The following is a 60,948-nucleotide window of genomic DNA, read 5'->3' as shown; positions in this document are numbered from 1 at the left end:
GCCACTTCCTCTTTAGCTGCTTGGTAATTCTCCCACTTGTGTCTCCAATTCCCCAAATTACATTTTTTATTTTTTAACACTTGAGACTGTCTTTGTTTGCCTGAATTGATTCTGGATGATGAAAATCCTCTAAACAAGGATCCTTATTAGTGCCCCTGTTTCTAACTGGTCTGAGACAGGCTCTCTGGAAGAATAGCATCATGACATCTGACCTTGCAGAGAAGCAACCCCAGAAATGTCAGGTCTGATTGCCTGGCTGAGCACTGGCATCTCGGGCCAGCCTCCGCTTTACTGAAGACTTCTCCAGCCCCTCACTCCATAGCTTTAAAAGAAAGCAGAGCAGACACCCTGGGCAGGCTTCCTTCCAGGAGTTAGAAAGCTGGACTCCAAGCCTTCTCGGTGGTGATAGTATACAGAGGGATTAGGGAAACAGCAGGAGGGAATCCCCTGTTTCTCTAGAGTCAGGTCTACATGGTGTATCCTTCCTTCCTGCATGGATGTGATCTGACAGATCTGCCCTTTCTCTGGCTCCTTCTTGTTCCCAAATGTCTTGTGCCCTTCTCAGCAAGCACCCCCTCTAAGATGCAGATGTCGTCATGGGGGATGGAGGCCATTTTTCTCCTGGAAATAAACACCAGAAGAACCAGGGAGAGGCTGGGAGTGGGGCGGGTGAGTTGCGTCCTCTCTGGAGGATGGAACAAGCTCCCTTGCCAAACAGCTCTTTAATGCCCTTTCAGTTCACATGCTTAAAGAAAATAATTACACTCCTCTGCCGGGGCTCACCTGGCTCTCCATTGCTCACTTGGGATGCTTCGTTCCCACTGGAGCATGTGATTGGAAAACAAAGGTAAATGGGAACATTTTTTTTCCTCCGTCACCCCCCCAGAAGCAGGATTAATGCCTGAGCCATAAAGCGTTTACAAACTCTAAAGGAAGATAATAACTTTCCTTCTCACGACCCAGTCACAAGGAGGTAATGCATGTTTCCAATAAGCTGAAAATGTAACTCAGATAGTAGGTTTTATTTCACTTTAATCCGCCTGTGAGTTCACGTTAAAGGGAGAGGAATCAGAGCCTTGCAATGTGAACCAAGTTCATTAAAATCAGCATCTCCTCCTTGGGCTTAACTCCTCCCCCAGGTCTTGGCTAGATGGAAGGGTTGGGGCAACACAGGGTGACTGCAACCCAGAGGCCTTTGGCTGGGAGCAGAGGAAACTGGAACCGATGACAGATGGAGTAGGAGGCAGGTGTCCCAGCTCCCACTAGTTTCTGGGCAGCAGAGGTAGTGAGGAGCCTTCTGCACTCAGTGATGGCAGCCTGGTGGTGGTGCAGTGGGTCGTTATAAAAATGATTCTCCATCCAGGTCCTCAGCCCTACCAGTCAGTCACTGGGAGGCCTGAAACTGGACCCCTCAACTAAGGCTCCCTTTACACGTTTATGGAGTGACTGCTCTCTCAATGCCCCGCTGGCGCTCCCTCAATGCCCTGCTGGTCCTCCCTTGGTGACCCCCTGGTGCTCCCTTGGTGCCCTGCTGGTGCTCCCTCTGTGCCCCGCTGGCAGAACTGACTGCTGCTCCTTTGTCTACCAACAAGTATTCTTTCAGGTTAACAACTGTCCTGTCCAGGCCTCTAGCAGGGTGGCCTCCTGGTACCCTAGGTGGCAGGCTGGCACAGCAAGGTGAGTGTTGCTGGTACGTGCCTGGGGGTGTGGGCAGAGAGAGGAGATTTGGAGGGTGACTCCTGGCTGCCATTGCTCAGAGCCCTTCTCGGGGTCTCCTGGGGGAGCCTGCCGCCTTGCACCTCTGTTGGAGGCCGGAAGTGCCGGTGAGAGGGAACTGTCTCTCTTGCACCATGACAGTCACCAGTCACCACACAAAATCCCCAAACCCAGGCTCCACTTGAGTTAGGGTACCAAGGCTTGAGGGGGAGAGAAAGGAAACACTGCCGTGCTCCCTCCGTTTGAGGCAGGGGAGGGAGCGACAACTGTGTCTTGCCCTCCCAGACTCTCTGGTCGTCTTGACCTCACTGGCTGCTTAGCTTCTTCCACTGTGGGCCTCTGACTGAGGGTGTCTGCTTGTGAGGTTTGCCTCGGACCTTTATCACTGCTGGCCTCACATCCTGTCCAGCCCCGTTCTGGCCACTGTGGCATCCAACAGCCTTGAGCAGACAGGAAGAGTCAGCTTCGGAAGACTCACATCGGCAGTGAGGCACAGGCTGGTGAGAATTAAACAGCCTCGACAGGCAGGGCAGGGAATGACTTCAGAATTTCCTGACACCGTCTCCGGGACGGCAGTGCCCGAGGTCCATCTGATCATATGGGATTTATCTACTTAGAGCGGGTGTGTTTGCAGCATACGTGTACTTGCAGTTGAGTCCACAGGACCACGTATGCTCAACTTGTTCCACCGAACTGGCCAATGCTAACTGACCCTCCTGAACACCTACTGTGTGCCACAGACAAATTTACATTCAGTGTCTCATTTTATTTCTGCAGTGACCGTCAAGTAGGAGTCACAGGTCCAAAGACCATGGGACGGTAAGTGAGTAGCATGAATTGTAGCCCAGACAGCTTGAAACTACCTGTGTTGTGTGCCTATGGGTGTTTGTGTGTCTGTATGTCCTGTAAGCTTCCATGTGCTCATCCCCATGGTCACACAGGCTGCCCTGCTGGGAGGGGGGAGCTTAGGACATTCATAAGAGATGGTTAGAAGGGACCCTGTGTAGGCAAGAGAAGCGACAGTGACGGCAAATCCACAAGCAGGGTCTTGAAGTTAACCTACAGATTCCAAGTGACAGGAGAGTGCCATGGGGCCATGAATCTAATAGTTCCAGGTTTTTTGTTTTTCAAGGGAAGTGAAAGCTAGCAGAGTTTGCTGTCTTGAATACCTGGAACAAGTCAGGTGTGGTTGGTGTACACTTGTGACTGAGCACTTGGGATAGGCAGATTCGGGATAGTGAATGCAAGGCTGCTTTGAGACTCACGGTGAGACTTTGTCTAAAAAAACAATAAAACTAAAAAAAAGAAGAAGAAGAGAAAGAGGAGGAGGAAGAAATGCTCCCGAGGAGACTTTGTGAAACAAGCCAGATGTTTCCTGGCTCTTCCCCTTCCTGTGTCTGGCCTGTCATTCTCTAGTCTACTTTTCAGTGTGAGGACCTCACAGACACTTCACCCAAAATACACCAACCACACAGTCCCCCATGGAGGAAGTGCGCTGCTCTATCTCATGGGCCCTTAGCAGGGGTGGGTTTGCGCCTTCCTGGAGGGGAGAGGATGGAGAGAGACACTTGGCAGCTGCAGCCTGTTCCAAAAGTTCTTCAGAGGTGCAAGGAGCTACACCCAGAGACCCTGGTGCCTCCAGCCTTGGGTGGCCATGCAGTCTCTAGGTGTGTTTCTCAAGGTTTTTCTGTGGGCAGCTGCTCTGTAATCACAGACTGGACAGCGCTTGAGTCTTCCATGGATCTGTACCTGCTTTAGAGTTGGGGGATTTCAAAGCAATCCTGAGCAGTGGACTAGCCTGAACTACAGGCAGTTCCCCCTCTCCAGTGCCAGCAGTGTCTCTTGTTCTACGAACCCAGATCTTCTGATATAAAAGCAGCTTAACACCTCCTCCATCCTCCACAGAACACTGGAAGCTCTTGAGCTCTAGAGCTAGGTTACTGGGGTTCAAGTCACCCCAAGTTCCATGTTTGTGATGAGCCTCAGGATTTGTATATTTTAGCTTCCCTGTCTTTGGCCTCAGGACGGCTGGCCTTTCTTGAGTGCCTTCTGTGGGCCACTATGCATTTTCCATGACCTGCCTCCTGACATCCTCTCAACTGTTCTGGCAGCTAGGTATGCTTATCTACCTGGCTTTCCAGAGGGAGAAATAGAGGGCAAGACAGGCTAAGTCCCTTGCCCAAGGTCACCCAGTTCACAAATGACATGGCCCTGACTAGATAGTTAACCTTCTGAGTCTTATCTTCCTTATTTGTGAACTGTGCTTGAGATCAGTGTCTATCTGGGGAACTGTGAGGACTGAATGGTGTTGACCCCTGGCTCCAGTGCTCAAGGGCTTACTACACCGTGACTTGCTTAGCAGAGGGATGAACATACAGTACGTATCAACTTCAAATCTACCTAATGACAGGGTAAATCTCAAACCCAACCAGAGGAGGGACAAGATATAATCCCAACAGCTGTGATAAAATAATTAAGTCATTTGTTCCTGAATGCTTATCTCTCCTGGGGCCAAGCAAGCTTCTGGAAGGTAGATTTTATTGGCTTTGTTTATTCCTGGATTCTGAGACTTGATATACATTTGGCATGAGGTGGGTGTTTGGTAAAAGTTCATCTAAATGAGGGAGGAACTGTGGGAGTCTCTCTGGGAGTCTTGGGGCCATTCACCACATGGCCAGCATCCTTCCAGGTAGACCATGCTCTCCTCTATCTTGTATCTGTGATCTAAGGGTACTCAGTTCATATTCCGTTGGAGAAGGGACTTCCTAAGCATAGATGTGAGTAGGACTTGTCTGGTGTTATTTTCCCTAAGAGGAAGATATTCGGGGCTGGGAAGCAGCCCTGAGCCTCCTATAGTCTGCCTTGGGCACAAAGGGTAGGGAATGGTTCGTGACAGAGGTGTCACAGATGCTGGGGTTATGAGTCAGTTTGTGAGCAGCACTGTGCCTTCAGTGTCTGGGGTGCCCTAGTGCAGAGTCTGGGCTTATGGTAGTTACCTGAGTTTGTAGGATTCTCCTGCCCTTACTTGAGTAAACATTATTTCTAAATGGCAAGCAGCTGTTAGCCCTCTGCTCCCTTCTCCCTGAGAAAATTATGCTATCCTTGCCTGCCTGGCTCCTTAACAACCCCACCTCCATGTCTGATCAGGGAAGATAAGCCCTGGCAGGCATCTTACTCCTCCAAGTGGGATAACTCGGTTGACTTCTGACACAACCTTGCTCTCTAACCATGGAATTAGTTCTGAAAGAGCCTACTTCTGCAGGAAACAGTCTTTTCCTGAAGACCTTTGCCCTCTGGTCAGCCAGGGCCTTGGTCCAGAAGTGACAGAGAATGGGAGAAGAGAGGAGGGAGAAAAGGAAGAGGAGGGGAAAGGAGGGAGGGGAGAAGAAATATCCAAGCAGTCCTAGTCTCTAGCTCCCCTCCCGGAAGCCTTGAGCTCTGCCATGCAGCCTTTCTAGAAACGAAAACTCCTGCCTACCTTCCCAATTTCCTCTCACACCTCTCCCAGGTTTCCCGCCCCCAGCTCCACATGACAACATGGCGTACATGTGGCCCATCTGGGACTCAGGGAATCCTACTGGGTGTGCCAGCTTAATGAAATACTTTCAGTTTATTAAACACAGGCTTTCCTAAGCCCTGAGTGCCTGTGGGTATTTGAAAGCTGAAGGTAACCCTGAGCTACCACAAATGTCATTTCTCCACGTGTCCCTGCATTCCTGCTGCAACCCTATGCTTCTGCTCTTAAGCAGCCTGTGAAATGAGCAACATAAAGTGACTCCCAGCCAGACAAAGGAGGAAATGGGGGGGGGTGATGATGGGAGAGGCTCCCCAGAACCTCTCAGGGCCTCTAAAAGTATATGAAGTTCCCATAGTTCCCATTACCCAGAGCCATGGAGGGCACTTCTCCACCCCTGGGCTGCTCAAAGTTTACAGGATCAGTTCCCTGCGAGTGGGGTGGCCAGCAGGCCTTGCATGCCAACTTTGTGTGTCAACCTCACATGACATAGTTCAAATACTTCAAACCCTGTTTTAGCAAGACTTGCTCTCAGCCAGCAGGGCTGGCAGGGTGCAGTGTCTGGGGGTTTCCCTCTGGAGCTTTATTTCTGTTGCTCCTCCAGGGCTTGGCTGGGAACAGCTGTCTGAGTGTGGGAGGAGCCCTGGGGAGACCCCAAGAGATCACGAGTTGCCTCCCCAGAAACAGGAGGAGTCTCCTTCTTAAGAACGTTTTCCCATTCATCCGTCTCCTGGGCCTTGGGTCTGTAAATCAGGGGTGACGAGCTGAAATGGAAGTAGCAGACAAAGGTCTCAAGGGAGGAGCCCCCGTCTCTGCGGACTACCATCTGGATGCCAGAGAAGGAGATTCTGTTGACAGCACTGAGGGGGACCTGCTCCAGGTACCTCAGGGGCAGCCCGTTGACCCACACACAGCTCTTGCGAGACAACACCTTAAGGCAGAAGGCTAGCAGGTTGCTTCCTTTCTCCAGGTAGGGCTCCAAGGACAGATGGTGTCGGGACAGCTGGGGCAGCTGCAGCTGGATGTGGGCGTCCTGCCCACGTCCCACCAGCAGCCGACTGGTATCATGCTGCAGCCGCAGTGGGACTTTGGCAAAGGTGACCAGGCCTGGTGTGGGGTGGTATAGGCTCACTTGCAGGACTGTGAGGGCCCTCTCCATAGATGAGATCCTGGGGAAAATGTGACAAAGATATACACACTTCTGTGGTTTTCTAAGCCTAGATAGGCTACTCACTTCAGGGGCCCTGGGGCTACATCTTGTCAATGAGGACCATGTCTAAATGGATACAGTCATTCTGCCCAAGCCAGGATGGAGTGGAGGTTGACGTTAGTATTGGAACTCGGTCTCTTCACACTCCAACAGGACATTGCCCATCCTCTCTGAGCTGTACTATTTTGTAATAAAGGTGTGCCTATTCTTCTAGGCAAGGGATAAATCTTACCAGCTTACAGGGTGGAGCCTGATGGTCTGCAGGCCATTTGGAGACAGTTTGCCTCTGCTTTACAGGAACAGAAAAGCAGTCACGAGAGGCTTGCTTATGTCTGTCAGGCACGAACAAACACACCCTCGCAGAGCCCTCCTCTGAGCCAGATGTCAGTCCAGGTGCTGTGGTGAAGCAGAAGGAGACAGGCCTTCACTTTTGGGGGTACCCCTCTTGAGGGGGAAAATTTGGTGCTTTCAGATGTGGAGGTACAGAGCAACATAAAAGGGGCCTGAACACAGCAGACACCTTCTCAATGCTTCCCATGGGCCAGGCACCATGTCTCCTGAACATCTGGCAGAAGGCAGATCCTGGTGGAGACAGTGGGCAGAGGGAAAAGCTAGCTCACTGGAGAACCATCAGGGGCTCCAGGAACTGCACATAAGGTCCCACAGCTCTTCTTCCAGGAACTCGTCCTTCGGTACCTGATGGACACACATGAGAAGGCCCATCCCATGGTGTGCTTTGTTCCTGCCTGGCTTTGGAGAGCAGACTCTGCCACATCTACACACCCCACATGACCCCGGATTTGCCGCTGATTTCAGCAGGAACCAAGGACTGAGAGGGACTCCACGGTAATTTTATACTTTCCCTAGCACCTGGCTAGAGAAATATTGGCCTGCAATATTTTTTTTCTGCTAAGAATGTTTGTTCCATCCTAGATTGTGTGTGAAAACATTGCTCGTCTCTCAAGGCCCAGTTCAAATGCTTTCTTCTCTGGGGAAGGCGACCTTGTCTGTGTCCTCTAACATCAATCACAAGGGTACTTGGCCAACGCCTCCTCCCCCACATTTGCGTTTCCACCCCTAGAGTTCTGCGGGCTCTTGTCTTCCTCAAGCTCCTCTCTTGTCTCCCTAAGGTCTCCCAGAGGCAGAGTGTGACCCACCTTGTAGTCCAAATAGCACTTGGCCACAGCAAATGTCTAGGGACATCTGCCAGGAAACAGGTAAGGAGACATCACATGTAATGGGTGATGCTCGATCAACTATGAATGGGAGCTTGGTTCTTAAAGTCTGTGGGATAGGCATCCCGTGCTAGATTGCTGCCAACCTCTTGCCCTGTTGCTTTTTGAATGTAGTATGTCAGTGGGGATCTAGTTGACAATGAGGCCTAGGCCCCCGAGGATACTCTTTCTCTAGCAGGTAGACAGACACACCTCTGGCCACTGCCTTCTGACCCTGAAGAACACCTCTTCCTGAGGCAGGGTGCAGGCTGAGCCCAGGACTGAGGGCTGGGCACCAATGCTCTCAGGCTTGGTGAGAGTACATGCCCATCCCTTAGAAACCAATGCCATGGCCCAAGGATATTGACAGTAAGCATGGCTCTGTGAGATTTCTGTCTGTGCTACTGAGCAGTCAAATCTGGCAAAAGCTTGCTCTCTGCCACAGTGGCACGCCTGCAGAGGCTGACCTGTTTGTCTCAGATCCCAGTGGTCCTTGGAGAACAGAAACCTAGACCTGTTAATGCCTACCATGACTGACACACAGAAAGAGGCTGGCTCTGGCCAGGAGTCCTTCTCTTAGCCCCACCAGGCCTCCCTGGGGGTCCCAGTCCCTCTGGCCTCCACCTACCTTCCTGCCGAGGTACATCTCTGCAGCTGTGTGCTCTCTCTGCAGGGAAGGGCCTGGGCGAGCACACGTCAGTTCTACCGCTCCTCCTTTTCCCTCTAGGAAAGAAATGAAAATGTCATTTTCCATTGCAGAAGTGGAACCCACTGCCAGAGTTGTGAAACTGGTACCCTTCTGGGAGGGGCCTCTTGACAGCAGGGTTTCCTGGGTCTCAGTGCACCCAGCCTCTATTATTCCAGCCCCGGAGAGCACAGTGTTGAACGTCTTCCTCTCCCCTCTGAAGGGAGAGGGCTGCTGGGCAGGGAGCTCCTAGATTATGAGGTTCCTTTCAAAGGTCAGGGATTGGTTAAGGAAGTTGTAGGTAATAGTGAATCTCCAGGGCATCTCAGGACAGCGTGAGACATAGGGGAAGGGAGAGCATGGCCACTCATGGGTCTAGGCCTCTTTCAGCACAAGGAGAAGGCCCTCTGTTCCCCCCTTAGAATAACATCTAAGACGCTGTACTTCTTAATAAACTCGCTTGGTGGAAGACACGACTTGTGCAAGACCTCCTGAGCCCACTGTCCCCCCTTCTTCATTTCCCGATCCCCTGGTCCTTTCTCTCAGGGCCCTGTCACTGAAGAATGACTTGCTGCTTCAGGTCAATGAAACAAGAATGATGACATTTTAAAACGGGCTTCATTATATATGTTCTATATACTTAAACTATGTACATATTTATGTATATATTATTAAAGTCTGGATAGGTGGGAGGGGTACATATAATTACAGTGTTCCAAATTCCTCTCAATTGTCCAGGATACAGAGACATAAACTGAATGTAGACATAATAATCTAAGGAAGCATGGTCTAATTTCCTATATAACCAGTAATAGAAGAAGAATGTCTCCATGACAAGCTAATAGATGGAGAATGGAATACAAAGTTACAATGAAGGCTTGCATGTGCTTGGAAAGGCCGGCAGAATAAGAGGACATCTACGCAGGAGGGACCAGGACAGCTTGATCCTGGCTTGCAGTTGGGTAGGGAGAATGGGAGAGCGGCTGGCATGCATCGCTCTCCCTGAGCAGAGACTCACTCATTCCAAGAAGACATGCTTTGGACTCTTCAGTACAGCGCCTCGCAGGCTTGCTCAAGGGAGCTCTGGGGAGCTCCACGGCTACTCCTGAGTCTTTCCTGCCTGTCCCTAGAGTCGGTGCTGAAATAACTGACTCCACGGCTCAGAGTTGACTTCCAGGACCACACAGTGAATCGGCAGCACAGCCAGGTGAGGACCCAGGGGGAGTGATCCCCAGGCTCTAAGACCAGGCCATAGTGCAATCCCTTGCTTGCTGAGCCATAGAATCCCTCTAGGTCATGCTCTGGGAACAATCTTTGGGGTCCAGAAAGAGTGGGGCTCCTGCTCTGTCATCAGTGAATCAGGATAGGTGGGAAGGAACCAGGCTGTCTCTCAGATGGCCGGAAACAGGGTGTTTTGGCAGGTGTTAAGCTCAGTGAATGTGGCTTTAGTACCTTTAACTGCCCTTTCCTCAGCCCTCCCCCAATTTCCTGTGCCCTAGGTCCTCCTGGCATTGAAAAGAAGGGAGTAAAACACTCATGTCACTGCGAAAACTCTCTCCTGACAATTCTTGGCGACTGTCTGGCTGTCTCTTCAGGGAACTTAGGGTGGCAATAGTATCCCAAGTGTGTCTCTGAGGATGTGGCAGGCATGCTAATTGCCTGGGGAGGGTGAGAAGCCATGTGTAGGTTGGAAAGCTAGACTGGACGTCAGGCTTATTGCCAGGGCTGTGTCCCATTCAGTGAAAACAGCCACAGTCTCTGGTGGATGGATAGATGACCAGAAGCTCAATAGCCATGGGAAGGTGCCTCAAAGGCTGCACACGCACAGCAAGGTGAGTCTGCTGGGTCACAGGCTCACATGCTGCAGTTTTTGCCTACATAGATCTCAAAAGCTTGAAGACAAGCAAGCCCCTCTTTCTGCATGAAAGAGCCTCCTCCTCAGAGTTCTCCATGTCTACTGGCCCTCTAGTTTACATGATATCCCAATGATGCTCAGATGTGCCTCTCCATCTGCAGACCAGGGCCTGGCATGGGCCTTCGCCCACTCCTGAGCTTCTTCTCTGGAGATGGACATACCCTGCTACAGTCATGCCTAGAAAAGTGTGGGGGCATGAGACAGTCCCTGCAGGGTAGAAACTGGGGTTAAGAACACTTCCCATTAAGAAAGGGAAGTGAAACACTCAGGGCATTCATCTGGCAAGAGGAAGTTCCGCCCAGGTTCCATCTTCTGGACATAACGGGAACTCTCCGGATTTCTGGGCCTGGTGTGGAGAGAACGCTTACTGTCAGCTTCTTAGGTGGAAGGTGGGAGCCAAAGTGAGCAGGAAAAGAGAGCCAGGAAATGGAAGCACAGCCTCCTGGCCTTGCTAGGAAGGTTCCCTTTGATTGGCCTTGCCTTACCTATACAATGCCTCTGGCTGTTGGGCATCTGGCATTGGACTCTAAGAAGCGTTGTTTCAGTGAGATGTGCCCCCATCACACGCCAGTTGAAGAGCCCAGAAACAAAGCAACCACTTCCTCAGGCCTTCCCCTCAGGCTCCCATGACCAGGCATGCTCATTCATGTAACAGTGGTGTGACCTCAAGTCGGGTATCCTGTCTGAACCTCAGTTTTCTGCTCTCTCAGCCATGGGTAATTGACTGCAGTTGGGAGGGGCTAAATGTGTGCAAAGTGCCAGGCCCAGGGAGATCTGCTGACTCAGCCTTAGCGGAACCTTTGGCTGAAGACCCAGAATACATCCTGAGAAGAGGACTATCAGGACAGACTGACACACGCAAACCTTACATTCTCAAAAAGCCCCAATTTGTGATTAAAACAAGATAGGAGTTAAATACCCACCACGTGGGAGCTTCACATGAGTTCCATTTTAATCACAGTGAGGTAAATGCAGCATGCCAGAAAGTCTCTGCCTCCTTGCTGGGAAATGGTCCCTGCTACTCATCTCATAGATGCAGAAGCCGAGGCTGAAGCAGTCAGGTCACTTGCTCAAGGTCATACACCTGGGTGGCATCAGACCACACTAGAGCTTGGTCTCTGAGGCTCCTGGACCTTTGCAAGCTGCTCCTTGCACTCAGGTGTTCCCTGGAATTCAGCTGCTGGCCAGCTAGCCACTCGGCTAAGGATGCCTGCTTCCAGCTCCCCAGACCACTTGGATGCCTTTGATGGGTCTTGTCTTGAGGACCTTTAACCAGTGACCTGCTTTTCAAAGCTGAAAAGGGAGAACAGCTTAGTAGAGCCATCCCTCTGATGGCGAATGTCCTCGTCTGGCTTCTGTTGCTGTGGTGAGAAGGAAAGGGAATGGAAACATTTTGTCTTAGCTTACTTTTCCAGGTATCAGTCCATCCCTGAGGGAAGTCAGGGAAGGAACTCAAGGCAGGACCTGAAGCGTGGACAATCGAGGGACACCACTGACTGGTTTGCTCTCCATGGCTTGCTCAGCTACCTTTCCAATACAACCTAGGACCACCTGCCCAGGAGTGGCACTGCCCAGTGGGCTGGGCCCTCCCACATCAATCATTAGTAAAGAAAATGCCCCCACATGCTGTGGGATAGTTGGACACTGTGTGAAGATGTGTTGCTGTGATTGGTGTAATAAAAAGCTGAATGGCCAATAGCTAGGCAGGAGGTATAGGTGGCCGAGAGAGAGAACTCTGGGAAGAAGAAAGGAAGAGTCACCAGACAGACACAGAGGGAGAGCAGGACGTGCAGTATGGGGATGAGGCAATGAGCATGTGACAGAATGTAGATGTAAAAAATAGGGGTTAATTTAAGTTATAAGAACTAGTTAGGAAAAAGCCTAAGCTAAGGCCACGCTTTCATTATTAATAGTAAGTCCATGTTGTTATTTGTGAGCCGGCGACCTCAAAAGAAAGTCAAACTGCACCCACAGACTTGCCTACAGGCCAATCTAATGGGAGGCAATTCTTCAGTTGGGGGGTTCCCTCTTTCCAGATGACTCTAGTTCCTGTCAAGTTGACAAAAAAATAATCAACACAGGGAGAGAGCCTGGTTTCTTTGACTCCAGGTGTCAAGGGGTTCCCACTCAGACTGAGGTGAGTACAGAGATTAAGCAGGGCCCAGAGTAGCAGGCCATGTGGAGCAGTGGTCAGAGATGCAGGAGGGAACAGGGAACAGGAATAGGCCGGTAACAATGGAATAAGATGACCTGGGGGAAGATGTAGCCAGGACTTGGCCCTGACCACCCGCCACCCCCCATGCCTCGCCCACCGTGGGGCTGAGCATGGATGCTCTAGGGTTAAGACAACACTCCCTGCCCCTGCCAGCTCTCAGGGAAGGGTAAGTGCTTGTGACTCACAGTGATCAAATACATGGAAGGGGATGGGATGAGAGGAAAGTCTGTTTCGGCACTTCTGTTAAATTTCAGCCTGTGGTCATCTGGCTCCATTGCTTTTAGGTCTGGGGCAAGGCAGAATCATCTGGACCATGATGGAAGGGTGTGGTAGAAAAGGGAGGTGGGAGAGGGAGGAAGGAAGAGCTAAGGATAAGATATGCTCTTCAAAGGCATGCCTACTTCCTACCACCTCCTCCAGCTAGGCCCCACTTTCTGATAGCCCAGTCGGATTAACCCATTGATGAGGTTACACCCTCATGGTCCAGTCGCCTGTCACTGCTGCCATCATCTAGGGATCATGATGACTGATGAGCCTGTGGGAGACTCTTCATATTTAAACGAACAGCCACCAGGAAGGTATCCTGGAGGAGATGTGCCTGTGTCTGTGGTAATGAGGAGTTGATGCATTTCTGGGTGTCGGATGGGCCTGGTAGAAAGACAGTGAGAGGTGGGCTCCTGTTCTGTAACTGACTCTGCTTTGCCCTGTCCTCTGCCCTTACCTAACAATTATCATGGCATATTTGAATTTCACTAAAACACATGATTCCTTACTAACTACCATGTCTCGGCTCAATCCTCCCAGCAGAGGCAGGTCCCACTGTTTATTCATCTTTGTTACAAATGAGAAACTGAGGCACGGCTAAGGAGGCTTCCTACTCTGGATTTTCTACATGTTACACAGCAGAGCTGTCTCTTAAATCCAGATCTAATCTCCAAATCTTTACCCTCAACTCCAGTACTCTATGTCAACCCAAGCTACAAGTGCTCGCCGCCGACTGGGTGGGGTTCAGGCAAGTTGGAACAGCTCTGCTGTCCCCTGGCCTAAGTCCTGCTGGGAAGCAGATGGCTTCCAGGGTGGCCCTTCCTGGTTCCTGATGCAATCACTGGGCCTCCTTGCAGAGACGGGCTGGCCTCCACCTGCTAAGGAGCGGAGGTGGGAGGAAGAGGCACTATTCTGGTTCACGCTTCTCCTATTCCAGGATTCATTATTAAACACAACTTCCTTGCTCTTCCCCATTCTTAATTTACACAAATTCTACTTAATGCCAAATTCAACAGTGCCTGGAACCATAACCAATGCCTGGGGGAGGGACCAGATCATACATACCCTTAGAGCATCATTAACTCACATGCTTGACACCCTTTGTCCACAGGATGCACGGGTTGCCTCTCTGGCTGCCTGAGGAGGGATTTGGAGGAGGAGGAGGCTTCCCAGTACCCTGGCTCACATGCCATCTCCTTTGCCTTTACTCACAGCATCCTGATGGACAAGGGGCCATGGAGCAAGAAGGGAACCTACATAGGGTTTCATGGGCTAAGTAATGGGTAATGAATGGAAAAGAATTTGGCTCATGGTTCAGGAGGCTTGAAGTCTAGTAGCCTGATGTTGACATCTGGTAGGACATTTATGCTTTATCCTTACATGGGTGGGCAGGTGAGTGTGCCAGACCCAGGATGAGGGCCTCACTTCATCCTTTTATCAAAAATGACTCCTGAGATATCTGACCCATGCTCCGGTAACCATTAATCCATTCAGGATGACAGGCCCCTCATAATCTTATTACTCTTTTTTTGCATATGCACATGTGTATGGTGGGCACATGTATGTATTCGCACATCCCCCCCGCCCTGCCACTGGCTCATGTTTTTTTAAACATTCGTCCTCCAGATGATTAGAAGAGAGTAGGTCACTGGGGATATCTTGGCCTGACTCTGCTGTTACACTTGCACGCTTCCACCACTGTGATGTTCCACCGGAGTACACAGGTCAAGCAACCATGGACTGATCCTCCAGAAACCACAGCCAACACATACCCTGAGCCTCCAAGTTGTTCTTTCAGGTCGGTTGGTCCCTGTAACGGTAAAAGTGACACATGCATATGAAGAAGTAGAATCTGCAGCTCACATTTTGTTCCTAAATTTCGTAGGAATTGCTGTGTTGTTCTCCTCAGTCCTGAACCAACTCACCTTCTTGTCACCAGACTGCATCATGAGACTGGGGTCTCTCCACATCCTTCCTCACTGATAACTGGTATTTTCTATATTTGATAGCTAAGGGGTGATATGCATTGTGCTTTTGATTTGTGTTTCTCTAGTGATGAGTAATGCTCATCATCTTTTTATGCATGTATGCACTTTTGTAAACATCTCTGGAGAAACAGCAACTCAAAGTCCTTTGCTAGGTTTTAGTTTTTGCTTCTGTCATGGTGGCTGGCTTGCAGGAGCTCTTTACATAGCCTTTGGGTCCTGGCACTTTATCAGTGCTTTACAAATATGTTCTCTGTTCTGCAGGCTGACTTCTCATTGTTATGTTCTTCTGGACACAAAAGATTTTTAATTTTTGTGTGTGTTCTTGTGGGTGTGCACACATGTACCTGTGGGTGTGCATGTATTTGTGTTCTCATGTGGTTGGAGGCCAGAGGTTGATGTTAGAAGTCTTTCTCTTTTCTTTTAGATTTATTTATTAGTGTTTTGTCTGCACACCAGAAGAGGGCACTAGATCTCATTACAGATGGTTGTGAGCCACCATGTAGTTACTGGGAATTGAACTCAGGACCTCTGGAAGAGCAGCCGGTGCTCTTAACCTCTGAGCCATCTCTCCAGCCTAGATGTCTTTCTTGATTACTCTCCATTTGTTCTTTGAGACAGGGTGTCTCACTGAACTGGTTAACACAGCATGTTCACCATTACTCAGTCCCTTTTCCTTCCTGGCTGTCTTGTTACGGATCTTACATCTTAGGGTATAACCAGGACCTACCACCAAGAATGTGCTGGTCCAGAGGCCTGTGGTGTGCGGAAGCACCACACTCAGTCCTTTTTTTTTTTTTAAGATTTATTTTTTTTTATATGTATGGGTGTTTTGCTGGCGTGTGTCTGCACCACGTGCATGCATTGCCCATGGACGCCATGCCATAAGAGGGAGCTGATCCTCTGGAACTGGAGTTAAATATGGCTGTGAGCTGCCATATGGATGCTGGGAATTGAACCCAGATCGTCTAGAAGAGCAGCCAGTGCTCTTAAGAGCTGAACCACCTCTTCAGCACCACAGTTCACAACGTCTGAAAAGGAAAACCAAGAGAGAATAGTGTCCCTCAGACCTGTTCTAGCTGCAGGAATGCTCTCATGAGAGCTGTCCAGGGGCTCAGCCACAGCCAAGCAGACATGGCTCCCTGTTCTGGTCATCCCTCCTCAGTCCTGGGCATTGTCCTGACTTGGTGACAGTGTTCTTAAGAGCAGCAGTTCCCATTCCCCGGTGGGGCTCTCATCCCTGATGTTTTGCTTTCTTTCACTGTCTATTTCAGAAGACTAGCCCATGCCGTGACAGCAAACGTCTCCCAACCTTCAACATGACGCTCTTCACGTGTGCTTTATGAATGTGCATCTTCGCTCTGAACTCAGTGTCATGGCAAATATGTCTTTTCCACATGGCCACTAACATAATATAAAAAGTGTTTTCCTCCTCCCTGGGCCCCAGGGGAGAGCTAGATCACTGAAATGAGGACATGATGAGAAAATGAGAAATCCTGCCTCCTGAGCCAGCTCTCCAAGTGGTTTTCCAGAAGCTCTGTGGGACCACAGACCTCCTGAGCTGTAAATCACCAACCCAGCCCGGTGACGTTGTCACCCAGCGGCTCACCCAGTGACATGGCTGATTTCTTTTGGTTTCTATTGACCCCCAGTGCCCCTGCTGTGTCAGTGCTAATGGCTTACTTCAGAACCAGCGACTGCTGCTGGCCTCTCTCTGCCTTCCTCCGTCCTGCTGTTGGCCACTGGGGCCAGGGCATAAGCACAAACTCCACTGTGGGTCTCTCTGCAGTACAGACTCATCTTGGAGAGTGGTTCTAGGCAAGGCCCAGGGCATCGGGTGGCTCGGCTCAGCACCCTGGAAGCGACCTTCCTGTGGTCATGCTTGCCCAGACCATGGAATGCTTCCAACACCTTTAACTACAGTACCTGGGCTGTCTATTCTTGTCAGGCCTCTACATGCTGGAGCTCTGGGGATAATGAGTGGGAGCTCTGGAGGGTAGTAGTTGAGCTGTGCAGGGCTAACAGAAGTCCTTTACTCAGAACCCTCCTGGAGAAGTCAGTGTGACAGGGGGCGGGAGCCTCTTCTTGCACCATATCCTGGACACTGGCCTTGTGGCCCCATTTGTCCCTTAAAGGGAACACCTCCCATTCTATAGCCATGCTACTGAGCACCCGATATCCACATTTGTGACTGTGACCTTGGATTTTAGGTAGCAAGAAGATTCTGGGGCAGTGCTCCTACTCTGAGTTTTAAGAAGCCAGGTACCTGGGTTCAAATCTGTATGCAGATATCTTCTATGTGGACTCGGAGGGGTCCTGTGACTTTCCTAATGTTTCCCTTTTTCTAGACAGTGTTGTTATTGTGAAGATTCAAAGGTTTAAAAATGGGCAAAGGGCTTCAAGAAAGATCTCAGACAAGAAAATATGAAGTAAAATACTGCCATTTGATTGTAGTTTCTGTTGGAGACGTCTTTGAGAGCAGGGCTGGTCTCTGATCTTTGCAAAGGGGGTTTGATAGGACACAGTTGCTGAAGACACGACTCACTCTGTATTCAGGACAGAGAGAAATAAGCCTTGACTGCTCAGGAAAGTGGTGGTTATCTAACATAGCGCCAGAGGGCTGTGCAGGGTGCTGTGGTAGCCTGTATGCTACGACGCTGACCTCCGACGAGATGTGCCCACTGGGGCAGTGGTGGCAACAGAGCTATGGGTAACCAAACACGTGGCAGTTTGGGTTACGGCCTGCTCCACGGCAGGGATTTCATGCCTAATGCTGTGAGCTTGGTCAAACGTTAACGGCTCAGGAGGTCATGGGCGCTAGGTGGGAACTTACTCCTACTGTCTTGCCAAATAAACTTGTCAAATTTCCTTCTAAATATATCTGTTTATGCACATAGATTACTGCTTCCTTGCAGCTTGGTCAGAGAAGCTTCTCTCTGCATTGTCCAGGGAAAATGCAGAGACTCGTGATGGGCATCCTGGGACTGTGAACTCTGCTTGTGCCCAGAAGCTTATCAGGGGACCCATCAGGCTCTTTTCTGCCCCCTCTTATTTCAGTCAGATCTGGTCCTCTGTATTTGGGGTGTTGGTGTTGCCCGTATTGGGGGTGAACAGGTCTGGAAGCAGGGGGCCTGAGGAATCTTGTTAGAGGTGGCAAGAGGGCTGAGAAAAGGAGAGGGAACCATGAGTCAGGAGTCATCAGGAGAGGCCAGCAGGATTGGAGAGCTGGGGTAACAACTGGAAGACCAGGGATGTTGCATGAATCCTAAATGGTCTTATTCTAAAAACCTGAAGCCAGATAATCAGCATGAAAGCTGAAAGATCAGAGAAGCAGAGCAAGCCACAGCCACCACCTCTTACCTCATCAACTCCTCAGCCTGAAAGAGACAGTTCTGTGGTGGTATTGTGTTCCCCAAAATATTGTGCACCCTAATAAACTTATCTGGGGTCAGAGAACAGAACAGCTACTAGATACAGAGGCTAGAAAATGATGGCACTCACACCTTTAATCCTAGCATTCCAGAGGCAGAGATCTACCTGGATCTCTGTGTGTTCAAGGATACAGCCAAGCATGGTAACTCATGCCTTTAATCCCAGAAAGTGAGCCTTTAATCCCAGGGAGTGATGGCAGGAAGCAGAAAGGTATATAAGGCGTGAGGACCAGGAACTAGAAGCATTTGGCCGGTTAAGCTTTCAGGCTTTCAAGAAGCAGTTCAGCTGAGATCTATTTGGATGAGGACTTAGAGGTTTCCAGTCTGAGGAAACAGGATCAGCTGAGGAATTGGCAAGGTGAGGAAGCTGTGGCTTGTTCTGCTTCTCTGATCTTTCAGCATTCACCCCAATATCTGGTCCCGGGTTTGTTTTTATTAGTAAGTACCTTTAAGATTCATGCTACACAGTTCCTGTCTCCTCCCGCCTTATATTACTTTCTCTGCTCAGCCATACCACTTCCTGTCTCAACCTTTCTAGTGCTGGGATTAAAGGTGTGTGATCCCAAGTGCTGGGATCAAAGGTGTGTGCCACCACTGCCCTACTTCTATGTTTAATCTAGTGGCTTGTTCTGTTCTCTGATCTTCAGGCAAATTTTATTTGTTCAAAATATCACCACACAGGGACGCTCTGGAGTGGGGCTGGAGAAAAGGAGTTGAGCCTGGATGGGTAAGAGGAAGCTGGCTCTCATACTGTGCAAGCACCAGAAGACAGTGGCTGTGTTATCATTCTTGTGGGTTAGACTATCATGGGCTTGCTTTACAGATCGGGAAGTCAAAGCTAAGAGATGGGAAAACATTTGTCCCGGGTCACACAGGTAGTGAGTGGCAAGGCTGTAATTGGTGCCAGGTCTGTCTGCCCTCAATGCCTGCTTGCAGTAGTACTGTAGTAACTGCCAGGGTCTTGGAATCCTTCCTCAGATCTCCCAAGATCATCTTAAATCCACAACCTGGAGTGGGGAGTAGAAAAGAAGCCCTTTCCTGCATATCCTTGATACATCATATCTCTTTCCCCAAGGAAAAGAGCAATATTTGTTGGTGGTTTCTAGGCAGTGCGTGGGGTGGCTGGGGTGTGGATTTCCACGGAGCCCCTAACTCAGTGGTTCTCAACTTTCCTAATGCTGCAATCGGTTAATACAGTTCCTTTTGCTGAAGTGACCGCCAACCATAACATTGTTTTTGTCGCTGCTTCATAACTGTAATTTTGCTACTGTTATGAATCATAATGTAAATAACTGATATGCTATTTCATGGGGTCGCAACCCATAGGTTGAGAAACTAGTCATATGATGACTAAGGGGCCCCAACTGACAGCTAAGCAAATCCTTTCCTGCTGGTCCACAAAATTGCCAGTAGATGGCGCGCTGACCTCATCCATCCCCTGGTTGATGCTCCTACCGTTCTCTCAGCTCTGACTCACAGAAGCCCCTCATTGAACAGACTCATGTGCTGAGTACCAGGGCTAGCTGTGAGCTTCTCTTCAGCATCCCCAGGCGAGTGCAGAAGATGGACCGGGCCATTGCTGCTCAGTGTAATGTAAGAGTTAGTAGGACAGAAAGAGCCTGGGACCAGGCATGGGGGACTGGAGAAGCCCTGGGCAGAGTGGCCTTTGCAGTCTGGAATCAGTCACCACCAGGGGCTCAGTTGGTTCTCAGGAAGCTAATGAGGGCCCAGTGTGGTGTTCACACTTATGATCCCACACTCAGGAGACAGAGCAGGCTGTATGAGTTCAGGACCAGCCTGGTTTACACACTGAGTTCCAGGCCAGCCAAGACTACATAGGGAGACCCCGCATCCAGAAACAAAAACAAAGAAGTTAATGAGGGCTTCCTGGAGAGCAGACATCATTGGTCATGGCTAGGGTCTGGAGCAGGCAACGGTGGAACCCGGACTGACAGAGAGAGGGAATAGGTATCCTTGGCTGCAGTACGGATAAGCTGGCTGGCACTTTACTGGGTATTGTGTGTCTGGATTGCTCTCACATCAGCTCTTTCAGGAGATGGTATTTTCCCTACTGGACAGACAGGAGATGGGGGTTCCATCAAGACAGAGTGACAGGCCAAGAGAAGCTTGCTATTGGCACAGGAGCTGCCGAGCTTAAGGGACACCAGACAGACCCAGTGTTGTGGAAGGAACATGCTGTGGGCCCTTTGGGGACATTTGACTCAAAGAAGACTTCTATGGTGAGTCAGGACAGCTCCTGGCTGCAGGCCCCTTGATTCCCAAGGCCGCTTGGGTCAGGCCTCCAGACCAGCTCTGAGGCCTGGCTGCTAAGGCTCATGGCCTTTGGGATGACAGGGCTTAGAGTGCCCGTGTTAGGGTGGGGTGGAGCAGCACCGAGGCCTGTAGCTTTCTGTCCTCACTCACAGACTGTCTGATAGCTGCTGTGGAAGGCTCCCAGGTTCATTTGCCTGGCCCTGGTGTCTGGCTAAAGAACTATATGCAGCTTGAGTTTGAATCTAAATCACCCTGTAGGGCTGCAACCCACTGTGCCCACTAAGTCCCCCTCCAAGGCAACCCCTCAGAAAACGAGCCCCTGTCTGGGTGTGGTGCCTGTCATTCCTGCATTTGGGAACTTGAGACAGGAGGAATACCACAAGTCCAGGGCCGTCTTGGGCTACAGATTGAGTTGCAGGCCAGCCTGGGTTACAGAGTGAGACACTGTCTTAAATGTTTTAAACAAACAAACAAAAAAACACACAAAACAAAACAAAAACAGCTACCCCTCAAAAACTCTTCCAGCCATGCCTGATCATCATACTACCCCCTTCCCTCCCCCTCCCTCCTTTCCTTCAAATAGTTCATTATTTTGCACAGAGACCTTGCTTTTCTCTGACTTTTTCCCTATATAATCTAGAAAGGGCTCCCATTATTTCAGAATATATTTTGGGCCCTATTCTGTGCTCAATTACACACCTTCTATGGTTGATTTTCATGAAATTTAAATAACAAAGAAGGGCGCTTATGTCATTTCTTCCTTATAAAAATACGCCTCTAAGTCCGTTTTTGTTGGAAAGTGGCAGCAGTCGGCAGTTCAGCAGCTTGTGTGTGTGGTGTCCATGTTGCCTCATTAGAAGTGCATGAAGAGTGAGGTGTGTCCTGGAGACAAGTGCCACACTTGCACACACTGTTCCCAAGCTGAAAACAGCCCGCCCTGAACGCCAAACTGTCCATCAGGACTCCGCAGCATCTGCCTCTCCCTGGAAATGTTGGCAGGAGGGAGAGGGGCAGGTTTGGGCAGGGTTGTGGTGGGGAGGGAGGCCTGGCAGGGAAGTCGGGGCTCTGCCCTGTGGACCCTGGATCCCAAGAAGGCATCTACCTGGCATATACCCATGGAGGTGAGCTATGAATGAACTGACCACAAGGCATTCAGCGTGTGCTGGCCTTGCCCCTTGTGAGCCCTTGATGGCAGTTAGCAACCTGGAGACTGCTTGCCTCACAGCCCAGGTAAGAGAGAGTCGGTGTTCTCCAGAGCTAGCCCAAAGACCTGGAAGCCAGGGCAGTGCAATAAATAAAGAAATAAAAGCAAGGTGCCTCATGGGCCCCTGTGATGGGGCTGTTCTTTAAAGTCTGAGGCGATGATATGTGACATCCAACTTTAAATTTTCCCTAGTAGAGACAGGCATGGTGGTGGACACCTGTAATTATAGAACTTGGAAGTTGGAGACAGGAAAATCAGGTGTCCAAGGTTATATCCTTAGCTATATAGTGAGTTTGAGCTGAGCCTGGGCTATGTTAGACCCTCTCCTAAAAATAAACAAACAAAATCAATCTTTGGATAGTATTCCCCATGTAGAGTCCGGCAGAGGGGATCAGAGTGTGTCTTGAAAGGGGCTATTGACTTCTGGCAGCAGAAGTTTCTGGACCTGAGAGAGTTACTCCAGACCCCAGCCTTCTGACACCCAGATTCCAGTGTTCACTGCCTTTCACCCTCCAGGATAGCTTCTTTGTGGCAAACTGAGGTTGGTGGCTCTATACCATGACCCCAGGAATCTTCTGGGTCTTGTCCCTCAGCAGCTGCTTGTCTAGAAGAGTCAGCTCTATGCAGGATCCATAAGAGCCACTGGCATCTAGGTCTTCCTAAACAGAGGTAAAGACACCCACAGTCACAGAAGTCCAGAGATGCTGGTCTGGGGGAAATACTACTGAGGACAAGATTGGACCAGTTAGAGAAATCCAACTATGGACTGGACACTCATTAGCCTCAAATGTCCCCATTTTGATCATTGTACTTGGGTTATGCTAGAGATTGTCCTCTCAGGGATATACACTGGAGTATTTAGGGCTGAGGATCGGGCAATGTGCAATTTACTCTCCAACGGTTTCACTTTCTTAAAGCCGATAACTGTCTAGCAAACAATGGCAAAACGGCAGTGCCAATGTGGGGAAATGTTGATTACATTACATTTTACATTACATCTGCACTTGAGTGTTCGTGGATGCTTTTGAAACTTTCTTCTCTGAGTTTGAAAGTGTATCAAAATTAGAAGTTGCATAAAGGAGAAAACAAAAAACCATAAAAACAAAAACATAAGCAGTCTGAATGTGTTAAATGAATATAAGTGAAACCGTTGGGAAGAAGACACCGGGCATTTTGTTACAAGTTGGTAAGGGGAACGGATTCTGATTTATCATGTCTACTCTGGATTGTAGTTACTTACAATGAAGGGTGATTCTCCCTTTGCCCTGCTTTTGGCACCAGGGTCTGTCGGTGACACTGATGGGTACTAGGCCCAATGCACACACCCCAGCTCCTTCCACTGATGGGTACTAGGCCCAATGCACACACCCCAGCTCCTTCCACTGATGGGTACTAGGCCCAGTGTACACACCCCAGCTCCTTCCACTGATGGGTACTAGGCCCAGTGCACACACCCCAGCTCCTTCCACTGATGGGTACTAGGCCCAATGCACACACCCCAGCTCCTTCCACTGATGGGTACTAGGCCCAGTGCACACACCCCAGCTCCTTCCAAAGGCATCAGACCTGAATCTTGGATATCTTTGCACAGGTTTCAATCTCCATGCTTCATCCTCTGCAGATGCTCTGGGCTGACCAGAGGGTGACTATCTTTTGAGTCAGACCTCAGAAGCCGATAGACATATGGTATAAGTGGGTTTAAAGGTGACAATTACCCCAAGTTGGCAGGGCTCAGGAGGAAGACCTACCTATGTCTCTTGGCAATGTGTTCCTGGCATTTTTCTTTGGCTTCCTTTATTCTTTTGGACACAAAGTTTGACATAGTCTGCAGCTTCCTCCTTGTTTTTCTTAGTGTACTGTTTCTTCAGAGCACTACGTCAGTGTTGGTGTTGCAAGGACACATGGACTAACAAGCGCCTGAATCTTGGGAGCTTTGGTCCTGGGCTTCTTACCCTCTCTGTTATGGGCTTTCTGACAGCATATTGGTGAGCACCATCTTCTTTAGAGAGATTGAAATGATCTCAGACTCTGCTAGCTCTTTTTGGGCCCCAACCGCCAAAGCATAGTAGTATCTGTCAGTCCAGGAGCATCCCTCTGTCCTGTTTATTTGTTTGTTTGTTTATTACAATAACCAAGTTGCAAACATTTAGATTGGTACTCCCAAACAGACTTGCACTTGCTTCTCCAGTTCTTCTCGGTCTACAACAGAAACTCCCCTTACTCAACAGCAGGTGCACTCTACTGGGAAAACCTTGTTATGTGGTTCGGATGACAAAACTCTTCCACTCTTCACCCAGAATATCAGCAGCAACTTCTGTGGCCATGTGCTGCTTGCAGAAAGGACAAAGCTTGTAGGCATCACACACTTCAGTGACTTTCTGACAACTGGTGGGTGGGAAGGAGATATTTAGCTTAATCTTGATACAGCCAACTGCCTATGAGGCACCATGAAAAAGCCATTATTTTTGTTTGTGTGTTTTTGTTTTATTTCAGGGAGTTTAAATAAAATTTTACTATCTTATTTTATGTATATGAGTGTTTTGCCTTCATGTATGTCTATGTACCAAGGGCACATCTGGTGCCCACAGAGGCCAGAAAAGGACACCTGATCTCCTAGAACTGGAGTTACAGATAATTGTAAGCTGCCCTGTAGGTACTGGGAATCAAATCTAGGTCCTCTGGAAGAATAGCCTGTATCCTTAATCACCGAGTCATCTTTCCAGCTGTTTTTATTTTTTTAACTAATTATTTTGTGTGTCTAGGTATTTTGCTTGTATGTATGTTTGTGCCATATTCACTCAATGTTCAAGGAGGCCCGAAGGGGGCATCAGATCCCCTGGGACTGGACTTACAGACAGTTGTAAACTGCCCTGTATGTGCTGGGAATGGAACCCAGGTCCTCTGGAAGAGCAACCAATGCTCTTTCTGACAGACTTATCTGTGGGGTACGATTTTCTAAAGGGCTGTCCTACCTTGTCTTGGCAAAGTTCAGCAGTCCTTCCTTTTGTGTCCTCCTTGTCCCATTTGGACCGCATACTATCAGCAGTCAAGGCAAGGGCATTTTCTTGCCCAGTGGCTAACTTTTGCCACAAAGAAAGTAAACTCCATCTGGGGTTTCCTCAGTGTCCACCATCTTCTCTGTCATAGATTGGTGCTGCCAGGAGCAGACACATATCTCATTATAAAAAAAAAAAAAGGAACCTAATGTTATTAAAACATCTTAAATGCTATATTCTGTAGATCTCTGAAGTGTTTGAAGTTTGTGTGTGTGTGTGTGTGTGTGTGTGTGTGTGTGTGTGTGTGTGTGTGTTTGAAGTTTTAAACTAATTCCCCCCTTTAAGAATTCCCAATTGTCTTACCAAATCTGCCAATGATGATGATTCAGATGTGAGGCTGACTGCTTCTGCGTGGCACAGCAGAAGTCCAACCAGGTTTCAAGGAAGCTATGGTAGCAGCCTGAGGAGGGGGTCCAGGGAGAGCCCATAACCCACTGGGAGAGAAAAAGCAAAAGAGCCAATCATGGGGCAATGTGTGAAAGTGGCTAACTCCTGCGCCTTTTGGAGCCCAAAAGCCTATGGAGTTTGCTGCAGATAGGCTGCCACAGAAACTTAGCTGGTGGGGTAGTGACTCTGGCCACATGCAGCTCAGGTCCATGCCAGAGGCTGCAAAACCACAGGCAAGCAGCTTTTTTGTGAATTTGTGCCCCACATTGGGCACCAGATGTACTCTGATTTTTCAGCTTTCACCCTCATATCTGACTCTGGGTTTTTATTATTAAGACCAATTAGGATTCATGCTACAGCTCTTAGCCACTGAGCCATCTCTCCAATTTCATCAGATAGGAATGTTTTTCTTTTGACTTTTAAAACGGCAAATACTGATAAAGGTAATCCACATACAGAACTTTCCAAGTTCTTAATAACTTGTTGTGGTGATATATTGTGTATCAAATAAAGCTTGCCTGAGAATCAGAGGACAGAGCAAGCCACTAAATTAAAAATAGAGGCCAGGCAGTGGTGGCACACACCTTTAATACTAGCACTCAGGAGGCAGAGATACATCTAGATCTCTGTGAATTCAAAGCCACCCTGGACTACATGAGATTGATCCAGTCTAGGAGAGAAACAGAGCAGGCAGTGGTGGCACACGCCTTTAATCCCAGGATATATACTAGCAAGGAAGTGATATGGCTGGGCGGAGAAAGGTATATAAGGCATGAGGAGAAAGGAACTAAGGCTTTTCAGCTGAGGAGCCCTTTTTGGCTGAGGACTCAGAGGCATTGTGGAGATAGGGTCTCATCTTCCATTTGGCCTGAGGATTCCGTAGTGGTGAGAAGTTTCTCTAGTGGCTTGTTCCTTTGTCTCTCTGATCTTTCAGCATTTACCCCAATATCTGTCTCTGGGTTTTTTTTTTTTTTTTTTTATAAGACCATTTAGCATTCGAGCAGTATTTGGCACCCTGTGTGGGGCATGAATTTCATGAAAGAGCTGATTGCTTTTCAGCCACTGGCTCAGGCCAGAGCTGCATGCAGCCAGAGCTTCCACCCTGCCTGGGCTGGAATCTTTTTTGTTACAGCCTATCTGCAGCAAACTCCATAGGCTTTTGGGCTCCAAAAAACCGCAGGAGTTAGCCACTTTAGCAGACAATCACCTTAGCATGCTTTCATACACATGAGCTGTCTGCATGATGGAAAAAAAAAACATTTTTTTAAGACAGGTTTTCACTATGCTAGTCTCACTATGCAGCCCTGGCTATCCTAGAACTCACTGTGTATATTAAGCTGGCCTCAAACTCACAGAGATCTGCCTGTCTCTGCCTCTGCCTCTAGAGTGCGGGGATTAAAGATATATGCCACTATATCTAGTATGATAGATTTTTTTTTAGCTACAAAGAAAAATGAAATCTTGATATTGGCAGGATGTATCTGTCTGTCTGTCTGTCTACATCTGTTTATCTCTATATATGAGGTCATGGAAGCAGAGAGGAGCCTCCTGAGTACCATGAGAGCTGAGGAGAGATCTTAAGGGTGGGAAGGAGTATTGAAATACATGTGACATGAGAGGGAAGGAGTGGACCCCTTGAGGGAAGAAAACCATTTAAAGGGAAGCAAGGGAGACAAGAAGAGAGATAAATAAGGACACAGTAAAATGACAAATGTGAATGAAAATACCATAATAAAATCAGTTACTTTGTATGCTGACTTTAAAAATGTATTCTGACTTTTAAAAATAATACTAAAGACGGGTTGGCTGAGTGGCTCTAAGCACCCCAGATGCTGATGGCTGGTGTTTACACACTGTTTTCTTGCTCCTGTGGCATGTCCACTGTGGTTGGTGGAGAGTTGAATTTGCTCAGGAGCTAGGCTGAATGAAGAGCCAATCTTCTGAGCATTGTGGGACACCATGAAAGAAGAAACGGGGGAGGGGGAGGGGTGCCAGAGGGCCTCATGCCAGCAATGAGATGGATGAGATGAATAGACCACTTCGACTCATAGTCCATTGGCCTGTACTGGTTCCTAGGCTGTGCCTAGCTCAGGGAGCCAAGCAACATGCCTCTCAGGTCCCCGGGTTTTCATCGATGATGGAAGTGGCTGAGGACCTGGAGTCTCTGCTGCTCACTGCTTTCTGTTTCCTAGTCTCTTGGCATCCACATGAGGTATTTGCTGATTGTGTGGCTGACAACCAGGAGTCTCTGCCACTCACTGATGTGTATTTCCTCATTTCTTGGCATCATTGCCAGAGTCACATGAGGTGTTTGTTTGCTGACTGAGCATGGTATGAAAGTAAGTGGCTTGGCCTAACCTGGCTTGTCTTACTTTATCTGTTCTCCACTCTTGATTCAAGCATGGCTCATAGCATGAACTCAATAATATAAGCATGGTTGCAGGGCATGGTGGTGCACTCCTTTAAGTCCAGCACTTGGAAGGCAGAGGCAGGTGAATCTCTGTGAGTTCAAGGCCAGCCTGGTCTACATAGTAAATAGCAAGTTGCAGGGTAGTCAGGGATAAGTAGAGAGACACTGAAAGGGGTGGGGGCATGGGGGCATGGGGGCATGGGGGCATGGGGGCATGGGGGCATGGGGGCATGCAGAGATGTTGACTGTCCTGGTCTGTCTGGGTGGCTAAATTTTCAAATAAGGGCTATACTTAAAAGTGGTCCTCAACCCTAAGCTACAGACTATACATTGGCTAAGCCTGCCTATGGGGTTATTCTATTCAAGTACCATGAACACGTGTCTATATGTTGGTGATGGGCAACAGTGAATTTGCTCATGCAGTCTGTGCTTAGTGGTGGGTCCTGGGTCTAACTAGGCAGGAAACGACTCACACAATGAGAATATGAATTGTTGTGGAATATTAGTTTAAGATGTGTTGCATTTGTTTATGCTGTGGAATATCTGTTTAATGATGCAAAGATGTGTTGCATTCTTTTATGTTGCATTTGTTTAAGTCTGTGAAGCTGTGTTACTTTGTCTGCCTAAAACACCTGATTGGTCTAATAAAGAGCTGAATAGCCAATAGCTAGGCAGGAGAGAGAAATAGGTGGGGCTGGTGGGCAGAAAGAATAAATAGGAGGAGAAATCTAGGTTCAAGATTAGGAAGAGTGAGGAACAAGAAAAGGAGAAGGAGAGGAGGATGCCAGGGGCCAGTCACCCAGCCACACAGCCAGCCACGGAGTAAGAAGGAAAGAAAGATATATAGAATAAAGAAAGGTTTAAAAAAACAGAGGCAAAACATAGTTAAAGAGAAACGGGATAATTTAAGTTATATAAGCTGGCTAGAAACAAGCCAAGCTAAGGCTGGGCATTCATAAGTAAGAATAAGTCTCCGTGTATTTATTTGGTAGCAGGGTGGTGGACTCCCAAAGAGTGAAAAAAAAAAAAATCAACCAACTACAATGGGCTGTATCCCATTTGTGGAGGGTGGGATGTAATGGGCAGGTCATAGTCCCTTTTTCTTAGCCAGTCCCAGCTGCTGACAAAGACTGGATGCTGCTTCTGTGTGGTTGAATCAAAACCAGTCCTAGAGATTTTTGTAGCAATGGGCTCATACACATGGCGTGTACAAGGCCTGCTGGCCTGTTGGTCTCTGTAACATGTTAGTTTCATAAGCCAATACCATTGGATCAGGACGTCTGGTAATGGTCAGTTGGGATCATCACTGCTCAGAACTTAGCCTGGTAGGGGAGCAGGTGAGGTTGGTAACTAGGAGATGGCATGGCAGTCAGCTCACAACAGAGGCCCAGGTGTGGCTTGCTCAACCTATCCCAAGATGCTCAGAGGTAGCATTCATGTGTGGGGTTTTCATGATCTTCCTGAGAGGCACTCTTAGACTTGAGGGAGGTCCCCAAGAGCTATCAGTGCTTTTGCCTCCCTCCGGCCCTGGCCTTCCTTTGCTCTTGAGGTGCGCACAGCTTTCTCTTCTATACCCCAGCCTAATCCTGACTCCAGAGGTTTGTTCCATTCCCAGGACAAGAAAGGTAGTTTAGATGAGGCAATGGAGGCTCAGAGAGATAACACAGCCTGACGTGGTGCTGGGAATCCAGTCAGGTCAGGATTTGAAGGGGGAGGGTTGTAGTGAGTCTTTCTCTGTCTTACCAGCCAGCTCCCAAATCATGACATGGAGACTTATTATTAATTATGAAAGCTTGACCGAAAGCTTAGGCTTGTTTTTAGCTAGCTCTTCTAACATAATTAACCCATTTCTACTCATCTATGTGCTGCCTCATCCACAAACTGTCCATCCTGTTTTCCTGCTTCCTCATGTCTGACCAGCAACTCTGCCCTTCTTCTTCCCAGCATCCTCTGTGTCTGGAAATCCTGTCTCACTATTGGCTGCTCAGCTTTCTATTAAACCAATCAGAATGACACATCTTCACAATGTACAGAAAGATTATTCCACAACAGGGGTAGTTGCCACTTTCTCTTTAAAGGGCCTCCGTCGTCACAGGTTCCAAGCACAGACAATCCATTTTGGCTTTGATTGATAAAGTGGCACTGGGGGCTGACTTACTAAGACATTCCCAAACCTTGGAACTTTGACCAATGAGACTTGAAAAACTTAAGTCCAAGTGTCTGCTGCTTTGTTTAAACATAAACTAATAATCCTGAAAACACCGGCAATAAGAAAGCAGCTTGGTCGTCAGAGGAGGGTCCCCTTAGACTCACTGTGGAGGAGAAAGTCACAAGTGGGCAAGCCTCAAGGCAGACACAGCCAGCCAAATGGAGTGTGAGCCGCAAACCAGCCTCAGCAACTATCCAGGTTCGTGGAAGGCCCGGGGCTCAGAACATCCTCAGTGGCAATCAAAACACAAGCTGAGTCCAAGAGAAGAGCAAGTATCCATTTCCTAGGACTGGTAGACATTGTCATCAAAATTGTCTTTAAAAGCCACCTGCCTGGAACTGAATTGATGCTTCATTCAGGAAAGAGAAAAAGAAGAGAGAGAGAGAGAGACAGAGAGAGAGAGAGAGAGAGAGAGAGAGAGAGAGACAGAGACAGAGACAGAGAGACAGAGACAGAGAGACAGAGATATAGACAGAGAGACAGAGACAGAGAGAGAAAGGGAAAAGGAAGGAAGGAGGGAAGGAAGGAAGAAAAGAGGGAAGGAAGGATGGAAGGAAGGAAGGAAGGAAGGAAGAAAGGAAGGAAGGAAGGAGGGAAGGAAGGACGGAAGGAAGAAAGGAGAAAACAAGGGCAGGAAAAATTGCTCAGCAGTCAGGCTGCTCTTGCAGAGGACCTAAGTTTGGGTCCCAGAACTCATGTGGTAGCTCACAACCATCTGTAACTCTAGTTCTAGGGGATACAAGGGTCTCTTCTCATCTCTGCAGGAATGGTACTCAAGTAGTATATTTAGATGCAGGCAAAACACTCAGACATACACATAAAAATAAATACATTTAAATATATAAAAATAAGTACAGAATTGCCGTACTATTTAGCTAGTCACTTTTGAGTATATTAAAACCAAACCTGAAAGTGGAAACCAGAATAGGTGTGTGTACACGATGTTCTGGTCACAGCTGCTTCATTCACAACGGCCAGAAGGGAGGCACAATCCAACTGTCCATCAACAGGAGAATGGATACAAAATGTGGCTCACACATACAAATAAATGTTATTTGGCCTTAAAAGGGAGGAAAATTCTGGCTTATGCTACAACATGGATGTGTCTTGAGGACATTATACCAAGCAAAACAAGCCAGTCACAGAATTTAATGATTGAAAATAAAAGGGAAAGACACTTAAGACTGTAACTCCAGTTCCAGGGGGTCCAATGCTCTCTTCTGGTTTCATGCACAGATTGTACCTACACACTGGCAGGGGAAACACTCATACACATAAAATAAAAATGAAGAAGTATTTTTTAAAATTATATTTAAAGTTAACATGGTAAATGTTATGCTGTATATATTTCTTTCATGCTAAAATAAACAGTGGGTCAGTGCCCCCTTGGTTCTTAACTGGCAGAGATTCTTCCCAAGGAAGGCCCTGGGCCAGAGAACGCACATCCTTGGAGTGACCTCTGTGACATAGACCAGGGAGCTTTGGGGCCATCTGATGGCTCTGACAGGACTTGAGCAGCTGAAACTCTAGAAGAGTGGCCAGGACATGGGCTTCCTTTATCTCCCAAATCAGAGAGAGGGTCAGCCTGGAGGGTAATAAGGCCAGGTGGCAATTGAAAGGTACGCTGGCCTCCGGTGGACAGTCCACGCCATTCTGCAGGGTTGCCTCCGAGGTCTGCTAGGAAGCACTGGTCGTAAGAAGGTCTCAATACAGGAAGCCCCAAACCCTTCTCTTTTGAGGTTAGGGTCTGCCTGACAGCCAATCTTTGGACCCAGGTCCTTGAAGACATGTGGTAGGCCTTCCACTTCTAACTGCAGGAGACTGGTGTCTTCATTTATTATTTTCCAAGCAAGACAGTAGAAAGTGGAGGTTTCTGAACCATTTGCAGATTAAGAACCACTGGAGAGGTGGGACCACATAGCCTCGCCAAGAGAAAAAAATCAGACACTCCCTCTCTCGTTGCCTTCCCAAAGAACTTAGGGTAGGTACTCGCACAAGGAAACCGTGAAAACTCAGAAATCAAGTCCCCTTCCCTTACCACATAGCAACCCACTCGCAGCCCCACCGCCCAGCAACTCCTGGATTAATCTTTCTTTCTTTTCTTTTCTTTTCTTTTTTCCTTTTTCTGCTCAATGGATTGTGGTCAAGGCCATTGTAACGTGAGCAGTGCCTCGGAGGGGATTGGCCGAGGGGGCTGCGAGGGGCCCCTTTCACAGAGGGCTAATTGCGTTTCAGACCACCAGTATTCGGGAGCTACAGATGTCTTCCTTCATTTGCCTAGGCAGTACAATTGGGCCCATCTGTTGCATTTATTCTGCCCGCCCCGCCCCCGCCCTCGCCCCCACCCCTCCCCTCCCTTGTCTGTGGAGCCTAAATTGAAAACTCATCAAAATGTAATCCAAGAGCAGTTTGGCCGGCCGAGCTGCTGAGAAGGGGCTCGGTGGGAATAAAGGCCCCCCGCCACTTTTACACCCGGGCCAGAGCCTGGGGAGCCGGGTCACAGGCAGCCTTAGGGGGAAAGTGAGAAGTGAGCCGGCAGATGGGCTGCTCCACGCGGCCCTATAACCTGATGCCTCCGAAGAGGGGCCCTAGCAACCGGCCGGAGGACGCCGCCGCCCTGGAGGTGGCGACCCCACCTCGAAGGCCTCGCCCCTGGCCCAGGATTTCAAACGGTGCTGGGGCCAGGGCTCATCACTCTCTGACCCCCATGTGCCCTCTCCAGCTCAAAGGGATTTCCAAGACACAGAGGGCAGGGATGGCTTGGCTTGCAAGGCTTAGGGAATTTGGCACTGAAGAAGGCAGCCTTCTGGCTGCCCCACCCTGCCCTGCCCTGGATGCCCCTCTGCTCTGCCGCCTGCTGGCTAAGGCCCTTCCTGGACCCACTCCCCTTTCTGGGCAGCAGGCCCTGAGTCCTAGGAAGGTGTGTGGTGTTGACTGCTTTTTGTTCCCAGGCTCTGATGCTGGTTGGGGGCTAACTTGGGGACTCCACCCTTCCACAAGTCACAACGGGTCTCTTCTGTGTCTCCTCTTTCCAAATCCTACCCTCACGTAGTCAAGGGTTGGCCTGGCTCTACACAACCCTCCATGCTGCAGTTGCTGCCCACACCTTTTAACCTGTATGTAGACGGGTTTGGGGGACACAGGCTTCCAGTTTGCATGGCTTTGGAGCAATAGCTGGGAGTAACAGCTTTTGACTGGACACATCTGCTCATTGGGTGCATGGAGCTTTGTAGCAGACATTGGTGCCCTTTGTCCTGAAGAGTTGTCAGTGGGGAGAGGGAGGGCTTATCTCAAACTTCTTGTTTTAATTGAAACCCTCAATAAACAAGCAAACCAACAAAGACACACACACACACACACACACACACACACACACACACACACACACACACACAACTAAAGCAAAAGATTCACAAAGTCCTATTCCCCTAACCCTCTGTGATGCCCTCCCATAATTCCTATCTTGACATCACATTGTTAAATGCTGGTCAGCTTCACCCCTGCATTGATTGGCTTCACCCCTGCATTACTTTCACAGCCTACCAAGCAGTTGCTCTCAACACTCTTGGATATCAGACCCAACCTCAGAATGTGGAAAAGGGCAGAGTCCGGCCACACATTCTGATGCACACCTATAATCCCAGCACTTGATGGTGGAGGCAGGAGAATCAGGAATCTAAGGCAGCCTTAGCTACATAGTAAGTTGGAGACAGACCTAGGCTGCATAAGATTCTGTGATCTTGAGCTCCAGTCTGAGCTGGACACACTAGGTTGACCAAGGTGGTCAGTTCAAGGTGAGACCTCTCAAGGTCACCTCCTCCCCCTCAGTTTCCCTGGGTCTTAATTAACTCTCTGAGTGGAAGAGTGTGGATGTCAGGTCTGGCTGGCTTGTCTTTTAATTGAAGTGTGAATTTGCTGCTGCAGAGAGTGAGAGCCTTGCCCTTCTGGAGCCTTCCTAAGCTGATTAGCACTGAATTGGGAAGGGGGGGGGTCACAGGCAGAGCACTGCCTTTGTGGCAGGCAGGTGGGCCAGAGCCCAAGCTTCTCCACTTGCCTCATCCTGCCCAGCCACCAGGCAACACCTGCTCCAGTGGACCAGCAAGACACTGACTGATGCAGTCACTGGACCCTTCTGCTTCATCCTCATGACCAAGAGCCACCTATTTCCTGTGGCACTCTTGCTCACACCATAACCATGGCATGGCCGTTCAGCCCCTTGGTTTGATATGCCAGGTCCCCCAGGAACTGGCCTCAGGAGCACTGCCTGGTGCTCCCTCCCTTCCCTGCCTCTGGTCAGGCACCAGGACAGAGCTGGACAGCCAGACCTTGACAAGGACAGAAACAGACATCCCTGGAGCGATCCTGTCTTTAGTCTCAAACCCCTTGCCCTATCGGCCTCTTGCAGCTCCGTCACAGGGCAAAGCTGCCTTAGTGAAACTCTGGCAGTGAGCAGAGGGGCTCACAGCCTGGTTTCATCACTCACTAAGCGACTTTCAGTAAACGACTTCCTCTTTCTGACCTAATTTTCCTGGTCCGCTAAGGGGGGGCAGCCCCCTGCCCACGCACTGAGGCGCCTGTGAACCACTCGACAGAGGTTCCCAGAGCCAGCTTCGGCCAGAGGCCCGGTGTTCAGCACCTCTCCCCCTCCCTCCTCCTGCCTTCCCTTCCTGTGGGTCATGGTCTCTGGCCTGGGCTCCATCCCCTGGGCGCTGTCCTGAACGCCTTGGCTCCTTGTCCTTGTCACGGCAGCACCATGCACTTGTGTTATGGGACGGCATGTCATCTGAGTCTAGGAACTGCTCTGCTGGGCCATGGCTTTAAAGGCTCCCTTCCCCAGACAGGCTTTCACTTCCCGACTATGACTTCAGCAAACTCCTTTCCTCCTTCCTCCACCCTCCTTTCTTAGCCCTTTGCTCTCTCTGTTCTTATCTTTGAATGCAGAATGTGTGTAAATGGCAGCACCCATCTATTCTGGATTCACAGTCTATCTACTAAACAACCCCAGCAAAGAGAAAGTACAGCTCTCTCACCGATTACCCCAAAGATCTTGGAATGGAATCAAAGGTGGTGTGTGTGTGTGTGTGTGTGTGTGTGTGTGTGTGTGTGTGTGTGTGTGTGGTCACACATACATCCAATTTGTTCTTGTGAGGGCACACTTTAGGATGTTTTCTTAGAACAAAATAGTGGTCTAACGGGAGTGCTCATTTTTAGCATATTCAACTACCTACCAACACCTGGGTACCGTGGAAGCCTGTGGGGTCCTTCTGTCCCCTGACAGGCACATTCACTTGGGTGGCTAGAATAACTCTGGGAACACCACCACACAGGGGGTGCCAGGGATGTGCGAATGGCATTGTCTCCTTGTTACTGTTTATTTAAATGTTGTTTCTTGGTTCATTGATAGGCAACTGGGTTGACAACTTACTTGCTGACCACGAGAGTTCAGAGCTGGCAGGGCATGCTTTGAAAGGTGTGCCGGGTCTCCTGGGATGCTTCCTTACGGTGACAACAGTGACGAATGCTGATCAACCTTGCAGTGTACATTGCTCTCGGGGACCACCTACTGTGTGCCAGCCACATGTGGGGAAATCAGCACAGAGAGGCCAAGCCTCTCTCACCTGTCTAAGGAACCAGGGAGAATCAACTCCCAGGTCTCAGTGTGAGGTCACCATACTATGTCCACTAGAAACAACAACGGACGGCAGTACTTACGCAACTCTGTGTTTCTGGCTTCTGATGTGAAAACTAGCACAGTTTCCACTTGGGATTTGGTCAATGGCTTTTGTGTTCCTCTTGTGCCCAAGTGGCTTCAAGGGGAAGCATAGTGTATTAGCTCCCTTTTTTTTTTTTCTGTGATAAAACACTGTGACCAAAGGCAACTTAGAGGAGGAAAGGTGTTATCTGAGTTCACAGTTTTTCAGGGATCTAGCCCATCACGGAGGAGAAAGGACGGCAGCAGGAAAGGGGAGCTCACCTGGCAGTTAGGACGCGGAGCAGCTTCATCTAAACACAGGAAGCAGAGAGAGAGAAGAGGAAGTGAGGTCAGGCTGTACACCCTCAAAGCCTACCCAACTGACACTTCCTCCAGCATGGCTCCCCACCCCCCACCCCCACAAAGGCTCCATAACCAAACAGCACCACCGACCAGGGACAAAGTGTCCAAACGCATCAGCCTATGGGAAGGGGTAGCTTTTCAAACCGCCATGCGAGCTCTGCCTCCTGGACCCTGCCCCCATCACTCCCTTGTGCCCTGACCACAGGAGACGTCTCACCTACCAAGTGAGATAACTGTGTGTGTCCTTAGGAAAGAGAGGTAGAGATGGAAGCGCTAATATTGTCCTGGGTGTCCAGTCCCAGGAAGGGAGGAGAGAGTGACGAGAGGCGAGGAGGGAGAATGAACATCAGGAGAGCATCAGGAGTGTCCTGCATGGTCACAGCTCAGCTGGCTGCCCACCCTGCAAGGCTTTGGCAGAGGCTGCTCGAGCTTCACAGTCCAGACCAGGAAGGGAGAAGATTGCACCATCTGACTGTCTTTCCGTGGTTGCAGGTCATCCCCACGCTGTGTCAATGTCCCTGTCCTTCTTAGTAGTTCCTCTTGGCCTTGAGATGTCACCAGGAAGCAGCTCCCAAGCCACCATTAGCAGCATCTGCAACCAAGGCAAGGTATACTGGGAGAACCAACGTGCCCTGTGAGTGGCCCAAGTCCCCCAGTCCTAATGGAATCAGCTAGGTGCTGTGCATGTGTGGGATGGTCTTGGGCAAGGAATACTATTTATGACGGAAGATACTAGAAATAGTATCTATGCATGCCAAAAAGCAAGACCAGTGTGCAGTCCTGGGTGGTACATTAATGTCCAAGAATTGTACTCGGAATTCCCATCATATATCAGTCTTTTATTTGCCTGTTAAAATCACCGTATATTCATCATTCCTCCATCCATTATTAAATATGTCCTCTGCTCCAGGCTCTTTGGATACAGCGATGACTTAGACACTCTCTGGGTAGCTCTCAGTCTCCCAGACAAGCAGACCCACTAAAAGTAACATGACACAATGAGACAGGCTCAGTCATAGCGTACAGAGAGACTACCAGGGAACGACACTATTTGGAGCAACAATGAAGATCCCCAAAGGAGCATAGTTCGGGGTAAAGTTTGATTGTTTTCTGCAGGATTTCATGAGAAACATGGCCTTTCTTTTTCATGAGACCCAGAGGAACCAAGTTTCCCCCATCCCTAGCCTGCGGCTTTTTTCTCCTCATCTAAGCTGGCGGCACTGCTCCACGCCACGGCTTGGTGGAAGAAGGGATGGGGAAGAGGCAGCGGACACACTCTGGTCCTCAAAGGAGGATCCTGGAAGCTGCAATAAGTTGATCCTTTTATGTATACTGCACTGGTCAGATGGGAGTGGCAGCAGAGAGCTGGCAGTGCACTTCCTCTCTTGACCATTTACCCGGCTGGCAATTGTCACCTTGAGAAGAGACAGCCAGCAGCCTCTGCCAGACTCACAACATGCTAACACAAGGTGGCGGTGGTAACTGGGGAAGTTTCCTGGAGGATATGGCTCCCTGGGAGTGGTGGTGCTGGTGCTGGTGCTGGTAGTGCTGGTGGTGTGGTGGTGTGGTGGTGTGGTGGTGTGGTGGTGGTGTGGTGTGGTATGGTGCTGGTGATGGTGGTGGTGGTGTGGTGCTGGTGGTGGTGGTGGTGGTGGTGTGGTGCTGGTGGTGCTGGTGGTGTGGTGTGGTGGTGGTGGTGCTGGTGTGGTGCTGGTGGTGCTGGTGTGGTAGTGAGGTGCTGGTGCTTGTGCTGGTGGTAGTGGTGCTGCTGGTGGTTTTGTGGAATTTTTGTTGTTGTTGTTGTTTGTTTGTTTTGAGACAGGGTCTCACTGTGTAGCCCTGGCTGGCTTTGGAACTCACTATGAAAACCAAGATGACCTCAAACTCACAACGATCTGCCTACATCTGCCTCCTGAGTGCTGAGATTAAAGGCATGCGCCATAACATCCAGCTACCCTACATGTCTTAAAAGATGGAAGGGTGGGACTGGAGAGAATGTTCAGTGATTCAAGAGCCCTTGCTATTCTTGAAGAGAACCTGGGCTCAACTCCCAGCACCCACACAGTGGTTCACAGACATTCTTAACTCCAGTTCCACGGGACACAATGTCTGACCTTCAAAGGCACCGACCATGCATATTGTAGGCAGGCAAAACGCTCACACATAAAATAAAATGAATACATCTAAAAAAAAGATGGTGGGGGCTATGAGAGATCACTCAAAGGTTAAGAGCACTTGTTGCTCTTGCAGAGGACCAAGGTTCAGTTCCCAGCACCCATGGGGTGGCTCACAACTATGCATAACTCCAGTTCCAGGGTATTTGACACCCTCTTTTGGCCTTCTTGGGTGCCAGGCACACACATGGTACACATACATATGTGCAAGCAAAACATATGTACACATAAAATAGATTAAAAAATGTAAAAATATATTTAAAAAACTGGGTAGGAGCTGGCCATTCATAGAGGTGAGAAAGACCAGTCTGAGGGGCTGTAAGGGGAACACAGGGCTGCGGTGCAGAGGCATGCATGTGTGCATGTGTGTGCACTCATGTGAGTGTCTGCTGTATGTATGGGGTACAGAAGCATGCCTGCATGTGTGTGCACTTGTGAGTATCTGCTGTATGTGTGGTACAGAAGCATGTCTGCGTGTGTGTGCACTCATGAGTGTCTGCTGTATGTGGGATACAGAAGCATGCCTGCATGTGTGCACTCATGTGAGTGTCTGCTGTATGTGCAGGGTATAGAAGAATCCCTGCATGTGTGTGCACTCATGTGAGTGTCTGCTGTATGTGTGGGGTACAGAAGCATGCCTACATGTGTGTGCACTCATGTGAGTGTCTGCTGTATGTGTGGGGTACAGAAGCATGCCTGTGTGTGTGTGCACTCATGTGAGTGTCTTCTCTATGTGGGGTACTGCTGAAAGCTGCTTCATGGAGGACCCATAAGTCACAGTTCTTTGCCTAGTACATCTCAGGAAAGAATTCTGCTCTCTCCTCGGGGGCAGGGGAGCCCTTGACATGTTAGGAAGCTAAATTTAAAGCCACAGGTGAGTGGGGAAAGGAGGGGAAGGAGAAGGAAGCCTCTTGGGTTGCTGGGCTGAGGACACAGGTGGGGAGGGAGGTGGGAGTGAGGGGAGGGTGGGGTCAGTCTGATGTCGGGGAGTTGGTCAGGAGTGGGGAGAGCAGTGGGAACAGAAAGGAACTGAGGAACTGGGCCAGATGGAAGGCTGGGCCTAAGCTTAGATACATGTGGAGTGTCTGTGAGATTTTGGAAGTGGGGCAGTAATGGATGACAGTTGGATCTGGAGTGTGGCTCTGAGCAGAACAGATCAAGTAGTGACAGATGAGGTACAGTCACTCGGAGCCTGGAGGTGTGGTCAGCTCTTCAGGGACAGGCCTGGTTCTGCCACCAGATCCCCAGATCTCCAGAACCGAGGCCTGGTGGAGAGGACAGCCGAGTCTCCATCTTTCTCTGAACAAACAGTCGTGGTCTGTGGCTGTCTGGGTGACTACTGTCCCTGCTGTCACCTCATAGGCATCACCCTTGGTCTAGCCTGTGGCTGGGAAGCACATCTCCAGGCAGGTGAAGAGCACAGACCCCTCAGGCCACAGTCAAGAACTGTGGGTCAGCTGCTGAGCCTGCGGTCCAGTGGCATGTGGGTCACTAGGAGACCAGGGAGGCCTGTGCCTGAAGGAAAGCCCTCCGCATGGTGGGCCAGGCACCAGGGTTGCTCTCCCGGTGCCCCCGGGGATAATAAGGACTTCAGAAAGGATTCTGGGCTGAAAGGGGCTTTAGTTCCTTGTTGGCGGCTTAAAAAAGGCAAACAGAGGCCTTTCTCCTTTGGGGATCAGTGTGAATCCCAGAAAATCCCATTATTTCCCTTTGAGATCAGTGGCCTGCTCTTGAGAGCTTTCTCTTCCCCAAGGCAACAGGCATCTCTTTGCTCTGTGTGAGCATCCTGCCCCTGTGTGGCCCCAAAGGTAAGGGGTGAGATTGGGGCCACAGGTGAACACCAGCTGACACATGTTTCCTCTCAACTGAGTGTAGCTACTAAGAGAGGAACCACTATCAGCCCATACTCCTGTGAGAAGACAGTTGTGGGGCGGGAGGGGAGAGGTGAGGTGGGGAAAATACTAGGGGACAAAGGTTTCTCAGTGCTCTTCTCTCTCAGGAGGATGCCAGGGAGGTTCTAATTCTCTAGTCCTGCCAGGATTCTCAGCAGGTTGGACAAACAGCAACAGAGGATGGCCATGCAGGTGATGGTTGGCACTGACCGAGCCTTTACCGTGGAACCTAGAGCTGGGTTAAGCTTCCGATGATGTTTGTGTAGCTGCTGTGAAAAAGATTGCTATGTCCATTTGACAGATGAGACTGGAGTATGGAGAAGCCAAGTCTCTAAAGAACCTGTGATAAGTGGGAAAGAGCGACATGAGGGGTCTGCCATGCAGGCCAAGGCCTCCAGCAAGCTGCCTTTGTGGGGCCTTGGCTCAGGTGGAGAACCCCAGGACTGACTAATAAAAGGAGGCAGTCTACATTAGGCACCTAACCATATAAGACCACCAACAGCTGGCTTTGCATTCAGTGGCTACCCAGGGGCCTCTGTTATAAGCCCACCCACCCGGCGAGCACTGAGCAGCTTTGGTAGAGAGGTCCCTTGCTATGTGGCAGGTCCTGTACCACGTGCTCCCCACAATGGCCTCCCTGGTTCTCTGCATTGGACAAATGGGTGAGGTTGGTATCTCCAATCTGACTTGAGGGCTTTGCTTTATTCACCAAGGTCCAAGATGCCATTCCAGTGACACATTCTGTAAAGTGGGGACAGTTTTTGCCTGGCTGGCATCCCTTTCCTCAGGGCCATTCTGAACGGGTGTGTGCCCCTTGGAAGAGCGTCTAAATCAGGGAGAGGTCAGCAGCATCCTCTTTCCCAGCAGGTCTCATTCTGCATACCTGTCCTGTAGGAAGCCCAGGAGCCCAAGCTGTCTGTTTCCAAGAGCCCTGTTGACCCTTACACACTCACACACACAGACGTGAGGACCTTACACACTCGCATGCCAAGGCATGAGGAGGACACTCTAGTGACAAGGAGCTCTTTTAGTGATCTGCTGTAGTGCAGAGAAGATTCTTTCATTAGCATAACAAGGGGTCCATTGAAGTAGCTGCTCCACTCTGCACTTGAGAGCTGTTGTTCTTTCAAGTGGGAAAGGCCCCAGCTCTGAGAGCCTGCTTGTTGGCTTTGAGCTGCTGCTGCAGGAGGCTGCCCCCTCCCGCAGAGCAGGGTGATGCTGACCCTGAAGGAATCTGCTTTGCCTATGGGTGATGTGTCTTGGTTTGGGGAACATTTTGTACATCAGCAGTCGATGGCGTGGGTCCAGAGACTTGTGGAAGCCCCAACCTGGCCCAGCTTTTACCTCCTGCAGCAGGTGTCCTACGTGAGGTGACAGTGTCTCTCCTCTGAGGTTCCTTTCTCTTGTGCAAGACCGATCAGTGTGTGAGGACTCTGCTGGGCCTCTTGGCCGCGGTGGCTTCTGGGCAGAATGAGACCGGATTTGTACACTTACTTTGCCTAGAGAAGAAGCCGAGAGAGGAGCAGTGGTGAGAGGCCAGAGGTTAAGAGGGGTTAAGCTTTCACCTCTGAAGGTCACCTGTCAGCCCCAAGACGAGTATCTCATAAGCTCCGTCCTGAAAGCTAGAGTCACCTGCAAGCCACGTTCAACCATTTACTGAGGACACGCTGTCCTGGTGCGGAGGAGGTTCATACCCCAGCTTCTCCCTTTAAGGACTGCCTCTGCTTCGGAGCACTCACTGCCTCTCAGGGCTGCCGTTTCACCTCATTTCCAACAAGCTTGGGTCTGACAACGTGTGGCAGATAATTCACTCCTGTTTTAGTCAGCTAGAGCCCTTGGGTGGGAGAGATAGGCCAGACAAGACACAAACAGGCTCCTCCCACACCCACTGCCAGGGTGCCTGAAGGGGTCTGTCACATCTTTTTCCTGGGAGATCCTAGTGATCACGATAGATCCTGCTGGTCTGTGATGCTCCCCAAGCTTAGCCTTAACCTCGTTTTCCTCTCCACTTCCAGAAAGGCTACAGTGTTGGATGACTGGCCCAGAGAGAGGTTCCTGATTCTTTAAGCCTGATCAAGGTTAGCAGATAGAGTCCCCCCAACGGAGCAGGGGCATATACTGGTTGGTTGTTTTTTTTTTTTTTTGTTTTTTGTTTTGTCAACTTGACAAAGCCTTGCCTCATCTGGGATGAAGGAATCTCAACTGAGAAAATGCCATCAGATTGGCCTGTAGACAGTCTGTTGGGGCATTTTCTTGATTAAGGATTGCTGTGGAAGGGCCCAGTCCCCTGAGCAGGTAGTCTTGGGCTATATAAGAAAGCAAGTGAGTAAGCAGAATTCCTCCATGGTCTCTGCTTCTGCTCCTGCCTTGAGTTCTGGGCCTGACCTCCCTCAATGAAGGACTGTGACCTGTAAGATGCAATAACCCTTCCTTCTTCTTCAGTTTGCTTTGGGCCATGGTCTTTATCACAGCAATAGAAAGCAAACTAACACAGAGGACATTCTTCTGCCCCCCTGCCCTTGGCCTATGGAAAGGGCAGTGCCAACATGTGCCAGTCGGCTTCCCAGTATTAGCTAGATGTGTCGCTTACACAGAATGGATACATGGAACCTGCGGGTGACCGCACTTGGATGAGCATCAGAGGAAAAAGGTTTGGTGGAGAAGGAAAGTGGATGACCACCTCCCTCCATCAGGGGACTTTGTTCCCATGCAGAGGGACACTCAAACCTCCTCTCCCAGGTGCCTGGCTTGAGGCCACAGGCTCCTCAAGATTGCTTTTTTCCTATCTAAGAAAGTTAGAGGGAGGCAGATGGCTGGAGGAAAGGATACCAGATATCCACACTGCCATGGCCAAGGACTCCCTGGGATCTGGAAGCATGATTCAGGAATAGGGAGGAATAAGGAACAGTCCCAGGCTCTGCTGCTGGCTGTGAGCACTGACTTGTGCAGGTGGCTTAGTGTCCCTGCGCCTGTCAATGGCCCTCCGTCTGTACCCTGGACTTGCACTGATGAGAGAAAGCCTGTGTGCGGGAAGGATGCATCCAGTGAGATACACCTACTCAGTGGAGTATCTGAAACATGGCTAACGCTTAACAAGCAGGGCATGGGGCACATGTCTGTAATCTCAGGATTCAGGGTGTTGAGGCATGAGGATTGCCATGAGTTGAGGCATCCTGTGCTACATAGTGAATCCCTGGCCAGCCTAGACTACATAGTGAAATCTTGTCTCAAAAATGAAAATCTTGACAGATACTGTACAAACAGCAAGAAGAAACATTGACCATGAGTTTGATGGCTTAGGAGAAGTCTCTGCTCTGTTCTCCCTGCCCTGGGAGATGAGGGTTCTACTGATAAACTGTAGTAATCCTGACATTTTTTGAGAAGTTTCTCAAATGCAAGGGTCAGAAGTTTTATAATTTGTGGCATTTGAGCCTATCAATAGTCTCACAAAGCAGGGGTGCTCCCACTCCAGTTTTACAAATGAGCCCTACCCAGGCTTGCAGACAGGTCTGGTCTTGCATCATGTTTTGGAATCAGAGCCTTGGAATTGAATCACCTTGATCTTGGGCCTGGGCCTAATACCCACAAGAGATCAGAAGATTGTGCCTATGTGTTGGAAGAGAGGAAGAATTGGAGGGATGTGGAAGTGACAGAAGCCCTTGGAGGCAGTAGGAGCTGTTGCTTTGCCTGCTCATCCAGCCTGAAGAGAGAGGCCTGGGTCTTGGCTTGGTGGGACAGTCTCCTTCATGAGGACTTGAGACTAAGTGGGAGGAGGTGTGGCTATATGAGGCTACCTCTCATAGCAGGGATGGATGTGCCGATGGAGGAGATGACAGTCTCCTAGGAGGCAAATGGGAAGAGAAGAGGGTCAGGTGGGGACAAAGCTCACCAAGAGATGATCTGTGAGCCACTATGTGGGTGCTGGAATCAAACCAGGGTCCTCCACAAGACCAACAACAGCTCTTAACTACTGAGCCACCTCTCCAGCCACACTGTCTATTATTCTTCGACATGGGAATAATTGAGGGCTCTAGCCTCTGCGACCTTAGAACCCAAGTCACCTTGACTCAAGTCCAGTATTCTTTTTGTGGGGGGTGGGGAGGGAAATTTCAAGACAGTGTTTCTCTGTGTAGTCCTGACTCTCCTGGAACTCGTTCTATAGACCAGGCTGGCCTCGAGCTCAGAGTTCTGACTGCCTCTGACTCTTGAGTGTTGGAATTACAGATGCCACCATACCTAGTAAGGGATCTAGACTCTAAATTAGGAACTTTCAGAAGGATTTGGAGAGAGAGAGAGAGAGAGAGAGAGAGAGAGTCCGCTTGAGATGGAGAGCAACAATAAGAGAATGGCTTGGATAATGCCCAACTTGGATTTGGTTAGTTCCGGATACTAGGATGGTTCTGACCCTACAGGCTTAAAAAAATGAAAGAAAGAAAAAAAAAGAAGCAATGTCCAATTGCCCTGTGAATTGGTGGAGCTGTCCCGAAACTCAAGGACCAGAAGCCAGTGGTCTCCTCCCTGCTTGCTAAAGTCTCTTCAGACTTCAATATATACCTTCAGAAACTCTCCACCCCCCCCCCACTCCTTTTTGGTTTTTCGAGACTGGGTTTCTCCTGTAGCCCTGGCTGTCCTGGAACTTGCTCTGTAGAACAGCTTAGCCTTGAACTCACAGAGATCCACCTGCCTCTGCCTCCCAAGGACTGGGATTAAAGGCGTGCTCAGCAGCTACCACCACCTGGCTGCTTCTTCTCCCCCCACTGCCCAGTTCTCTTTGAAGGCAGAAACTAAGGGGAAGGACCACCAGCCAAAGACAGGCCCTTCATGGTATGTGAGCAGACAAGTCCTTGCCAGCTCCCATCAAAGTCTCCAGCTCCAGTAGAGGAAAACGGACAGAGTGCCCTGTGGGTCTTCCTCAGAGGGCTTGGGAGGGACATATGCAAGGCCAGCCAGGAGCCCAAGACTAGTCACAGAATAAACCCACCATAGCTGGAGCCAGGCCCTTGAATCCCAGGGAGAGGTTTTAAGGAAACCTTTAAGGTAATTTAAGGCTTGAAATGTCACATCATATTAAAATATGTATATATATATATTCTAGATTCCACGTTAAATTGAATTTATATAGCACTCTAGAAGTAGGTAGGTTTGCATCTGTCTATTACATAATCTTATATTACAATTATTTACTTAAACGTTCATCAATTTGAATTACGCAGGTTTTTTTTTTTTTAAGTTTGTAGAGCCAGAAATTTTCTTCCAAGTTTCCCTAAGGCCCTCAAGAAAAATCCTGGGGCTTTGTGTTTCTGTTTTGTGGGGTTGTGGCTGTGGGTGGGGTTGGATGGGAGACAGCCTGATCCCCCTCTGCCGACCTCCAGCAGTCCTTCGGGAGGTGCCAGATTGTGTGGGCGGCGTCGCCTGGGGATGGTGGGATGGGGCTCCCACCCGACTGAGGGCCCTGGCGCCTTCTCGGGCTGGCTGAGGAAACTCCACCAGGGCGGCCTTCCCCTCCCCCTGGCCTGAGAGGAGGCAGTGGAGGGCTCTCCAGTTGGAGAGCCTTTCAAGTCTTTGTTTTTGCAGTGATTAACCCGTCCAAGCGCGCCCCGAGCATGGCTCCAGGCAGCGCGGGGTGGGAGTGGGGGGAGGGAGGGGGATCGAGGGCAGGGCCTGGGAAGGGGTGGGGGCGACTCCGGGCTTTGTCGCTTTCAGGGGAACTTTGCTACCATAGCAATGGAGCTTTCTAAGGCCTGACTTTGATTTCGATCCCATTAAAAGAGCTCGTCTGCTCAGTCTCGCGAGTGGAGAGGGCGTTCCGTCTTCACTAGCCTTCCCCTGTGCCCTCCCCATTTGGGGTGGGCAGGATGCGGCAGGACCAGGAGAGCTGGGTCTGCAGCTCTAGCGAGCGGATCACATCACCCCCCCCCCCCCCCAGAGTCGCTAGGATGGGCTCCCAGCCCCACTCCTCTCCCTAGGGAGCTGCGTCCGGCCCTTGGGACTAGGTCGAGGCGAGCTGGCCTGCTTGGTCCGGCTGGCCGGAGGCCTGGCACCTGCCCGTCCCTCCACCTCTGCATGCATTTCACACTTTCTATCCTGTTAGGCACCGTACTCCTCCGTCGACGCGGACTGCTCCAACTCCCCCTCCCCCTTTCATGCCATGTGGGTTTAATCTAGTTAGACGATTTTCTGCTTAAAATTGCATTGTTAAAGGCAATTGTTTAAAAGTGGGCCGAGAGCGAGGGCACCCAATCTTTGAACCGGACGGGTTTGGCAGGCCTCGCTCAGCGCCGGTGGCGCGCGGCACAGATCGGCCAGCGCCCGGAGGGGGAGGGAGACACTGAACAATCTTCTGGCTTTCCGCGGCCCGCAGAGCTTTCAGCGCCGTTTACCCAAGCGCAAACAGATGCAAATGTCTCCGAAAACACCGCACAAAGCTCTGCAGACAGAGGCGGCCTCTTCGGGCCTCAATAGCACTTTATTCCCAGTCCAATGTCCTCCGAGTGGAGGGAAAGGGTCCGCATGCATTTTTTCACTTTGGCTGGAAGAGGGCGGAGGCACACAGGGCCTGAGATTGCAGGGTTTGGGGGCTGCGCTGGTTCAATGGCTTGTGCCAAGGCCTCAAATTGAGCACCAGCCGGAGGGTGCAATGACTCATTGGCCCACACTCCGGACCAGGCAAAGACCGCGGCGCGACTCAGGCTGGTGCAATGGGAAAGCGCGTCCCAAGAGGCCGTGGATCCTTTTAGGTCCACAAAAGCCGAGCTAATGTAATGATCACAACAGCACCGAAAGGGCTAGCTCTGGCTACACCGGAACAAAGTGGGATCACACTTCTGCAAGAAAGGCGAGTAGTAAACTTTCAACTGGGGAGCAACAGGTGTGGCGCTCCTCTTGCAAACCTCCCAGAGAGAAGAGCAGGCCAGCGTGCTCCCTGCTGGGTCACTTAGCAGACAGAGACCTGGGCTGGAGTCCTCGGTAGATCCAGGGGTAAATGCTGTTTAGGATCAGGCATCTTCTAACCTCACCAGCAGAGAATCCTGGGGCTTGCTACCATAGTCTCCAATGCACCGGAGACTCACGTGGGACTCCTGACGTCTTGGTCCTATGGAAAGCAATGTGGGAACCTCAGAACTCCGGAGCAGAGAAGAAAGCCATGGGGGTGGGGGGTGAGGGGTGGGGAGAGAGAGAGAGAGAGAGAGAGAGAGAGAGAGAGAGAGAGAGAGAGAGAGAGAGAGAGAGAGAGAGAGAGAAGAAGAAGAAGAAGAAGAAGAAGAAGAAGAAGAAGAAGAAGAAGAAGAAGAAGAAGAAGAAGAAGAAGAAGAAGACAGATGGAGATTCAGCTGATGTGCCCCAAGTATGGCCTAGTGGTCAGCATTTCCAGAGCAGAGCCTGACCCTTCTTTCCATCATGCAAGGAGACTTCCGGCCTCGGACAGGAATCTGACTGCACCGAAGGCACAGCCCCAGAGACCCATCAACTCTTCATACTTAAGCAAAAGTCCGTTCAGTTCACTGGGGCTAGGGAAAACACAATGGTCTCACCAAGGAAGGGGTGTTCAGGCTCCAGGGAGAGTTAGGGATTCCACAAACTTCACTGAGGGCCTTTTTCACTTCGCTCGGAAGTATTTCTCAATGTCAGGGGATATTTTGAGCAGGGAAGAATCCTTCCCAGATATTACTGCTCATGCTCACACTTTCTGTTATCTGCCTCCCTTTCCCAAAACGGTTTCACTTTCCAGTGTCATCAATAGCTTTTGTCACCCTGAACCCGTTTTATCTAGCCCAATTAGAGGCAAGCAGTAGATCTCAACACCAGTCCAGATTCTATTGCCAGAGAGGGAGTTTTGAGTGGCCATGACAGTGTGATGAGCATGCCACCTTGAGTTGCTGTCCCCCGGCCAACCTTGCAGAGTCAGGACTCTAACCTTGGTAATTCATGTCAAAGGCCCGGGGCAGTCTACTGAGCTTGTTACAAACCGAGATTCTTTCTACTCTAAGCCCAGCTCCACCCGCAGAGCTTGAGACCCTTTCTCGGAGGGATGCAGCCTGCCTCCCAAGAGGCTCATCCTTGTCGCCTGGGGCAGGTGCAGGGCTGGGCCGGCTCGTGGGGCCGGGTGGGGGCGTTATCTCCTGAGCCTTGGCGCCCTGCACATCTGTTTATCTTTGAAGCTGCGCTGGATTGGATTTCCCGATGATGTTTATCTCCCTTGGAGGAGCAGTGCGCAGTGGCTACATAGAGCGCAGCTGCTGCGCAGTGATTGACAGGTGGGAAGCTGGGCCTCCCGCCTCTCCTTCATCTGGGTGGGGGCTGCTCAGCTGTCCACCGCCCACCCAGATCCTAGAGCGCTGCAGGTGAGCGTGCCGGCAGCCAGGTGCCTCCCAGGTCTTTCGTTGTGGCAATTAGGGACCACTTAGCTGAGGCAGAGACATTACAGTTAGGGTCACCGACAGGGAGGGGGGCAGGGCACAAACCAGTGAAAAGATGGATGGAGCCCTAACAAGTCATTTCCTAAGGGAGGCAGCCTAGGGAAGCCCAAGAAAGGCCCTCAGAAGTGCCCTCTGCTCTACAGTGCTTGGGGGAGCCTAGCACATCTAAATAGTTGTGAAGGGAGAGTGCTATGAGGCCACTGGTACAGCCACTTCAAGAGACTGTGGAGGTAAGAGAAAACCAGGCGGTGGTTTCTCCAGGCTCCTTTCTGGCCTTGTAGTCACCTGGTGTGGCAGGAATCCCATGGGTGCTAAGTGCACGACCCGGAGTGGGAGCTCAGGAAACATTGAGTGGGACTCACTGCTCTTCCAGAGGAGGCAAGGAATTACCAGCCTGAGGTGTGTTTAAAAGGCAACTGACACCATGAGAAAAGTCATTTTGATGTTCATCTTCCGGGGTCATCCCTTTCTCTACACTCGGTGTTTATTTTTGCCTAATTTATTACATTGGTTGTTAGCACATGATGGTAACTTTGCCTTGCAGATGTGACATGTCCCTCGAAAGCTTTCATCCTATGCATTCACTTCACCTAGCACTCAGTTCTCCATTCTCACTTCCCAGTCCATTTCCGAGAGGGATGGTTGGGTGTTCTCTGTGCTCCTGATGTTGAGAACTGGTGAGTACACCCACCACAGTCATTGCCTATTGAAATAGTTCACAGAGCACAAATAGACACTGAGTGGGCTGAAGGACCAATGGATTGTTATAGGGAGCCGAGAAGTGTGGGTTCTGGAGTGGAGATAGGTCTGGTACAGGAGCTCCGAGGCTCTTGTTTCTCTGCACAGTTCTCCAGGCTGTCGGATGGTCCACAAATGCTATCCTGTTAGTGTCCTTGCTTTGTCAAATTAGAAGGCCAGGTATACATATCAGGAAACAGCACAGTTGGAAGCTACCTGGGGCTATACAGTGAGATCCTGTCTGAAACAAACAAAACAAGCTGGACCTGGGTACCTGAGATCCCAGCACTCGGGAGGTGGAGTCAAGGGTCCTCTCTGCTCCTGATATTTAGGACTGGTGAGTACACCTGCCAGTCAGTGGCTTTCCCTTGCAGTGGTAGTCTGGAGTCTGGGGTGACCGGAGGCTTAGGAGTTCAAGGCCAGCCTCAGATCCTTAAGAAGTTCTAGACCAGCCTGGGCTCCATGAGACCTTGTCTCAAGAAAAGAAAAAAAAAGTTTTAAGGCAAAGCAAAACAAACAAGAAGACCAGACAACAAACAGATCATGGGCTACACAAAATCAGATTTCACATGACAGCAACAAGGTAGCCTAAGGGTGTTGTGAGGTTTTACTAAACGCTTCTAACATAAATTGTCTTAGACTCAGGCTTGCTTCTTTCCAGATAGGACCTTTGCTACCTGGAGGTCCAAAGGGAGGTGCGAGTGGTGATGGTGGTGATGGGGGGGGGGGGACTCCTCAGCACTCCTGTTTCTTGCTGGTGAGTCAAGGCCAGGCTGTTAAAAATCAGAGCTTGTACCTGGCAATGGTGGTGCATGCCTTTAATCCCAGAACTCGGGAGGAGGCAGAGTCAGGTTGATCTCTGTGAGTTCCAGGCCAGCCTGGTCTACAAAGGGAGTTCCAGGACAGCCAGGGCTACACAGAGAAATCCAACCCCCTTTAAAAGATTTATTTATTTTTCTTTTTATGTGTATGAGTGTTTTTGCCTGCATGTATGTATGTGTACTGTGTGTGTGTGTCAGGTGCCCGAGGAGACTGGAAGAGGGTGTCAGATTCCCTAGAACTGGAGTTGCAAACAGTGTGAGCCACCACATGGGTTCTGGGACCTGAACCCAGATCTTCTGCAAGAGCAGCCAATGCTCTTAACCACAGAGCCGTCTCCCCACCACTCCCCTTTGGTTTTTAAGAGCTGGGACTATGGTGCCTCAGCCTCCCAAACAGCACTCCTTATGTCTCTGAAGAGATTGTAATGGTCTCCTACCCAGAGAGAGCAGGCCCTTGGCTAGAAATAAGGGCCCTGCAGCTTGTTTGGGAAACAGAGAGAGAAGCAGGCCCGAGAGAGGGGGCTGGGAAAGAACTGGGGCATAGGCACAGAGCCCTCTCTGTCCTCTGGAGCCTGGGGGATATTTGCTTTTAGAAATAAAGGCATGGAAATTGTTCTGGGCACAATTCCCAGCCCTGCCTGAGAGCCGAACTAAGGCCTTCACATGCCATGTACAAGGGCTCCCTGCATGGGACGCCTCATTCTGACTGTTGGTTCAGCCCGCCACAATGCCGGGTCACCTCCATCATTGGGGCCACTGCATTGGTCTGTGGCTGTTTCCTGTTCCCCATCCCGTTGTGACAGTCCTCCACTGGACCATCTCTTAGTGGGGATAAGAAGACAAAGGCTGGCCCTCTGCACCAGCTTCTCTTTCTAAATGTTTACCCTGCAGCCCTGGGGATTAGGCAGAGAAACTCCCTTTGTGTGGGGCAGCAGAGCACAAGTCACTGACCTCCAGCTCACTGTGCTTGACCTGGGCACTAGTTCAGCCCTCTCATCCTCAGCCCTGAAGGAGGCAGGGCTGGGACAGCTGCTCTGTCCTGTGCAGGGACCCAGGAGGCCTGCTTCAGATCTGCTGATTGAGAGCTGGGGCAGCAGCAGGCATTTTCCTTGCCTGACCTGAGCTGCGAGGGAGCTCTCCCTGCAGGCCCTTGGCTAGAAATACGGGAGAGCCAGCTCTGGAAGGCTTCGGGCAAAAGCCTGAAGTTACTGAAAGAATAATACGGCAGTGGAACAGACTATAGTGATCATAATGAAGACGGAGCCAGAGAGGGAAGACAGACTCTGGAATTTTATTCTTGGGCCAGTGGAAAGGTGTAAATACTAAAGATGTGCATTTTAATACCTATGTGTGGTGTTTGGAGAACAAAGAGCAGGTGAAGACCTGAGGCAGGGGAATGGAATGAGAGGAACTGTTGTAGGGACCCCTGACCCAGAGGGTGGAAATGATTGATGGGCTTCAGTGTTTCATTTCAAACGACCCAGGGGCCCTCCCAGGCTTATCCAAGAGGAGAGTAAAATCCCTTCCTTGGGTCAGCCTGCTACTCCCTGGTACAGAGTGGTCTTGGGGACAGCACTTTCATGCCACAGAAACAAAGGGAGTAGAGATTTGGTCTGATGATGTCATGGCTGCAATCCTGCTGAAAAGGAAAAGACAGTCACAGAAGAGAATCCCACCACGCCCTTCAGGTGTGTCTAACCTTCGGACAATGCGACACAACCTTGTCCTCTATAAAGTTCCTGTTGGTGAATGATGCAACTAAATTACAAAAACAAAATCTCCAAACACAAGGTTTTAAGTCAGTTTCTGATTTTGCCTTGGGCAGCATTCACAGCTGTCCCAGTGTGGATACAGCCCATGGGCCACAGGCTGGACTTGCCTACGAGCTTCTTCCAGGGTTTTCTTTATTTCTGGCTTACCTGGGATAAAGACAGTGGCTATATGATTGGTTCCCCTGGATACCAGAGCTCAGGACAAACCCATTCTGCATATATTACAGCTAGCTCTTTAAACTGGGCCCAGGGAGGAGATAGTGCTGGCAATTAGATTCAAATACTACATTCAAAGTTTTCCTGCAAAGAACACACACACACACACACACACACACACACACACACACACACACACACACACTTTCAGAATGGCACCTAGATTAGTTCCCACTCCATTCCCTATCTACCCTGCCTCTATAGCCAGAGAAGCTAAAGGTGAGCCCTGAGCGTTTCTTTTGAACCAAATGACTCAGATCTCAGTTTAAGGGAGACACATCGGGCATGCGTACACCAAGGACTTTGGGGGCAGGACTTGGACTAGCCTCCAAGTGTCTTTCTCCAGCTGACTCCCTTTGAGGGGAGGAAGGGAACCCTCCAGCTGGCCATGCATGGAGGGGCAGGCCCTCTGGTTGCTGGGCCCCTTCATGGTACTGGGCTCTCTTCATTGGGGTACTCACTTCTCACCCTGGGTGTGTAGTAGCCCTAGAAGAAAATATTAGGTTTTTGTGGTAGAGAAAATCTGGCAGCCCTAGATTTATTCCCGAACCAACCATCTGCTGAGTGTGTTTTCCAGGCTCACAACACATTGTTTTCAAGAGGAAGTGGGAGAGTGGGGAAATGGAGGTACCTTCGGATGCTCCTGGGCTCATCAGAGAGGGACTTGGCATCATGAGGTGGTATATGGCATGGAGCTGGGCCCAGATTTGAGTAGGGCTCTACCACTCTTTCCACCCTGTCCTTTGGTCTGTGTCTATCAAAAAGTAATGCTCATGCCATTTACCTGAGGACTCAGCGGGCATTGTGCATACACAGAAGGTTCTGTAAGCAGCAGAGTGAGCTGTACCTACCATTTGTTGATGATAGTGAAGAAGGACCTGAAGAGAGCCAGCAATAGATTAAGACAAGCCATCCTGATGCTGTGGGTTTGTACAAAATGTCAGCATGGGGTTGCAGGAAGCCACCTCTCAGTCACCTACCTATTCCTCATACAAGGCTACTTTCTTCCTTTTAGATTTATGTCACAAGAATTGGTGACAGGGAAGCTGAGACGCAGCTTTGGAAGCTGACCTCTGGTTCTCAATTAATTTCATGCCACTGATTGCTGAAGGGGGTGGGGGAGGGAAGGAAGGAAGCCAGCACCTGCTGCAGTGAGATGACTGAGGCCCCGCCCCCAAGCCCAGCATCCTGGCTTGGCCTCAGGGCCAGACAAATGTCTTTTCTCATAGCAGAAAAGGGGTGGGGAGGGAACATGGCTTCAAGCTGAGCCCCAGAAGGAAGACAAGCCCGAAGTTGAATCAGATGGTCTGGCCTTCTCTCTCCCACCCCTTTGTAAACCCTTTTGAACAGGGAAGAAGAGGAGACGCCCAAAGGGTAACTAGGCCTAATCCCTTAGGACCTAGAGGACTCTTGGGGTGTGGGACCTGCAGGTACCCACAGGGTTGCTTCTTTAGACTTAATTGCTCCAATATGCCCTTCATTTGCTGCATGAACCCCACCTCTCATCTAGCCATTCCAGACAAGGAAGCTTTCTTCCTATTAAGTGTAGACCAGCACTGTGGTTGGTGTCAAAGAGTGAGAGATGGATGAATTGTGCCCTTCGGTTAAGCAAAGGTGACTTACAATGGTCATGGAAGCTTGGGTACTGGAAGACTTGAGGCCTGGTTAATGCATAACTCGTTTGAAAACGGCCAACTCAAGTGTTTATGCTATCATACCAGATAAACAGGTATGAGCTTACTATGCTGCAGGAGCTGACACTGGTGACGTGGGGCATTTGAAATTAACAAGTTGAGGTAACCAAATATGACCTGAGGTCTCTGTTATGAGGGAAAAGTTTGGGTTTTGCTTATTGAAGCTCATTCGACCCCTTGCTTTCCCACGTATTTGCTCTGGTACCTCAGGCAAACATTTCGATACTCTTTACCTCCGTTTTCTTGTCTGAAAAACTAAGTTTCCTTTGAGGAATATTATCACACTCTGTAGAACATGCTTGGCATGACCACTGGACACAGAAGCCACTCAGCACCATAAAATTCTTCCGTGTTCAGTACCTTAAATAGGCCTAGTAAACCTTGCTTTTAAAGGTGTTTTTAAAGCTGTAATTTTTTATTATGTTTTCTGATATTTTCTTTAAGTTGTTTTTGACATACCTGACAGTACCGACTGATGAAGGGAAGAGTTTATCTTCTGGTTTGAGAGCACACTGTCTGGCCCGTCATGGTCCTTCCTGGTTTGAGAGCACACTGTCTGGCCCGTCATGGTGAGGAAGGTGTGGCAGTTGGAATCTGGCTTGTCTAGGCTGATGGCACTTGCAACAGGGCTTCCTTCCTCGCATCTCTGTAGATCAGAGAGTAGACTGTGACCTGGGCTGGCCTGTAACCTGTATGCCTCAGCCTTATGCCTCTATGTCTGTCAGCTAGGACCCATGTCCGAAAGGTTTCACAGTCCCCTCAAACAGCACCACCAGCTGGGGACCAAGTATGTAAACCCATGAGTCCATGAGGGATATTCCACATGCACACCATGACAATGTAATAGAACACATATAGAGTATATGTAAGATTTGACATCAAATGAGCACTCAAAATTGGATCACTTAGCTGGGCATGGTGGTGCACACCTTTAATCCTAGCACTTGAGAGGCAGAGACAGATAGATCTCTATGAGTTCGAGGCCAGCCTGGTATACATAGTGAGTCCTAGGACAGCCAGGGCTACACAGAGAAACTCTGTCTCAAGCAAGCAAACAAAGTGGTTCATTTAGCCCAAGCTCCAGATCATTCACTTCCTACAGCTACCACGAGAGGATGCCACACACTGGACAGCCCAAATTCCATTCTCAATCTCTCTCTCTCTGTCTCTGTCTGTCTTTCAGCCTCTCTGTTTCTCTCTCTCTCTCTTTCTCTGGTACTTCTGGGGGCTGAAAGTCCAGAATCAGGGTGTAAGCAAGACTGAACTTCCTCCCAAAGCCTTATGGGAGATTCCCTCCTTGCTTCTCCCTGCTACCAGTTGCTCCTGGGAATCTTTGGCGGGCGGTAGCATTACTGCACCATCTGCCTCAGTTTCCACACAGTCACCACCCTGTGTCTGTGTCTCAAACCACTACCTCCATTGCCTTTCACCAATCATTAGATCTAGGGCTCAATCCAGGATGATCTCGGCTTCAGATCCTCAATTTAGTTCTCAAAGATCCCATTTCCAAACAAGGTCACATTTACAGTGCTGTGCTAAAGGACTTAGATGTCACCTAATGAGGGCCACCATAAAACAAAACCATGATGACCACTGTTTCCTGGTAGGTCTCCCCACAATTTTCCTTTATGATCCTGTTCTTCCTACTCTCCCCTTGATTCAAAGTCACAGTCTCTCAGCCTCCCTGCCTTCTCTCCTTCCATTCCTTCTGCTGCCCTGCCCCTTACTCCCCCCTCTTCTATAGTCAGGGTCTCTCTGTGCAGCCCAGGCTCTCTTGAACATGCAGTCCTCCTGCATTTGCTTCTCCAGTGCTGGGGTTGCAGACATGCTCTACACCGGCTCAAGATTGCTTTCCTAAATCCTTCCATACTGATGTTAATCGCTGCAGGTAACTTAGGCCCAACCCCCCCATCATGGGCTGGTACCACAATGTATTTATATTCCCGAAAATGAACATTCCAGCTATTTCCACTTTGAGCATGTTATTCTCTTCTTAGATTGATTTATTGCATGTATATACATGTTTTGCTGCATGTGTGTATGTACATCATGCTCTTGAAAGTCAGAAGAAGAAGGTCTTCTGGAACTGGGGTTACAGATGGTTGTGAGCTACCGTGTGGGTGCTGGGAGTCAAACCTGGGTCCTCTGCAAGAGCAACAAGTGCCCTTAACCATTGAGGCATCTCTCTAGCCCTGCTTTGAGGGCATAGACAGTGCTCTTATACCTATTTCCTGGTGCACTCAGTTGTATTCTCTAGGATAAATGTTGCCAGGACCAAGGTAACACATGAACCACCGCTCAGAAGGTAATGCCAAATTGTTTGCCATGATTTAGCCAAGTCCATGGTGTTCTCTATTCTCACAATGATTTTCTTTCTAGTCCAGGAAAGGCCAACGTTTCCGGAGTGATCTTCTCTGTGGTGATGGCACTCTGTGATAAGATCTCACCTTCTGCTATGATTTTTCTCTATGGTAGATTATTTCTAGGGGGTCTCTGCCCCTTGGAGAGAGGAGAGCCCTGGAGTCCTCAGTCTCACCTGCTTCTGGCTGTATAGTCTACCTGCTCTACAAATCCATCTTAATGGGTCATTAGAGGTGCCTAGAAACTGTAATTATGGTATAGCATTTCATGGGCTTACAATTGAAGGCTGTGTTTTCTAGACGCCCAAATGAAGCCCATTGTGGCGTGATGCATCCAGGAGTTGTTTCCCTCTGGATAGCAACACTAAGTAGAGCAAGTTGCTTACCCTAAGCACAGAGGACCACTCACCTAAGAGGACTGCCACAGACATTCCCCATTACTGGTTGAAATAATATATATCAAGCTAACAGAATGGAAGACGTGCCATGCCTCACAAAAGCCAGTGTATCAGGAAGGTGTGTTCTGGGGCCTTTCTCCGCCGAGTGTGTGTGGGGGACAAGGCATTATCTGTCAAAGTTAGATCACAGGGTCATCACTGCAGGTGAGGAAATATGAGTATGTCCGAGAATCCCGATAAACCCCCTTGACTGATGGGGAGGCTGAGGCCAGACAGGAGACGGGATAGACTGGCTGCTGCTCGTGATGCAGCCCTGCTGCAGAAGTCTGCCAGGTGTCTGAGCTGACGAAAGCAGAGCCTGGATGCTTGAGCAAGTCTTTTAGGGCAAAGCTTTTTGAACTTTGTCCACTTTAGAATCCTTATCACCTGAGAAATTTTTATGCTGATCCAGGTACATAGGTCTCTATACAATAACTACACAAATCAAACATTTACTGACAGTAAATAAGAAATTTATTTCAAGACAGTTGTTTAGTATAGATATCGTTTTAACATTAAAAGCAAGAGGCAAATTTGCATATTAATGGCATAAATGTGTGTTTATTTTTACATAAAAATTAAGTCAGCTGAATACTTGATACTGCAGATATAGCACTTTCAGTGTTTGTCTGAATTTTTATTTTATCATTGTCAATACTGAAGGACACTACTTTACATAAATACATAGTTATAAAATGGCAGTTTTAGAACTTTGTACCAAGCCAAATTCCATTTAGTAAGTTTTAGGAGACTCAAGTCAGTAACTCAAACACCAATTTCTAAATCAAACATTTTAGCATAATACCATCCCTAAATATACTGATTTGGTATGTATATACTGTGGAACAATGGCAGGAAAATGTTGTCTTTGTTACCCACAATTAAACCACTATTTAATAAACTATTGTTATCATTATTGCTCATAATTTGAAATAAGGTGTTGCGTAGCCCAATCTGGCTTCGGCTTCACTATGTAGCCAAGGCTTGAATTCCTGGTCATCATGGCTGTATCTCCCAAGTGCTGGGATTACAGGCATGTGCCATCATGCCCGGTTTACCGTTATATGGCTATAAGAGCAGTAGAATTTGTATGTATCCCTTGCAACTCATACCGAAAAGCAGTCTCTCATCCAGGCAGAGGTATTGGGGGCATTGTTGGTTGACACTGTGTAGCTTGACAGCATGCACAGTGCAGAATGCACATGTGTGCATTCAGAGCTGAGGCTGTAGAGCCTCACTGCAGCATGGGAGAGTTAATGATGGACATCATTCAGAAGCCTTTTTCTGTTGCCGTGGTGTTTGGAATCCATTTAGTTCCCTGTGACCTATGGTTTAATTGAGAAGCTGTGATTTAGTGAGGGAAGACAAGGGGGCTTAGACTTCATAAAAACCCACACCAGTTCTCTAACAGAAACTAAGGAAAATGAAAAGGGAAGCAACAGAGAAGACACGAACAGCTGAGATGCAGAGCTCCGGAATCGGCCCTTGTCCAGATGGCATGAAGAGCCTTCCCGTAACCTAGCTTAAGAAGAGAGGTAACTCAGCTGAGAACAGGCAGATGATAAGTGCAGGACTTGATTCTGGTTTATACTCATAAGTGGGTAACGTGGACTTTGTTTCAGGAATGCCTTTTGCTATTAGTTGGTGTTATTCTTTCCTGTTATCCTTCCCCAGTAGCACAGAGAATAACTGAGATCCACATATGATGCATTAATCCAATTATACATAAAATGACAGGTTATGATAATGAGCGAAGGACTTAGTCACTTCACCAAAAAGGAGCCATATGAATAACCAATAATTACATCAAAAGATCTTCACTTAGTCATCAGGAGAACACAAAATAAAATGAAAGGGGCCTAAAGAGATGGCTCAGTAATTAAGAGTACTGACTGTGGAGCTGGAGAGATGGCTCAGTGGTTAAGAGCACTGGCTGTTCTCCCAGAGGACCTGGGTTAAATTCACAGCACCCACATGGCAGTTCACAACTGTCTGTAACTCCAAGACCTGACACCCTCACACAAACATACATGCAGGCAAAACACCAATGCACATAAAATTAAAAAAAAAAACATTATATTTTTTTAAAAGAGTGCTTACTGTTCTTGCTGTGGACCTGGTTCCTGGCATCCACATCAAGTGACTCATGACTTCCTGCAACCTCAGTTCCAGGAACCTGATTCTCTCTGACCTCCATGGGTGCATGCAATAAAAAACTCATGTGGGCACTTATGCATATCATGATAAGTAGATATATAAATAAAAATATAATAGGATGCTAGGACACTCCCCACATACATACACAAGACTAGTATTAAAAAGAATAAGAGCACCAAGTCTGAGTAAGTATTCAAAGTAGTTGGAACACTCACACATCACTGTCAGAGTGCAAAACTGTATATCTACTTTGGAAGTTTCTTATAAAGTTTAATTTAAATATACTCTTATTATGTGTTCAGTAATTACATGCTCAAGAAAAATCAGAAAACATGTCCATGCAGAAGAGCCTTCTTCATAACGGCACTAACCCAGAAATAAATAACCCAGATGTGCACTGACAGGTGATGATAAGTGGTGGTATGTATGTATGTATGTATGTGTGTGTGTGTGTATATATATATATATATATATATATATATACACATACACACATATGTATGGCATATGTGTATACACATATGTATATATACATACATAACATACATATATACGTACATAACATACATATATACCTACATACAATAGAATATTACTCTGTGAATAAGAGTTTGGGCTATCATTTATCTCTATCTATCTATCTATCTATCATCTATCACCTATGTAAAGATTAGATCTTAGGAAGATAATAATGCTGAGTAACTAAACCTCTCCTATAAAAGAATATGTGTAGTATAATTCCATTTAGATGAAAATCTAGAACAGATAAAACTAAGGAAGCAGAAAGCAAACCAGTGGGTATCTATCTGCAGTGGGAGCTTGGGAATGAATGGAAGGGAACACTAGGAATTTTCTGGACCAGCAGAAATGCTCTGTACCTTAGCGGGCAAGGTGACTAAAGATTCATTTGTCAATATTCAACAAACCTAAACTTAGAATGTGTGCATTTTGTTGACTATAAATTGTGCTTCAACAGTTACTTTGATAAAAGGGAAGTATGGTTGGTTTGGGGTAATAGAAATAAAGATAATTTTTATTTCTTTTTCTTTTCTGTCATCTAAATTTGCTACCAGACTCTCTCTTGCTCCTGCTCTCTCCTTCCTTCCTTCCTTCCTTCCTTCCTTCCTTCTTTGATGCCGCTTCCATAGTAAAAATGTTTTCTTCATCTTGAAAGCCTCTCAGACGCTCTTTCCTTCGGGAGATTTAGGGGTACCTCTGTTTGCGTTGATGGATCTTTCTGATCTAGATGCCCACCTGTTGGTGCACTGTTAAGCCATTCGAATCCTGTCTTATCGCACCCTGCATCAGTTCTTGCCCCATAGGTTCCTAGCAGTAGAAGGGTTGGGCCAAGCATGGAGTCTGAAGCATGACAGTTAAAAACTTGGCTTCAAATCTAAGTCCTATCCATGTACTACCGGTGCACTCTAGCAAGCAAGCCCTTTGGACTTCTGAGCCTGTGTCCCCTTGTAGAAAGTGGGTATTAGTGCTTCCCTGTTTGTTATACAACTGCAGTAGCTCAGCACTTGGCCCTTGGCAAGTGTTCACTTGACACTGACTGTTACTGGAATTGCCATCCTTATACCAGATGATAATAGAATTGGGGGACTAGCCCCAGACGAGGAAGTAAGCAAGACACTGGTAAATGGGCCGGCATGCCCTCCCTCAAGACTGCCAGTCTGAATAATGGGTATGCAACACTCATCTTTGAAAACCAACCAAAAATTAATTTTCTTTCACATTAATGATTTTTAAGAAAGCCAAAACCGTTTCTCACAGAGGCAGACATCCCAAAATGAGATTGGATTTTGCTGGCTCTGCTCTTCATTCAGGTATCAGGTGGCAGCCAGGGCCCAGCCTCGAGGAGGCTGGCTTTCTCTCAGTGTATGGGAGCCTGGCTGACACAGATCTGGAGGTGGCCAGATCTCCAAGAACAATTGACCGTCTAAGCAGACCCCTCTCCGAGCCTAGCTGCCTTACATTTGTAATGCCAGTGCCCCGCTGAGCACGTCCCCATGAATAGAAGTGTTTTGATGTTTTGTTTTTGATTGGAGATTGAAGTCCAGTGTCTTGGGACCCAGTGACTTCAGCTGACCTCCTGCTACATGGACAGGGCTAAATTTCAACCCCTGGAGGCTTCTGCACACAAAACCTCATGCCTCACAAGGGCAGGTGCAAGCAAACCTGGTGGAAATCTGAAATCTCCGCTGCTTCAGAGACCCGGGCTTGCTTCTGTCAGAGGAATTAGGTTTCACAAGCCCCTTTTTATGTAGTAAAAAGCATATCATTAGAGGAATCTGGACAGGGGAACTTATTAAAAGTACTGCCTATAGCAGGGAGGCTATGATTTAAGAGACAGCCAAGGGCTAATAGGACAGTCTTTATTTAATAAATACGGTCACAAGTGAGTCGCCCAGCCAGGAGTCCTGCGTCTACACGCAGATGACCGATACCTTGGTGTTGTTGATTGTGAAAAACATGTCATTCTTTTTCCCCTCTCATAATTTACATTCCAGTTTGAAATCAGGA

The 60,948-nt window shown here is 49.1% G+C and overlaps 1 protein-coding gene and 1 long non-coding RNA gene across 2 annotated transcripts; one reads left to right on the top strand and one right to left on the bottom strand.

Moving 5' to 3' along the window:
- Positions 1-1,007: 1,007 nt before the first annotated feature.
- On the bottom strand, positions 1,008-9,085 carry Tifab (TIFA inhibitor). Its single transcript, XM_052728703.1, has 3 exons — positions 8,283-9,085; positions 6,673-6,836; positions 1,008-6,399 (listed from the first exon to the last, which is right to left on the bottom strand). The coding sequence occupies exon 3, from the start codon at positions 6,387-6,389 to the stop codon at positions 5,814-5,816; it is 576 nt and encodes a 191-aa protein (XP_052584663.1). The 5' UTR covers positions 6,390-6,399; positions 6,673-6,836; positions 8,283-9,085; the 3' UTR covers positions 1,008-5,813.
- On the top strand, positions 2,127-24,095 carry LOC128103985 (uncharacterized). The gene is made up of 8 exons (XR_008215825.1): positions 2,127-2,216; positions 2,494-2,535; positions 5,918-6,110; positions 6,201-6,327; positions 6,738-7,657; positions 9,078-14,531; positions 14,619-14,722; positions 15,993-24,095. It is a non-coding gene; the product is annotated as an uncharacterized LOC128103985 (long non-coding RNA).
- Positions 24,096-60,948: the final 36,853 nt, after the last annotated feature.

Source organism: Peromyscus californicus, unplaced genomic scaffold (assembly GCF_007827085.1).
Source record: "Peromyscus californicus insignis strain IS unplaced genomic scaffold, ASM782708v3 Scaffold_8__1_contigs__length_139910024, whole genome shotgun sequence".
NCBI classification, from domain to species: domain Eukaryota; kingdom Metazoa; phylum Chordata; class Mammalia; order Rodentia; family Cricetidae; genus Peromyscus; species Peromyscus californicus.
Note: the sequence above shows the minus strand (reverse complement) of the source record. Positions and strands in the feature narration are given on the sequence as shown.

What these genes read in the sequence shown, in the direction of transcription:
- Tifab (XM_052728703.1), bottom strand. Translation starts at nt 6,389, where the DNA reads ATGGAGAGGGCCCTCACAGTCCTGCAAGTGAGCCTATACCACCCCACA.